This window comes from Halichoeres trimaculatus, unplaced genomic scaffold (assembly GCF_033239565.1).
Source record: "Halichoeres trimaculatus isolate MK-OKI-2021-1 unplaced genomic scaffold, fHalTri1.1 fHalTri1_scaffold_23, whole genome shotgun sequence".
Taxonomy (NCBI): Eukaryota; Metazoa; Chordata; class Actinopteri; order Labriformes; family Labridae; genus Halichoeres; species Halichoeres trimaculatus.
Window position 1 is genome coordinate 9292758 of NW_027437201.1, and position 69351 is coordinate 9362108.

Below are 69351 nucleotides of genomic sequence, written 5' to 3' on the forward strand. Positions count from 1 at the left end.
TTACGGATGATGCCTCTGGTGTTTATCGTAAGGAAGTGCGATTTCTTCATGGATGAATAGAGACCTGCTGGAAACTACTCATCGTCAGTGAGAAAAGGCTAATTTGAGCTGAAAACTGATACGTTGGACTTTGTTTTATATCGATTGATAAAATAAATGAGTGGATAATATGTAAGAACATAAACAGGTCCATACTTCCAGGCATACAAACTCAGCAGACTTTGACATCTACAACCAGACTAAAAACAAGCCTGATAGCTACTTCGCTAGTTAGCAGGTGTCAGCTAAACTAGCACAGTGTCAAATCAGAATTTCCCTTTTTCTTTGCCTGCTATTCAATGTGTTGGTGCAAAAATGAGTTTTTACGAATCAAATTCCTGTCCTTGTGCCAAAAGATGTCGTCGTCTTCACTTTACAAATCCCATAAAAAACTTTCACGATTAAAAAACTGTGCTCTGCTAACTCAGACTCTTTCTTTCTCAGTGAGTTTCCTTTTGCTTCATTATTTTAATCAGTAGTGAAGAATTAAAACTGGATTATAAAAAACCAAATGTGCACCCAGGGATTCTCTGAAAATTCAGAAATAAATCAGAATCTCATACAACCACTGAAACAAAATTTTCTGTTTAAATTTCTAATTTAGGGAAAACCCCTTACACTGGGTTGTGAGCTAAAAGATTTGTTAAGCACTGTACCTAAAATATGGGCACCATGTTATTCCACATTAATCTAATTCATGTTAATTAATGATACATGAGGTATTATAATAAAGTCTTATTTAATTAATCATATATATATATATATATATATATATATATATATATATATATATATATATATATATATATATATATATATATATATATATATATAAATATATATATATATATATATATATATATATATATATATATATATATATATCAATATCAAAGGCATTTTTTTATATCATCTGGTTTAGTGTTATAGAAATATTTCTGAAACAAAACTCTGCAAAACCCGTATGAGAATGTCAGGATCAGAAAAAAGTTTCCTAACGAGGAAAAGTTTGAGAGTTAAATTTAATGTTGGTGCGAGTTTAGACACAACTCCAACACTCAACAGTCTGCTGTTTTCTTGTCAGAGCCTTTTAAGCTCCAACAACATTCTGCCAGAAACGACACTTCTTACAACTGCCACAGCTCTGCTTGTTTGGGATGTGTGAGCTGGGAGAGCGCTGACTTCCCAACGAGGACTCGAGAGCCTGACAATGGCTCCTTTGACCGGCTGTAGACCTCCCCCCACCCAGCACCAGCTTTCATGGAAAAAAGATGAATTCTTGCAGAAAAATGCTGTTGATTATTAACTGGGATGCCAGTGTGTTCTCGCTGAGTGGAATTTGAGCCGTGCATTGATTATCCAAACCGAGCGAAGCAATGTTTTCTGCCACGTTCAGCTCGAGCGTCTGGTGCACACTTTTACACAAAATCACAAACAACTGAACCAGTTTTAGTTGCACCAACACACACTCTCTCACACACAATCATTCTTCACTAGTGCGGTATACTCACTCAGAGCTGGTAGTGCTTTCTTGCACAGTACAAAGCCGTCAGATGGCTTAATGTGATGTCCTGGGGCAGCACGTGCAGTCTCCTGACATGTAGTGCCATGTGCATGATTTAAAACGTACTTTATCTCCCTTCAGTCTTTGCAAAATCATACAATCCCTGAAAAGCTGGCTCCAACTTCACCCATCCCCTCAGTCTTTTACATATGAACACAGTTTTTGAGATGTTTACTCCTCCCCTAGCTTAAAACGCCTGCTTGTACCTCGTATCTCATGTGCCGTACCACAAAGTAGCTGCAGCCGTGGACACTAACAACCACATACATCAACACAGCACAATGCCTCTGTCTTCTCCGTACAGGATGCCCTTCTTTCAGGCAGCACGTCCACAGGCCAGATGGGCTGCAGGGCCTTCTCTGGCCAAAACAAAATGGCTTTTGAGTGTGTTGAAGACCCCCATCAGGTCAGAGGAGAAAGTGACTGGAATACTAAGTGTCACCTTCAATGCACGCTATTGCTTGCTGTGTTGAAGCTCTCTGTGTAGTTTTCACCTTTAGCTGGAAACTGTGGCATATCGACTCGACAGGGAGCGTCAGAGGATGCAGAGCTGCTTCACGTGGTGGATAAACATTGGCACGCGCTTGTGTTTGAAGGAGGAAGGGAAAAAGAGCTTTTTTAACCCAGTACAATGTGTCTGAGTTTCTCGTACCATGATCAGTTCTGGTAAATGACAAGTTGTGTCTTAAAACAGGCTGAATGAGCATCTTTTTGTCCAACTTAGTCATTCAGAGAGGAGGACAGAATACAAATGATGCCAGAGACACCAAGTTAATGCTACACTGTTGACTTATGGTGTATCACAGCTGGGTTGTTTGGTGATTTCAGCAGTTTATATTCTCTTGATATTTGGAGGAGACTCACTTGGACTCATTCACCGCTCGTTTCTCACACACAAACTGCTCCATCCAATTCTCTCACTCCTCATAGGATGCAACCTGTGACTCCTCTTGAGTTCATTGCATCGCTCCTCCCTCCTCAGGTATATCCACTCCAGGTGTCTGCTAATCCAAGATACTCTGGGTTCTCCGCTGTAGGCGTCACAAACCCATTCACATGCCTGGGCGCTCCCCCGTCTCTCTCTGATGTCTCTGGGCCATCCAGCACTGCAGCCCCAGCAATAGCTTTGGCTTTGGCCACAAGGTCCAAATAGTACGGGTTGTCAAATGCCGGTGACGTAGAAGCCCCGGAGCCTGAAGGGACTAAATAACCTGGGTTTTCCACGCTGTGACCGGAGCTCAGGCCATTAGGGAGGCGGCGATCTACTCTGGAGCCTTTGCGAGGCAGAGTAGTGGGTCGCTCAGGGATGCCTGGCCTGAGATCCTGAATCTCCTGGTTGACGTATTCTAAACAGGTGGAGGAAGACAGATTCATTATGGATCCTATTATTTTTTCTAGTTGTGTTTCCCTTAAACCAGCTGTGCAAAATAGAAGTCCACCAATCGGTCAAGTTCAACTTCAAGGTAGGGTCTTGCAGGATTCTCCAAAAAAAACATAAAATGTCAATTTTAACAGAAATAATCCTGCTCAATCGTCGCTTCTAAACCTCTGTACAAGTGTATCAGTGTCTGTGTGTGCCCCAACCCCCGTTCTGCCTGTATGTTGATTGTTTTGGTTGTATCAGGATGTTTCTGGGAGGAGAGTAGGTGTGGTTACAAAAGCCAATCAGTGCTCACCACACAGGTGACTTTGCCTGTTGATAGTAGAGAGTGGAGGAAGCTAACCTAAGCAGCTACGATAGCAGAAGTTGCACGGAGAAAGAAAAACACAACTAAAGTAAAACGAAACGCCAAACATAAAGCTTTTTACTTAACTAGGGCTAAACTTGAATCGACTTCCACTCACTTTCGGGCACTTGGAAAGCAGCAGGGGACGAAGAGTGATGTGAACTAGCTTTCTATTGAACGGGTATGTGTCAAATACCTGTGACTAGCTTGTACTAACATGCTGGGCTAGTGAGTGTGTTCACATACTCATGGTAGGAGGCAGTGGGTGTGTGCTGCTGCTGGCACTGATCCAAGGAGGAGGAGCTCAGTTTGAATGTTGTGTTTACTAACAAGTAATGAATACTCCTGCAGACCCTACCTTTAAGATTCCTGTTATAATTTGGGAGTGTTCCATTAAAAACTGAATCATAACTTGATATTTGCATTTTTAAGAGAAGTCCGAAAGGTCTCACCTGGCAGGACATGGTTATGATTATAACCATGACTCTTCCTGGGCAGTGAGTGATGAAGATGATTAGGAAGATGGAATCCATTCTGCACCGGTCCATCTGTCTCCAGGTCGCCCTGGCTCCCATTAGAGTAGGTGGGGTCTTTGCAGTAGCGTCCAGGACTAGCCGGGGGGATGGAGGGGTCCTCTGGAGATCCATCCAGGAAGACAGAGTCAGACTGGCCACCGGCTGAGGTGCTGCGAACCAGCATTGGGTACTGAGAGGCCCACGGGCTGTTGGTGGTGCTGGCCCCTAAAGGTAAGGTTGGGTACTGGCTGCGGCCCAGGGTGCTGAGAGATGAGTACATGCTCCGAGGACCACCAGTGATGGATGGATCTATATCCAGGCCCTGGTCTCTGCTCTGTGGGAGAAAAATCAACACAAAGGAAAATTTAATGACTGACAGTAAAACTCAGACACAGTTAAAAGCTGTGATGAATGAACGTGTTCATCTAAAGTGTAAGCCTTCAACTCAACTAGCCAGCAAGTTCTGACACTGTAACAAAGTGGGTCCTGTCCTGCTCCACTGACCCTGTATGATTGATGTCTGGATGGCCCGTTACTCTGAGGCCCATCTGCCTGAGTTCTAGGGAAAAGGTTTGGCTGAGGCACCAGATACTCCTCTGCATCCAGCAGTTCCCTCATATTGTTTCCCTCTTCTTCTAGAAGCATCCTGAAGAACTGGCTGTCCACTGGGCTGGACATGCTCATCTGCTCATCGTTCTGTAAAACAGAGAAAGAAAAATAGAGATAGAAGGGATACATCTTTATTTATCAGGCTGCTTGTAATGAGTTTCTTTTTAAAGGAAATAAAACCATTGAAAAGCAAACAGTTTTGTTTTTTAACAAACATTATGCTGCATGAACTACAAATCAAACATCATCAGCATACGTTATAAACACACTCATACCTGAATGACTACGAAGCGAGGTGGATCTCTGGCCATAAGAGTAAAATCATTCACCAGATCTCTGAACCTCGGCCTGCTGTCAGGGTCAATCATCCAACCTGCCACCCAAACATAAAACCAAACTGTCAATCAGTCATTTCCAACACTAACCAAAGACAAAACAAAGACCACCATGATCCAATTCCATATTATTACAACCTTTGATTGAGAATAAAGATAAAACAATTAATCCAGTAGCAGTTTCAACTACTAACATTTGACCATGATCATGTAAACGTCGATGGTGCAGATCAGTGGCTGAGGGAGCCGTTCTCCTCCTTCTAAAACATCAGGGATCTCTCTCGCTGGGATCATGTCGTAGGGTTTAGCCCCAAATGTCATCAGCTCCCACACCGTGACCCCTGTGAAGGAAATCAATCATATTTAATTAGTAGAGCCATTTACAACACACAAGGTGACCAAAGTGCTTTCGAATAAAATTAACAACATCAGGACACAACAATTCAAATTCAGTGTAATAACAATACAACACAATTATGATGGCAAGAATATCTCACCACGTTATTGTGTGTGAACAGCCAGTCTGAATAAATAGGTTTAAGCCTTGGTAACAAAAAGCCAAACGTCAGTGGTGGTGTGTATTTCTGAGGGTAGCTTATTCTAGAGTTTGGGCCCAGCGACCATTAAGGCCCCATCACCCCAGTGTTTAGTTCTTGCTTTGGGGACTCCCAGCAAGAACTGGATTGTAAGGCCCTGGAGGGGTTCTACACCAAATCAGTCAGATAGGGAGGGGAAAAGCCATTAAGGCTTTTAAAAACAAAAAGAAACATTTTGTAATCAATTCTAAAAGAAACAGGAAGCCAGTGAAGGGCTAACAAAACAGGGGCAATGAGTTCGCAACAGCAAGTATTGGATAAAAAGTGTGCAGCAGCATTTTGAACTAGCTGTAGTAGTCAAGTCTTGAGCTGATAAAAGCATGAATGGTTTTTCCAGGTCTGCATGATTTAAAAAGGGTTTTTACCTTTGTGTCCTTTGAACATACTCCGTGTTATCTTTATCTTAGGGGAGAAAATGTTGCCCTAACCACATTTTAATGTCTGCAATGCAGTCAGTTAGGGTTTGAAGAGCCCCACTTTTGTTAGGGAACACAGGCAGATAGATTTGCAGGTCATCTGCATAGCAGTGAAAGGCTAAGTTGTGCCTGGCTATGATAGACCCCAGAGGCAACATGTAAAGTGAGAACAATAAATGGCCCAGAATGGAGCCTTGAGGCACACCACAGAACAAAGAAGAAAGCAGCTTTCATGCTGCTGTGAAATCGAAGTTTGAGTGATACTGACCGTAGCTCCAGACGTCGCTCTGATGAGTGAACTTTCTGTGTAGAATGGACTCGAGGGCCATCCATTTAATGGGCACCTAGAGACATAAATCAGGAAACAACCACACAAATAAGCCAACGATGAAGGCAAACTTTTCAATGCCGTTGCTCTCACAGTCACGGTCAACCTTACTTTGCCTCCGTCAGCGTGATACTCGGTCTCGTCTATGTCAAGCAAACGGGCCAGACCAAAATCGGTGATCTTTACATGGTTTGGGTTTTTGACCAGAACGTTGCGGGCAGCCAGATCTCTGTGGACCAGTCGGACCTCCTCCAGGTAACTCATCCCCTAACCCAACATACACACACATACACACAGATCCATCACCCACATTTCCATGTGTCCTCAAATAGACAGGCTAATACCCAAATGAATTTGAAAAGGAAAAATAAAAGCATCAGCATCATGTAGAATAAAATAGATTTTTACTTCAACTAATCCAAACAGAACTGTAAGCTTGTTTAACTAAACCAGTACAAAGGGGACACCAGGATCTGGTTTACACACCTTTGCAATCTGGACACACCAGTTGAGGAGGAACTGGGACCCTATGCGGTCCTTGTTCTCCCTGACGTAGTCCAGAAGGCAGCCATATGGCATGAGCTGAGTGACCAGCTGCACCGTGGAGGTCAGACAGATTCCCAGCAGACGACACACATACGGGCTAAACACTCCTGCCATCACGTAGGCCTCCTGAGGACCACAAAGCACACATGTTAAGGTGTTTTAAACTGGAGTGAATGTGTTCTGTGAATGTAAATGCACTTTTTTGTTTTTTTTGCTCACATCAAGGATCTCTTTATTGGCTTTTGGTGATGTATTCTCTCGCAACACCTTAATGGCCACTGGTATCTTCACATTTTCCCCATCAGGAGCCCAAACTCCCTGAAACACAAGAAAACCATTGAAAACTTACCAGAAGAAATGCAACGGAAAAGCACAACTTCACACACTTGGCATGAGTTTGGACAGAAGAATATTATGAGATTCTTTATTAGCTCCACCCAGAAGAAACATCAAGGTGGTGGAGCAAATTGTTGGAGGATGTGTGGTTCAGATTTAGCCAACCATTTTCATTTTTTTTTTGAGGTTGTCCAAAACTTTTGTCATATTGGTTTGACATTCATGAATATGTGGAGTTTATATTTCAAACTACTGTCACATATCTGCTCACTGGACTTTGGAACCATGGCAGTGCACACGTAATCATTAGCAGACAATTAATGCAGATATTATTGATAGGAAGGAGGAAAGCTGTTACAAGGAAGTGGTTACAACCCAACACAACAACACTGGAGGACTCGCAGGGAATTATTCATGAAATCTATACTATGGAAACACTGACTTTTGCTTTAACACTACAATCTGAAAAAATTAAGAAGTTGTGGTTGAAATGGATACCAAAATATTAAGTATTGTGACGGCTGAAAATTGTTGCGAGTCAGATTTCATGAAAAATGAGGAAGTATAACATCCATTGTTGAGTCATTCTTAATTTGTATATTGTAAAATGAAAGAGAGTGTAATAGATATGAGGATATATTCTGATGTTTTTGTAGGTAACTGTCCTGACAGAACATATATACATCTGCATAACAACAGCTGATGGACTGGCTCATACCTTGTAAACAGTACCAAAGGCCCCAGCACCAAGCACCCTGAGCTTTTTCAGCTCAGTCTCCTTCAGGATGCGCATCTGAGCCTGGTTTGGTGACGCACCGCTGGGTGTCAAAGGCTCCACAAGCTGTCACCAAAACAAACAGACTTTAGTGTTTGTTTCAATCACGTTACAACAACCAAACAAGATAAGCATGAGAACTAACTTTATATTTTGTTTAAAACAATTAAGGACATATCTCCTTGGGAATCACCACACAGCGTCGTCACACACCAATGTGCTCCACCCACCTCATGCTCCTGCAGGATCCTCCTCATTGTCTCCTTCCTCTTCAGCTTCTTCTGTCTCCTCAAGTAGAAGACAAGCAGAGCCAGCAGGATGAAGAAGAGCACCACTCCACCCACAGCAGCTGCAATGGTGGTACCCGGTCTTAACAAAGAGAAAAAGCAAACACAGCTTAGGTTCCTCCAATCAAGAGCAGGGAAACATTAACCAGATTTTGATATTGATTTAAACCAGCATGGACGTGATGACCTGTCAGGGCTTTGAACAGCCTCTATAAATCAAATGGTTAAAGGTGATTCAGGCCTGGACCAGCTCTTAGCCACACTGCTTTGGCCTTGACTGCCAGAGGGAACTGGCAAACTAATTTCCTGTTCCCCTCGTTCCTCTATCTGTCTGTCACTAATGTTTAACATTTACGTCTGCCACGTCGGCCTGCCAGACTTCAGCTGCTACAGCTTTTGAATTTCAGTCCCCACATCATCATCATCATCAACATCATCATGGCGTGACTCCAATTTGTCTTTGTCAATCTCTCTCTTTCTTTCTGCAGCCTGCCACTGCTTGTGGTTTCTCCCTTTTTAAGAAAATTTCTGCTTGCTACTCAACTTTTTAAAATGCTTTAGCTCTTATGCTCTGCTTATGACAGATTAAGATGAGATAAGACGTAGATCAGATTCTTCCGTAAACATCTTTACAGCCACTTGGTTTCCACCCCTTAGTTGTTATGCATCAAAATGCACTAATACATCCCACACAGTATTTAACGTAGCAAGAGGGACAGGGACTTCTCCTTGTGTTACACATCATCCAGAGTAGAAATTTCTCTTCAGGATATCAGAGAAACATTCACACAGACGTGCAAGAAGATGTTCAAGGATGACAACCATGATGGAAGGTGAACAGACCTCTCTAGTAAGTAAAGTAAATGAAACAGAGTTTTAGCAAACTCGTAAATTCTTCAGATAAGTAAGCTAGAAAGTCCATTGGATATGCAGTGGTTTTCTGTGAACCTGAAAGTTTCCTGTGAATCTGTGAACATAATGAGTTTCTGAGCTCACAGTATGTGAGTTTCCTCTGAATGCAATGACAACATGTATAAACAATTTTCCCACAGTTATACTGTAAGTTTAGGCATTTTTGCCTTTACTGGGTATCAGACAGCTCAAGATAGAAGAAAAATATGGAGAGCATATGGAGAGAATGGATCAAGATCTATGGTTAGCAGGTCAAAGCTCTGCACTGTCACATCGGAAAAGTTGAAAAAAGTAGAAGCATCTCACCCTGTCCTGGTGTCAATAGGACAGCCTCTCTCGTCCATCACAGTGCAGCTGAAAAAGAGTGATGCTGAGCATGAAATGATTGTCACTGTCACAAAACAGAGTCCTAAAACTCTATGAGGAACATCAGGACCCTCCATTTGACTGTGAATATCTTACACAGTAATCCTCAAAGACAAAGCCTAATTCATCAAAAGCAGGCTCAGGTTAATTGTTTCAAAGAGCAATGTTGTATTTTAAGTGTGTCCACTCACGACAGTGTGCAGTTGGTGTTACACGGCAGACAGTGTCCTGTTGCATTGCTGTACTTCCAAACTGTTTGCTGATCCTCCTTCACACCGCTGGGACAATGATCCACACAGAACTCTCCATCCTGGAAGTTTCTGCACTCTTCGCAATGATCAGCACCCTGGTGACAGAGGAGCAAATCTATATAAATATACAAACACTTGATTGGATGCAGGCCCTTCAATTTGTATTTTCCTCCCTCTTTTAGTTAGGTTGATTTGTTTGCCATAATGTGAAGTACAAATGAATAAGGCTACTAGGTTACTACTTTTGTTATGAGCATGACAGCCAGACGGCTGCATTAACTGTCTTACCGGGCCATGACAGGAAGCTGAGCCATTGAGAGGACGACACTCTGAGTGACAGGCAGCACACAAAGACCCATCTGTGTACTCACGCACTGCCCTGCAACACAAGCACAAGGAGGATGAAACTTTACATCCCACAACACAGTCTGGGAATTTGTTAAATGCTTGAGGTAAAACACCTGACGCTGTCATGAAGGACACACATATTTAGAAAGGGGGCCCCCTGGCCAGAAATAACCGCTCATGTTGGCTTATCAGAGAGCGTGAACAGGGTGCTCCCTGAACGGCAAAGGCCTCAACTGCACAGTGTATGCATAACGGTGAGAAATTCAAAGAAGCAGTTTGAAAATACTCACTTTGGAGTGAAGAATTGGAAAAGATTAATTTTACTGTAATGTCTGTTGGTTTGATATATAGCTACAATAAACATGTACCAAAGTACAAAGTTTAGCACAAAACCTCCCACTGCACCTCAGAAAGTGATTTACACATTTCATTTTTTGTGTTTCCTTATAATAGACAAAAACAAACAGGACACATTGAGTCATTAGAAAAAAATAACCTTAAAAGATCTAAACTCTGTTAGTTTACTGACAAACAGGCACACCATAACAGCTTGTTTGTATTGTTTGAAATACTCAGAGGAACAATTCAAGTTAAAAACATTCAGATTTATGTTTTTTGAATGCTCAACTGGACTGGCACTGATACCAAATCCATAATTCTGCTTGTTTACAAACTTCAGACCAAGATGTCATAGTGAAAACTTCCAAACTTCACTTGTTTTGTGTAATATTTGGATAATCATTTGACTGTTCTTAAGTTCAAGCGCAGCCCAACACACTCTAATACACACATATACACTCTCACACTCTACTTAAAGGACACATTAAATTTCTCACCCCTGGTTGATGTCACACTGCTCAACACACTCAGAACCACGCTGGAAAGTACTGCAGGACACACACTGGCTGGGCCCCGGACCCCAGCAGCCCTTTGCACACAAAGGGTGACAAACACGTCCCTCTTCCACTGAAAATATAACAAGATGGAAAAAGCATGATGCACACTGCAGGTTGTGTTAACATGAGTTTATTTGTCTGTTTCACAAGAGAGCTGAAGTCTTTGACAGGATGAAGCTGCACAGTTTGAATCTATCTCAATGAGAAACTGATTCAAAAAGGAGGAGCAGTCTGCAAAGTCTAAATATTTAGAACTGTTGATTTTATTTTAAGTTATTTCTGCAGCTTAATTACATTTCAACAATATCACAATTATCAAACCTTGCAGAGTTGATCAACTAGGAGTCAGACAGCAGACAGATCAAAGTGCAGCCTGTGTTACACTTTGATCATTTGTGTGCATGTGTGTGTTTGTTTGTGTACCAACCACAGAGTTGGGGCTTCTGGTTTTGGCTAACAATGCGGTGGGGCCCCTGAGTTGGATGGAGGAGACTATCCCAGGGAAGTGAATCGGTGTAACACAGCTGAGAGTTGTTGTGTAGCAGAACCAAACCTCCGCTAACGCTGCGTAGTGAACGTAACCCAAGAGACTGGATGTGGACATTTTGGACTGCAAGTGAAAACACACCCCTGGATGGAAATGAGAAAAAAAACAAATAAATAAATAGTAGTAGTAATTAAGTAGTAATAAATTAGTAATAAGTAATAGTTAAAAATTTAATTCTAATTAACTTGTTTTTTTCTCATCTTTCGTACAAAAAGCATGCAGCTTATAGTGCTTTACAGAAGAACAGTAGAAAAACAGGAAAAAAATGTATAATAATCAAAGGCTCAAGCAAGAAATAGGATGGTAATTGTAAATAAAAAAATGCAGTGAAAAGTCAGTTAAATATACAAGGGTAGAAAACAAACTTTAAATTAATGAAAATTAAAAAACAAATAAGATCAAACAAACAGATCCCTGGCCTTGGCAGGGTTTGTTTGTTTTTTTTTTGTTTTTTTGACCTAGAATAAGCAAGCATACCATGTACCTGAACTGTTGTCCAGCGCTACAAGTCAACAGCAGCTGTCTTGGCTAATCATTAGCCTTTATAACTCTGGGATTGAACAAACTGACCCAACTGATTCAGGGAGTGATAATAAAAAAGGCACACACAAAAACAAAAGGCTGAATAACAAATGTCAGAGACAAGTGGGACGGGATCAGTATTCATTAACGGCAGAGTGAAGATAGGCATTAAAAATAAAGAAATAAGTGTGGCAGGGTCTTACTTGTAGAGCATCCTGCCTCTGATCACCTTCAGGTTCTCAAACACACTCAGGTCACTCCATTCCTCTGGCCAAGCCTCGACGTACAAATAACCTGCATGGTTACAGCAGACAGAATGACTCAAACACTTAGTTAGAAAGTCTTTTTACAGTTTAAGTCTATCTTACTTTTTCTTTCCATACACAGGCTTTAGGAGGGCTCAACAAATACCTGTGATCTCCTCCAGTTTCTTAAAGGCACCCAGCTGCTGGAGGGTCAGGCCTGATGAGTTGGTCACAGGGTCCCTGGAGAATTATTACCATATCAAGTTTTTGACAATTCCAGCAAAATGCAGCCAATAACTTGATAATTTCAACATCATTCTCTTTTTTTAACATCTCCATTGTGGTAAATTACAGTATCGCTGGAGTGTGTTTACATTATATGTTTTCATTGTAAACTGAATGGCACAAAAAAGGGGATTTATTAGGGTTTGACATCTCAACTGAAGATGGTGTTACTCTCAGCAACCAACATTTTATATATGACACACTAGTTTGATCAGTGTGGTGCAGCGGCTCCTGGAGCAAAGATTACATACTTCATTTCATTTCATTTATGTACCCAAAGTCTACAATCACCTTCACCTCTATTTTAATGACACATTTTATATTTTAAAATGCATGAAAGCAGTTCATTCAGCCTAAAGATTCAGTTTTAAGTACACTCGTGTAGCTTTCTCTGGAGAGTTTGGCTTGGCCGGTAACTTTTCCTTGAACTTGCACAAATACTCTCCCACGAATGTAAATATTAGAGGGCTGATCAGAAGGGATGTGTCTCTGTGGCAGTTTAAAGTTTTAGCAATCAAACTGCTGTTTGTTTATTAAAGAGCACACACTTGTTCAGTTTAAATGAACAACTGTGTGTGTTTTTTTAATGATGCTTCTTACCTTGCAAAGCTCTGAGGGAGAAAAGCCAGACTGCCAAATATCTTCCGACACTTGTTAAACTGCTCCACATTTGATGATGTTACCATGGTGATACCATGATTGTCTGTGACACCGAGGTTGTCCATCCCCAAACCATAGCACACTGAAAAAGGTGAGAAGAATGGTATCATAACATTTAAAGGGAGTTATCTTTAAATGATGAATGACTCTGAACTGACTTAATACCGCAGAGAAAATAATGACCAACAACCTTTGAGGGAACTGGTACAAGAGAAAAAAAACATGTACGAGTACTAAAGTATGGGGAGAAAGCAGCTGTCCCTGGACTGCTGTTTATGTTAATGAATAGTGTACACTCTATGTTATCTTAGCTCACTCAAGTCTTTAAGTGCATTAGAAATTAATGATCAACCTCCTTCCTCGTCTCATGATTACATATTAGTACATTTAAACTACTCAACAAACGTTTCATCTATCGTTCTAGTCCAACACCAGCTGTAACAACAACAATGTGGAACTGGAACAGGTTGGTTCACTTTGCAGAGCTGTTAGCATGTGATGCTTCAGGACTTAAGTATGTGCAGAAGAAAAGTAATAACCTGTCCTTGAGCACTGAGTAATACATGTGGTGTATGGTAAACTGAAATTATGCCGAGTAAAGCCATGACATGTGATATTATTTATCTTCTTTCAGACTTTAAACCAGCTACACTTTATGGCTCCTCTACTAGAAACTCAGTTGTTATAAGAGCTCAGTTCTTTGTGGCGTGAATTCAACAAGGTTCTGTAAACATTCTGGTCCATGTTGATATCTTATCAAAGTGCAGCTGATGAAGATTTGAAAATGCACATTCAAGCTGCTGTTACCACATATCAAAAGGTGCTCTGCCGGATAAAGATCTGGTGACTTTGGATCAATTATAAGTCACTGAAGTTATTGTCATGCTCATTGAAACTGATTGAGATTGTGTGACTTGCCCTAACCCTGCCAGGGGAATTCTTTGTTTTTAGTCACTGTTGTGAGAAAGGCGTGCATGCTGTCAGAAACCATACATCCAGACTCAAGTCGAGGACTCAAGCCTAGATATGAAGGAGTTGTAACTCAACAAGCTGAGGTCTGGTTGAGTTGATTTGTTTTTAATCATTGCTTAATCATCAGAATCGTCCAACACAGGAAGTCCACAGCCAGTAACTTGTAGTCAAACATTAGCATTTCTCATACTGAACTCAACCTAACTAGAAGTTAGATACTTCAAGTTCCACCAGGCGAGTTTCCTTTGTCCTGCTCTGGGGATTTTTCCAGTACTTGGGCCAAGGTATTGGGGACTCGACCTGGACTCAAACTCTGGGAAGAGGACTCGACTCAGACTCTACTGTGATATTTTCTTTGGTGACTCAGACTCGACTCAGACTCAAAGACTGAGGCTCAAACACTGAAACTTGAGACTCTGACTCTGACTCAAGCTATGGTGACACTGTGAGAAACATTACTTAGGTAGGTCAGAGTTAAAAGTTCAACAAAAATTTGACCTTTTAGCGAGGTCAAATATGGTCTCCAGACATTTAAAGAGGCAGCAGCATTAACCTCTGTCACAAAGTACTCTATTACATGCATCAAGTTAAAAATAAACCCACATATACTTAAAGATGCTCACCTTTGGGACAGTCTCCTTCACACTTTTCACACTTCTGTGTCTCGTTTCCATCAGGGTTTGTGGTGATAACTTCCTGGTTGGCTTTAGGGCAAAGCAAGGTGCAGGCCACTTCCATAGCCAGATAATTATCTTCAAACACAGAGAGAGCATTAAGAGGATGTCTCCACAGCAGAAACAACATGAAATCGGATGCTGATAATCTACAGCTTTTCAGAAGCTGGAATGTGATTGCACCATCGCCAAGTCTGAACTCCTAGAATTTATGTGGAGATCTTGGCAGGATAAGCAGCTAAAATAAACTTGTCTTCACTGTCAGGATCTTCTGTCATCAAAAACACCCTGGACCTTTGTGCTTTTATCATCAGGTGGACAATGGAGCTGTGGGGGGAGCTCGCCGAGCGCTGTGCTGCAGCTATTTCTAAAGGTAAATTTAAAAGGAAAACTCCTCACATGGACATGTCTTCACACAGGTGGCTCCAAAGTTGAACTTCTTGTTTGGGTTGGGTTTGGTCTGAAAGGTGACAGGGTCGTAAATTGTTGGTGGAGGGCAGTTCTCCTTACACACACCGCTGTCGTTGAAGTGACGGCAGGCCTGTAGAGATAGAAGAAGGAAGTGTGTTAACTTAGCGTGAAAAAGGTGCTACACAAATAAAAACACAACAGATATCCCAGGTGTGCGTGAGTTTGTGTGGTTTACCAGGCAGTCTGAGTCTTTGGGTCCTGTGCACCCTGCAGCACACTGCATGTGGCAGCAGTCATTTGATGAGGGGCCTTTGCAGCGCTGACAGCCAGACGCACATTTAATACGGGTCACTTTAAACAGAGATGAAATAGAAAAGATTTTTATAATTCACCTGCTCTAGACTTTCATTTTGTAAAGTGACTGTCACACACACATAATATTTACTCACAGGTCTGGCAGTCCTCTGCAGTTTCTCCCCAACAGCTTTTACCACACGCAGGGTCGCAACTTGGACCTAAGCCATAAAAAATAGACAGCAAAAGAAAATAGATGGCGCTAAGTATTTTTTCATGCTTTCATACTTAAAAAAAAAAACTCAAAACAAGAGTATAATGCTGGGAAAACAGTAGTTGCATCTCTGGTCTGGCTCCCTGTGTCCCCAACTCACACCAGCTACGCGTTCAGTCCAGCACCATGAGACCAAGAAGTCCCTGCACTTCCCACTTCATTGATAAGTCTCTCTTCATTCATGTTGGGCTGTAAAACCTCAAACCTGTTGACTCCTGGCCTGGCTCTGCTCAATATATTGGTTTGTTGTTATAGTCAAGCTAAGTACCATCTTGTTTTGACACAGGTTGTTTTATTTTGAAAGTCACTGGGCATTTTTCGATGTTTTCTGCACATAACTTTCTGCCCCACTCAATCTACTTCTGGTATATTGATGTTCCACAGCTCAGGCATTTGACAAAAGTGGAAGGCTTGGATATCTGCTGCGACCAGGGGCCCGTGTTTGAATCTTTATTTTTAGTCACTGTTGGATAAAACAAATATTTGCTTGAAACCCTACACAGATGGAGTTAACTGGAATGTCATTTTGATCCTCTGAAGCAGTGATAGCTAATTTGTTTGAAACCCTTTTTTTATTTTTGTCAAGAAATTTCACTCAGAATGTAATACTGTTCAATTTTCCTTTTCACTGTTCAGAAGTACTTTTGCTTGCTGTTTGTTTAACTGTTTTGTGTTTTCCCCCTCAAGACAATGAAAAGCCCTTTTTTGTACTATTTCGTTTTATCTGCCCCTCACATTGTGGATTTCGAGGCTGCAGTCGTTGCTGCCTTGTGGGGCTGATGTGCTCATCCAAAGTGTCCCTCCAAATGATGTTCTGAGCATCTGGGAAGCACAGCTGAGGGTTCCCCCAAATGTACACACCACCCAACAGGATTTCTGCAAGAGAGGGGAAACAAAACGATAGAGAATGAACAGATGTGACTCAAACACAGTGTCACAGCCTGAGTGCAGCTGAGACAGGTCAGTTCTGGACTTTGATTTAAGAGTCTGACCTGTCAGAGAACGGAGCCGCAGCGTCCTGAGCCCCTGTCCATTCAAAGTGTTGTCCAACACAGCCAGGGCGTAGCTGGAGTTGTACAGCTGGCTGCCTCTGATGATCCTGAGGTTGTCTAGAGGAATCAGACTCACTGATACATGGGCTACGAGTACGTAACCCTGAACCTCCACAATCCCCTGGATAATGAGATGCAGAGGGTCAAAATATTAGTCTTTAGTTTTTGTGTTACTGACTTCTTCTTTTTGTGATGACAGAAACAACTGCACACCTCTAGGAAGGAGAGGTCAGGGTTTCCATGAAGGTGTGTGATCTCCAGGTTGCCATGGACGACCTGGCAGCCAGTGTAGAGCAGCCTCAGGGTCTCATAGTGGTTTCCCAGGCTGGAGGGCAGGGCCAGCTTCATGTCTGTACCCAGGCATACTGAAAAAAAGACATCAAATGAGCCCTAAACAAAAAAATGAAAAGAAGAAAGGCAAAAAAAACAGTACAAGGTAAAGAGAAACTTAACTAAACAAGAAGCTCCCAAACAATGTTTTTCTTTGTGATGAATTTCAAATAACACTTGAAAGCCTGCTTATAAAACCATAGACTGTAAAATATTTGGACGTAGTGTCACTCATTTGTTACTGATACAATGTTTTGAGGCCCATCATTGCTGGGTGCCATATTGGGTGATACTGAACTCAAGCTAATGTCATGGATGAGGCAAAAAGGCTAAAGAATAAAAAACAACACCAGCATTATTTCTTAACATGTTTGATAACACATTTCTTTAAATTGTAAATATATTAACTGCATAATGAACATGAAATGATTTCAAGATATGCAACCGCGTTCCTTCACAGCTGATCCTCTGCAGACATGTTATTAAAACTTTTTTAACAATTTTTTACTGTTTTAATTAGATTAATTAATTACACCACAAATGAGTGCATGATAAAAATTCAGGCAAGACTAATTATAGCACACTGACATTTCATTATTAGCCAGTTGAAGGACTCGTACATGGCAGCGGCACGTCACTTTACACATGCACTGCTAATCAAACCAAACAAAGCCGAGGTGACAACAGGAATGGACGTGAAGATTGTGAGGCTCGCAAATTTTTGCTAGGGCCTTTGAACTGCAAGTTTATTCACAAAAAAAAAAAAAAAAATTGAAGACGGGACAGTCAACAAAAAAAAAGTTATTTTTAGCTTGTGTAAAAAGATTTTCATCTCACCAAAGCTGTTCCAGACTGATGTATCATTAGTTTTTGGACAAGATGTCCTGACTTAGGTTTTATTCAATCACCAATAAAAATGTGGATTTACAAATCTTCTCTTCTTCATTTATTCATTTGATTAGTCATGAACTGCGATTTTGTAATGTCCTAGAATTCAGATTCTTTATTTGGGGACCTTAGGCAGATATGAGATTAAAATGTGATTAATTAATTACAAATACTGTAATTAATTAGATACATTTTTTTTGATTAATTATTTTAATGAAACAACACAAATTATACACTTCTGGGATACGTCAGTGACCCTCAAGGTTATATTTTTTACTTTGAAAAGTTATGACAAAAAAATGAAAATAAAATCGCAATGGTCAAAATGACCACTACGGCAGTTCCAGAGTCAAACATTATAAAAATCTGATTTACTCTGTTTTGTATTGTCATCATGTTGAGGTTTTGGCTTTTGATTGAGCATTAAAGACTTTACAACCTGTAACATTGTGCATTATGTTCCATTTTCTCTGATTTGTTAAATGTTTTCAGCAATGGCCCATTTTTAAACAATTTGAAACCAAGTTCCTAGCTTTGGGTTTGTTAAGGCATGCTGCTTTCACATCACTGTGGACTACCTAAGTGATCACAAATTTTTAAAAACTTTAATATGACATAATAACCACGGGTTAGGTGTGGGAGAAAACATCAAATCAATTTATCTGGGTTTTTTGTTAGACAATATCAAAATCGGGACTCCTTGTCAGAAAATCTTTTTTTTTTCTAATTCAAATTCTTTATTTCAGTCTTTGTTTATAAACTGGGTTGGAAAAAAGTAACCACTTTTCTCCAAAGGAGGGTGAAATGTTTCTCTCTGACTCACATAATGTCCATTTTATGGGTAAATATGTCTCCTGATACAGTCTATAGACATTATCATTATCATCATTTAACTTTTTCACATGGTCTGGTGTTAAAAAAAGCAAACTAAAAATCGCAGAATCCCAATTCAATTGCAATAATAGCATATCGTCCCAGCCCAACCACTGATTGTGATGACAAATACATCTCATTAATATTATGTACATCTAATTAACAAATCTGTTAATCCCTCTAGTTCTCTTGGCAGAATATTTGTGAAGAAACTCAAAACTGGCTGTAAGGACTTGGACTGCACATATTTTGACTGTGGCCCTGAATGTGTCTGTATAAAACACAACATCTGCGCTGCCTCTGTGTGTCCCTGAGTGTGTATGGTATATTTTCCACTGACAGCAGAGAGCACAGATTCCCCACAGTGGGTCACACACAGCATTACATTCAGGGTCATACAGCTCTACAATTCATGGGGGTTGTTTAGCACCCACACACACACACACACACACTCATGCACACGCACATAGCTGCCATGCTTTAGCAGGCAGTCACACACACAGTGGGCCGTCCCTCCTCTGCTGAGGTTATAAATGACTTCCTCTGGCTCCTTTCCAACAACCCTTCAATAGTCAGCCCACTTTTCTTGATTGAAGACCCCCACAGTCCTTCTCCTCACTCATGCTATATCCGTCCCTCCTTCAGGGAAAAGAAGTCTCGGACACATCGTCAGAGGAGCAGGAAGTGCCGTCAGACTGGAGGGGGGTGATGAAGTTCAGGAGATTTGAGCTTCGGACATGCTCTTATCATGTGTGTGCGTCTGCCACGTGTGAGACTCTCTGGTGATGGCTGAGCTTTTAAAGATACTGCGGACAAGCCAACAAGCTACGAATGTTAAACAAAGAAAAGAGTCTGCATCAAAATCTTCGGATCAAATGAATCTTTAATTGATGAAGCAGCTGCTTAAAACACACACCCACTCAGCTTTTGTCGAGTATATCAAATCCACTGACTAATCACGGCCTCCTTCACTGATGTCACTGTGGAAAATATTCCTTCATGTCAAACTAAAAGAGGAGTCATCCTTTCAGTCTTTACTTTCAGTATGATGGAAGATCTCTGAAGACAGACTACCTTAAATTTCTACAATCTGCACAAAAACCCAGGAATCCAAACCCACAAAAACACACAGGGACACTCCAGCTCCAGCTCCAGCTCAGGGATTAGGTAAATGTGCCGGAACAGAGAAGATTTTCCATTTCTGTTTCAATTTGTGTGTAAGGCCAGCACTCAGCTTCCTCTCCTTTTATACCCACATTGTCTGCTCTCCAAAAGTCTCTCAGCAACGCCTGAGTGTGTGTGTGTGTGTGTGTGTGTGAATGTGTGTGTGGCCTTGTGAGGAGCAGCCCACCCCTCCATCCCCCTGGCCTAAAATACTCGCTCTTGTATCACTCACTTTGCTGTCTCACTGGCGGTTGTCATGTCACTCGCTCTGCCTGAACCCACTTACTTCACTTTAACTTCAAACCGTCCCAAAGCTGCTCAGCTCCAAATTTTCCCTCTGTTCCCTTTTCCATTTCTTCCTCAGCTGTGTCCTGACTAATTTTGAGCTCTGGAAAGTGTCATTTGACAGGAATGTGTGCTGCTGCATATCTAAAAGATGACACCAGTATGTATTAAGACAGCAAGTTCGGAGTTCAGACACTGGACACAAGCATCATCTTGGAACCTCGAGGGTTAACAGATGATGTTTGTGTCTCGCTCTGGACATACATTCCCCAACAAAAACAACAACTTGTATTCGTAAACCTTCACTGCTCAGCTGATTCTGTGGTAAACAAGTGGATTCTTACTTCCCAGCATGTTCTCCACACTGAGCAGGACTTTGTGGGGTCATCATCAGACCAGCAGGCAGACAAACTTCCATGAATTGCATGCATCATCAATATCAACTGGCCACCCGCAGGCCAAAATCTGCCCGCAAGAGCTTTCTGTCCAGCCCCCAGAATATTACTGAAAAATACCTCAGTGATGATCTTTAATCTTTTTTAAAACAGCCCTCTGAAAAGTAGCTGTTGCATGTGGAAATGCACTTTTTGCTCTTTTTAGGCCCTTTCACAAAAGTAGTTGATGACCTTTGCTCTAAGAGATGTTCCAATTTTCCAGATATTTTAACAAAAATTTCAATTTATAACCATCTATTAGGTAGGGATTACCAATATAAAAATTTTGGCCAATACCGATATCCAATGTTAATATTGTTGTTATGGCCGATAACCGATATTTACCAATATCGATATTGGTAAAAATAAAAAAATAATAATAAAAAAAAAAAAAATCTGAGATTATGTGTCGAGGTAGTTTGGAGAGAAAGAGCAGTGCAATCATGAGAAAAGATGACCATGGAGAGTATCAAAGGATGGAGCATCCGGGATGAATGCAGTGTTGCCAGATTTGGTTGAGCAATTTCCGCCCAATCGTGTTCCAAAACCCGCCCAATAGTGTTTTACACATGAAAACATTTAATATTTTAATAAAGATAAAGATAAAATATACTTTATTGATCCCCGAAGGGAAATTCATGAACATAATAAACGTGGATTCAAATGCATTACAGTATAGTAGTTTACAGTATTAAACATTTAAGCCCAAATGGCAAGTTGTATTATTACAAACAGTGCATGTCACAGAAAATGTGGAAAAAATGCACCTCCTGTATCCCAGTGCCAGACCCAAGCTGAGTGCGCGGGCTTCTGCATCGGCACACTACACTAGTTTGTTGATGTGACGTCACGTTGTTATGGCGACATTGATAGCGACTGAATAACTCACTGCAAATAAATGTGTTTTTAATTGAATATAATACGAGTGAATGAAGTATACTGAATTTTGTACTTGTACAGTTTTTAAACCATAAAATAACAGTATGTTGTGCTGTTTCCACAATGTAAAAAACCGCCAGATGTTGGCAAAAGCAGCCCAAATATTATATACCCACCCAATGCATTTTTGCAATCTGGCAACACTGGATGAATGTGATCAAAAAAAGTATGTTTTGTCTGTTTTTTGGATCAAAACAAGAAGAGAGACATAAAAGAAGAGAGTCCACATTCAGTGTATCCATATCTTTACATTGTGATCTCCAGAGCTGAACACAATGAGTTGTAAATGTCACCTCAGGCAAAGGTAATGGTAGCTACAACAGGGAAGGATGATGACTCTCCACTTAAACACATTTGGCCATATGATCAGCTCAACTCTGAAATATTTGAAATGAAGAACGCTCACTTTGTTTACTGCTCACCAACTTCATCAGTGCTAAAGTAGTTCCCTGTCCCACCTGTAAGTACACAGCTAAACATTAGTTTTTTTGGCATCATGTTTAGATGTTTTAAAACTTACTTTGAAAACTGGAGTTTTTTTTTTGAAGCAAGTACTCCAGTGCTTCATCTTAAAGGCTCTGTGAGGACGATCTATTTGGAATTGATTGCTGTAATATCTTAAGCCAGGATTGGTAGCGTTTTTCGGGGATGAAGACTCTGTTTCCCATGAGCATTATCACTCACTGTCAAGGTGTCAAACTTGTTTCGGAAGCAAACCGATGGATTTCAAAACTTTTCTTTGTTCAAGAAAAACTTTTTGCAGGATGCAAAGTGACTTTGTAGTCATGTAGCGCTACTGTTTGTAACCCGACAAACAAACTTTGTAAACTCAATTTGTACTAAAGTTTAGTACCCAGTGCCCTAAGACATGTCTGTAACGTGTTGTTTGTGACTTCTTGTAATGTCCTACCAGTGCACCTCCACCAACTACAGCCTCAACAAACAGAGCAAACATGAACATCATCAAAAACAGCTTGGCCTGTGTTTTAGCTTTTAGCTCAATCTGTTTCACTTTCTTCTGCTTTTCTATCCTTTTTCTTTTTTTACTTTAAACTTTGATGCGTAAAGCTTCCAAATTCAAGTCTTTTTTTCAGTCTCATTATGATTGCATCAATAGTAGGAAGCACAGCCAAATGTTTTTCCACTGCCCTGATTTTTCATTTTCACTTCAGCTTTTTTAGTGACTGTTTCCCTGAGTTTCAAGCTTACTGCTATTTTAATGACAACTTACTGCATCTTGCAAAAACGATTAGTTACTGTTTAGATCCTGGTCTGGCTTCCTGAGTGAGTGACTTCAAAGTGTGTCATGTGCGGATGTGCTGCTTGAGTGAGTGTCTGCAAACTGAAAGCAAGCCTCATGCCACACCTGTACGTGGCCATGTGCCAGGTAGCAGAGGGAGTGTGTGTATATGTGTTGAAAAGTGTATACGCTAAATGACAGGGACGCGGCAGCAGTGATGCTACAGCAGCAGCTCCACTGATCCCCATTAGAGAATCCAGCAGAAAGAACAACCCAAAGGATCTTCTGTCCTGGACTTGCTTTCAATAGACCAGATCCCTCCAAAGCCAAACACAAACAGAACACCTGATCCATCAGGACTTTCTCAGTCCCTGTGTGATCCTGCAGATTTTACATGTCACTCTGTATTCTGATGCAGAGCTAATCCTAGCAACGCGTCTTGCATGAGCTGCAGACTTCTCCTAACCTCCCTGAACACATTCTTTCGCCCCTTCTCGCTCTACAGCCGAGGATGAAAAAACAGGTATTGCTCAACAGACAAGCAGAACAGGATTCACACTGTACCGTCAGACGCAAGCTCCTCACTCATTCAGCTGTCATGCAGAGGCTATAAACACTAATACACACAACACCCCTGCACAAGAGGTGCTTCTGCAAACTTTTTCCTCTGAGAAAAGTTGGAAATCTCCTGGAGTAAAATTTTGTGGAATTTTTCAAGTTAATAAAACAAAACAAAAAAGTAAAATCTACCATTTTATTGATAAATTTGCAAGAAACATCACAAAGTTGGCTTGAGAGCATTTTGTCTATTAAAGCTGTAGAGAGGAGCTCTTGGTATGTGTTGATTTTGGCGCCCCCTGTGGCCAAAGGATTTTTTTTTCTTCCATTGTTGCTCTAGCTCCATTCTGGGGGGGGGGGGGGGGGGGGGGGCTCCTTATCCTTTCTAACTTAAGTTCATTTTAACTACTTTTGTAAACTCACAACACAGTTTGAGTTAGTTATTGGTTTTTTTGTTTGTTTGTTTTTGTTTTATTTGTTGTGCAATGTTTACAAAAAATAGTTTTTCACCTCTTGTTTCTGTTATTTCATTACTTTTTAAAAAAAAAACAAACAAAAAAAAAAACAACCTGGATCAGCACACAGCTGGACAGGGGTGAATTTTTGCATCCCCAGTTATCATCGAAGTTATTAAACCAATGAGTTTAGACAATAGGCCTCGGAAACAAATGATTACAAATGATTTTGGTTTGATTTTAAATTACAGCAGCTGATGGCACATATCAAAATAAAGTTGGTGACAGGCGTCAAAGCCCCCGTCATCAGCTCAAGGAGGATTTTATTAAAAAGTCAAAAACAGACTTTGGGATCCAAACAATACAACATAAAATGATACTATAGAATATGAAAGCTAATGTGTGCATTTTCTGCTGTATTTCCTGTATTTTCTAACAATAAAAAATATCGCAGAAAGGATTAAAATCTGTTTTTTTATGTCATCAGCCTAAGTAAGTTACATGTGTAATTCATAGGCAGAGTGGGTCAGACATCAAACATGCAGCACAACCACCCAGATTGCTTTCTGCACATGCCTTGGCTTCAAACATGTAACCAGTACAATGTGTCAGCACCTGTTATGGCAACAACTTTACAATTGGAAGAAATTGAGACTTGTTTCCTCCAGTTAATTGCTTAGCTTTACATAAATACGTTTGAGACATGGCTACACTTTCATTTTATAGTTTAAAGTCCACAGGACCTCTGAAGATCATATTCTTAGAGACCAAATCTGAACCATTACAATGGCAAACTTAAGTTTGAATCAGAAAATACAGGGTACATTAAAAAGACATGGGGAAGACTTTTAATAGTTCTGAGGGAGGCTGGAAAAGATCTGTTCAACAGTTTGGCAGAAAATCTGTCAAAAAATCTATATTACAATGAAGAAACACGGTTATGTGTGTATAGTTGTTGCTGCTGGAGTCTTTGTGGGATAATTAACGCCAATCACTGCAATAATTTCTGGCATTACCGAGTTATTGTCTCTTTTCAGCAGGACATTTATGGGTGCATTAATGACATTTGTGGGATTAAGATGTGACATAATCTGTATGGCTGAAACTTTATTTTATACAAGGTTTAGGGCAGAAATTACCCCTACAGCAGTGTTTTTGTGCAGCAGAAGCCCAGAGCGCTCACACCAAACACCCCCTCCCTGCTCATCTGCTGGTTTCCTCTGCACTCAGACGGGGCCAATTTTTACTTGATAAAAAACACAAATAAACGGACTCCCACCAAAACAATCTGATATCTGTCTGCATTCACGCTTTATTTAGAGAAATTTCAGCGTGTTACTTTCACACAAAACCACCACTAAATAAGGCTCTAGTTCTCATCGTGTTGTAAAGCGGCGCTACCTCCGCTGCAGAGCCACAGCTGGCCACGAGGTGCTCGCCGCTTAGTGTATCAGTCCACGTGTGCGGCGTGCCAGATATAAACAAACGCAGGTAGTCTGCCAGGACGAATTATGCAACAACAATGTAAAATTGTTGTAAAATTGCAGACCAATATCAGATTTTTTCGGTGGGAGTCCATTTATTTGTGTTTTTGGTCAAGTAAAATATGTCCCCGTCTGAGTGCAGAGGAAACCAGCAGAGGAGCAGGGAGGGGGTGTTTGGTGCGAGCGCTCTGGGCTTCTGCTGCACAAAAACACTGCTGTAGGGGTAATTTCTGCCCTAAACTTTGTAATAGGACCCAAGTTGTTCCATCCCAGGGTATCACTATAAGGCCAAATTTAATCTGACGCAATGGAGTGAAGGGTTCACTTTTGAATTACCTTAAAAAATAGCATTGTCAAGTATGAAGTTAACTGTATATGCTGCATTCTATTGAAAAGTGGATGCTAACTGCTCTTTCTCATTAAACAAATTAATAATAATTGTATTATTATTATTATTATTAATGATGATAATAATAATAATAATAATAATAATAAAAATAATAATAATAATAATAATAATAATAACATATTTTGTAGTCCTATTCACAATGTTTTTGGGGTGAGCAATGACATCCAAATGTCTTCAACGATAAGAGAGAGCAACTTGCTGTATAGGCCACAGAAAGACAAAGGGGTGAAAAACAATGACAGATGCAGTTAAAATGAATAAAAACCTCCAAAGTAGAATCTGCATGTCTGTAAAATTCAGTGCAATCAAGTTTATGTTACTGTGAATGGTTTGCTCCAAAAAGGGGGACCTGTCAGTCAATTTGTGACACTAAGACATTGACATTGAGAATCCTTTGTACAACTGCATGTCACATCCTTAGACAGATATGTGTCAACAGTCCCCTCACAGGCTGTCCACTGAAGGCCCCGCCTCACCTCAGGGTGATCAGATCACTGACACACAATGTGTGAGGCACTGCTGGTCGAGTTAACCTGCAACTGAGAGCCATTCAGAACGGCTTAATCACTTTGCTGTGAGTTTAACTCAATGGGGGTACTGGAGTGTGACAAGGGCATGAACCCCAAGGCCTCTGGAATACACACACGCACGCACACACACACACACACACACACACACACACACACATACACACCAAACTATGTTCCCACACTAAGACAGAATGTTTCAGTATTTTTGTCTGATCACTGGAAGAAAAACAGCTGATAACCATTTAAGCCAGACAGTTGATATGCACAGGCCTTGTGTGTTTAAAATAAACAACACTTCATAACTAAAGCTGTAAAGAATTATCTACTTGTGCCACTTGATGCGTTACTGAAGTCGCAGCACACGAGCCAATCACAGCGCTCTGTTTTTCAGATGCTTCAGAGATTGACACTGTGGAGCAAAGTGCACCAACCTGTTCCCAGCAACAATGCAGCTGTATTTTGAAATCACTTTACCTGTGACTATTGGCTTTGTTGGCGTGTGTAGCACTGATGATGGAGGTGGGGGTAGCCACAGACAATGACTCTTTGGTACAGCATTTTTTCTTTATATTACCAATTCTAGTTGCCAATCATCAATGAATCCTTTTAGAAGTCTAATTCAACATCATGGTTATTGTGTAAAAGCCTCTGACTGACCTATTTATCCAGCACAGTGTAGAGCATCAGAAAGGAAAACATCAATAAAAACTGTGTGACATATTAAGTGCTTTTTAAAAGCTTAGCCTGTTCATTGATTTTTGACTTGATTTCTCTATTTTATTGAATAAATATTACAAGTTATGATAAAATGGGGTTATGATGATGAATTTATTTTCTTTTTAGGGAATGACAAATTTAGAAAAATAGATCAAAAGCACTAACTGTCAAATCAATCTTTTATTTTACCTGAATTTACAGTAGAGTGACAAACTGAAGAAGTGATGTTAATAATGAGTGGATTTTACTTATTTTTTTAATCAGCATATTAACTAGTGTTCATTTGATCGAGCAACATCTAAACTTCAAAATAAAGCTCTTGTGTGCTATGACTACTTTGCAGTTAGCTCATGCCAGTAGAACAACCACTGGCATGCACTCAAGCTCCAAGTGTGACAAGTAGCCCTCTATCAGACAATGTCCTCTTTGGAGCCAGCAGTGAATAATTGACATCGTCATGATCCCTGGCACACAATGCACTGCCTGTTATTGTTGTTGGTTTGTTTTTGTTTACGCTCCGAGCGAACCAGCTTAACGTCCGCCTGCACGCGCACCCAGTCACCCAGTGCTTGTATCTGTCTCCTAAGCTGCAAAGCAGGTTCTCATATTTCTGACCCATTACTACTACAATGTTTATTTGTGCAACAAAACCGTGACACAAGTTGTTGCGAATAAGTTTTTATCCTGGTAGTAAATCATAAAATACTTTTTGACAGGTGCCATTTTTTTCCTCCTCAACAGTGCTCCATAAATCCCACGAGCCTCAGGAGTGACTGAGTGACGAGGGCTGTGGACTCACGGAGGAATGTGGTCCTAGCTTGAAATATCAACCCCCGGCATAGCTGAATCTCCAAAATTCGCGAAAACATTACCCATATCCTCCATTTGTATATTTAATGTAGACAGAGCGTCTCTTTTTCTTTAAGTAGGATCGTGGCAAAGGCAAAAAGCGGCGAAAGTTACCCACCTTCTCTGCCCAACGCGCCCGTCACTCCGAGCAGCACGGTCCCGACAAACACTAAACTTCTCACCGCCTCCATCTGCTACGACCCGCCGCTTCTAGTCCATACTCCAAACTTTGGTGTATTCACTGCCCCTAACTCCAAATGACGTATTCCGGCTTCTCTTCTTTTCCGGTTTACTCTGAGTTTGGTTTTCTCTGGCACCTTTAGGAATAGTTCGTTTCCCAATCTCAGTGACTTCCTCTCTGGAATTCTGTGCCTGTTGGTTGTAAAGCGTGACAGCAGCGCGCATGAGCAGAAGCGCGCGGCCGTAAGGGCCTGAGCGGGGAGTGGCAGGTTGACTCAGCCCGCCCTGGCTACGTTATCCAAAGCGAAATACACTTAACTTTTGCCTGAAACGCAGAGCAGAAACAAGGCTGCCAATTATAGATCCAATTGAAGGGAAATGTTGGCCCTATCCTTGACAATCAATTCGTCAGTCAATTAATCAAACAATCTTTATGTAGAGCAAATTCATAATAATATAAGGCGTTACAAAAGCATTATTCCTGTATTCCATGTTACGTTATTAAGACTCAACGTCAAAACAGAACAAGACCCAGTCACGTAGTTACCAAATTTCTCCCCTGGAATTAATCAAGTATTTCTGATTTCTATAAGGCACAGTGTCCCCCTGTTCTCTCAAGGATGGAGAGTCATTACCTGCTCCTTTTGCCACCTCTGGCTCCTCCCTTCACTTTCACTGTGTGCTTCCCTACCCTCCCTTTATAAAAGAACACATGCACTGAGATAGGCCAACAGTAGCAGCTTTAAACAAGTGATCTTCTCACTATCTGTTCAATATACTGTGCTGCCTGCCAGTGCTTACTCTGCTATGTGTATTCACTCTTCAGTACATCACACTTCCTAACGGGCTATAGAGAATTATCTCTAGTCAATGAAACTGTCCTTTATCACTTTTGGTACAAGTAAAGGGAGATGTCATGTTCTTATTGTGTTATTATTGCCTCATTGTTTTATACAGTCTATAATTATTGTCTATTTCTATTTCTATTTTTTATTATTATTATTATTATTTTATTATTATTATTATTATTATTAGTAGTAGTAGTAGTAGTAGTAGTAGTAGTAGTAATACTACTACTACAACTACTACTACTACTAATAATAATAATAATAATAATTTATTTTTAACTCCTTTTTTTACTCTTGTTTATATTCCCTTCTGTGTTTAATGTCTGTTTTATTTCATTGTTTATTTATTCACCGTTATTTTTAATAATTTTTACTAGTTTACTTTAATTATTTAAAAAACATTATTAAACTTTGGTTTTCACTGTTAATATCACAAACTATCTTTTTTAATTTATTTATCTCATTTATTATTTATATATTTTTTAATCTTCTTTTTTTTATTATTATTTCCTTCTTGTTATTTTTTCTTTTTTCCTCTCGTCCTCGTGTGGTCTCAGCCTGTGTTGTTAGGTTTTTGTGCTCTCTGGGTTTTCCTCTTCTGTCATTTAGTTTTTATATATTTACCTTACATTTTGTGGCTATACCCTTTGATTTAGTTCTTTTCTTTTGCTTCATTCTGTTTTATCCTTTTTTGTTGTAGGACTTCTGCAGTCAAGCACTTTGTGAACTAATGTTTTTAAAATATGCTACATAATAAATTTGTTAGTATTATTAAAGTTATTATTATCTATTGGTGAGAAACCAGAACGTCCTTGTTCTTCTGGATAAAGCTCCCGACAGGACTTGAAACCAGAGTCTATACACCAAGTCTTCAGTAACAACCCCTGTGTATGCCTTACTTGTTCAGATAAATGTGATTTTCAAGAATCAAAAATCACGATTTATGTGTAAGACTCTTTGGGAGAAAAAAAAATCTTCTTGCACTCACTTCAGTTAATATCCTGCATTCCTGCGTTTATTGACACCAAATATATTTCTACCCACCCCTCGGTGAAGACATAAAGAGTTTATGCTCTCAGATTTGATCATGGTTGTTAATGTCTTTGTCAAACTATGTTTACCAGTGACTTTTATGTTTGACTAAATTTGAGGGAGGAATTTGAATGATACCAGCTCAGAGCATCTCCATAATTCTCATGCCCCTCACTTGACAGTCACATATCAGGAGTTGAAGGGAGAAGAATAAACTCTATTCATCCCAATCTATCCACTCTCCCCACCCACAGAGGCCAGGTCAGAGTCCGACCTAGTGCACTGAGCAATCAGGAAACAACAAAAAGCTCCTCACACAGAACACACGTTGTTACAGGCTTTTCACATCAGTTGGTGGTTCCCTCGCTGCTCAGACATGAGCTCTTTCATCGTAAGATTTTTAGCTGTAAAACTGAGTGAATACAAATAAAGTTTTCATGGGGAGTAAAACACTCTGATTCACGTTGCAGCAGAAACATGCAAACCTGGCCAGTCTTTCAGTCTGGAAAAAAAGTCTAATGAAATATGTCAAAAGTAAAAGGTCCCTGTAGCTTAAGAAGACATGGTTTTGATCAAGAGCTATGGCCAACAGCGTTATTATAAGACATTTAGTGACATCAAACGGGCTGGTAAAAACTCAGCACCCAGGAACATTTTAAAACAGAGTGGACCCTAACACTCAAGTTAGAATTTAGTTTGGAGTTTCTAAAAAAATGTCTCAATAAGAAGATGGAGTTGAATACTTGTATCTCTAGGAAAGGTTAGAAAATAGATTCCTAAGAGAATCAAGATGAGGGCTGCACGGTGGTGCAACGGTTAGCGCTGCAGCCTCACAGCAAGAAGGTCACCGGTTCAAATCCCCACCTCAGCCGGTGGGTCTTTCTGTGTGGAGTTTGCATGTTCTCCCCGTGCATGCGTGGGTTCTCTCCGGGTATTCCGGCTTCCTCCCACAGTCCAAATATATATATATATAATATATATATATATATATATATGGATGCCAACATTGGGATCAGTTGGGATTGATACCTAAGTTTCAGTTTCTCTTCTCCAGTACGAATTTAAATACACTTAAAAACACAATAAACCTTGCTTTGAAAATTGGAAATGTATTGATTTTCATTATATGTTATTTTTTTATATGTGTGACAGGAAGTGTTTTTGTAAGACCCTGTGCGTGATGCAGCTCTTCATAGTACCACAGTCATTTTTGTGGCTCTTGGTCTTTGACTGGTTGGCCACCCCTGCTTTATAGGATCACTTGTTGTACAGTATGCACAGAATATTTTTTCCCTAAATATTTTTTATTTTGAGGACCATTAGAACAGAGAAGTATAAAAGTGAAACCAACACAGAATAATATACACAACAAGTCTAAGTCCTTATCAATAAAGAAAACTTTTATTTGTTTTTACTCTTTCCCTTTTTTGGTCAAATATAGATTGTGCAGTGAAGGAAAGTGCACTGAGTAGGGTGAAGGGGGTGGTGCACAGGGCAGCAGGCAGGGGGCAGCAGATGAGTGAGATGTGGTTGTCAGTAAGGAAGGAGGAAATGAGACCAATGATTAACAGAGCAACTGAAGTTTTCCTTACAGGCATTTCTCAGGAACTGTCCACCTTATAAAAAAATACCAGCGAAATAATTTACACAGCTCCTCATGTGTGAAATAAATTACAGGTCATGTTTTTGGTCTTTAATTCAAACGCAGTAAAAGTTGTGTACATTTTTAAAAAAATTTGGCATCTCACACAACTTTATGATTATAAATAATTAATTCATCTACCTACATTTGCTTTAATGATTGTTGATACAGTTTTTAAAATTCATGGTATCAAAAAGCTTTCATACTGTTTGAATTTTGCTGTGGATTCAGGAATATTCTGAGCTCTACCTGTCTTTTGTCACGCCTATCACAGGCTGTCCATAGTCTCCCGCACATCCACGCTGTAAATCTCCGGCTCACATATGCTGTTACCATGCATGCTCATACGCGCCTCATTTTACAAAAGGGTAAACCAGCACAATCTAGCCCCCCCTATCTGTTTCACAGATACACACACACAGTGGTTCAGTTTACACTGGCAAAAAAACGAAACAATGTTCAGTCAAGAAGGCAATGTGTACACACACACACACACACACTGGTCTTTGTTCAAATTCCTGTAGAGGTACAAAGGTGTGGGAAGACAGGTTTATATAACATGTGCATTTAAATGTTGACACACACACACACACACACACAGCTGTAAAGTGCACATACGGAGCGATGGCTCTGGGATGGATACTTACATGGAGGAGTTTGATTGTACTCGTTTGTTTGATACAAAAAACCAACAACATGCATGTTATGATTCAGTGTGTAAGGCATACATGGAGGGATCTCGAGTCTGTTAAATATTGGGGCAGCTGGTAGTGTGTGTCAGGAAACATTACTGCAAGAAAGTTAAACAAAACAAAAATGTGCGTCTATTATCATCCGAAAATTCATCCACAACAAATAAGAAGCTTTCAAAAGCCCTGCAGACTGCAGCTCCCTGTCACAGCTTATTCCCAACTGCAATCTTTTCCTCCTGTTTCTCATATTTGAAGGCAATCCAGGTGATTTAAAAAAAACTTCCATTTTTGATCATCAGGCATCGCCCAACCCTGTCAAAATCAAGTAATCAAAGTAAAACTGTAAACACCATAAAGCACAAATTGGTCACAAATGACAAAATTAAAACAGCCGAGGCAGCTGATAAAAATGACAACCAAGAAGGAACAAAAGCAGTGGTTGAAACACAGGCACAAAAAGAAAAGGTGTGATGGGAGAAAAGAAATAAACAAAACACCAAAGTCAGCAAGAACTGCATCCAAACGTAACCCCCCTTCCCCCTCCCTCTAGAACAATCCAGCCCCATTCATGAGGGCCACTTTCCTGCACCCAACGGTCCACTTTTGGCTCAGATTGACCCCAGCACACACAGAGGGTTTATGACAGCCTGGTGGAGGAACTGGTGCCATCTACTGTCGGCTGCAGCAAACTGCCATTTATGCTGGACTTCTAAAAGTGTGTTAAGGGGAGTTTTTATGGGTTTGGGGGATTAATTTTCAAGAGTAATTAAAATTTCAAAGTCAGAGGAATCTGGAAACAAAACTTTTCCCTCATCATGCTCTGTAGTAACGATGGATGGTGAGAGAACCGTCAACACAAGGCAAGGTGAAATTGAAGAAACATCAACTGTTGGAGTAAAGTATTGAAAAACAACTCCCATCTCGCCTAAAATAAATACAATAAAAACAACTGAAGCAAAGTCTGTTTTGATGGAAGTCATGTGTCTTCATGCATGTCATCTGGCATGGGCCACTTGGACACTGCCCTGATTGGAGAGGTGCAAGGGAGTGGGCGCGGTGAAAAGTTGGGGAGTTCTTCCTACTCCACTTTGACACCCATCTTCTCTGTGTTTAGCAGATAGAGGCTGTCGTCTATCAGGAAACTAGAAGGAGAAAGAAGTCAGGGTCATTTATCAAACAGAAACATGATTTCTCTTTCTCTTTGAGAAACAGCAGCCTCAAGAGTTCCACTTCAGGAGGGCTCTGAGTCAAAGATGGAAAAGGTGAGTATACAAACCTGTAGAAGAGAAAGTGCACAGGAATAGTGCTGATGTGCCACACAGCATGAGCGTCCAGGATCCAGAGCAGCGGCGGGAAGTCCAGAAGCTCCAGCAAGGCCAGACCGTGAAGCAGCAGCACCACCAGGCCGCATTTCCACCAGTATGGGAGGGTCCGCCGGTTCTGCCAGCACCAACACAGCCACCAGAGGAGGTTCACCATGCCTTCAGAAAAGATTAAAGAAAAAAGATTAGAAAAAACATGTGAATATGAATACTGTAAAACTAAAGTCACAAGGTAATCAAGATGGTTGTTACAAAAGTAAAATGTAGTGAAATGTCAAACTTTGAAACCAAATATATATGGGACTTAATTAAAAAAAAAGAAAAAAAAAACCTTTTCCTTACCTGTAGTGCAGTTAGCAGCCATGTTGTAGCCATAGTCAAAACTAACAAAAGTTAAATAGGACACATGTGAGGTAAAGGCCATGATAAGCAGGGCTCCCACCATGCTGGACACCCCAGGTCTCCTCAGTCCCAGAGTTCTGATCAAGAGAGGGGGCAGAATTAAAAAATATGACATCTCTACATACACACATTGGTGATATCATATCAAAATCTGAGTGCTAATTTTTCAAGTTCCAGAAAACTTTATTTAGGAAATCAGTTCAAAGATCATATTAACAAAATGTCATGAGACATGAAAACATGATTTGTGATGTGCGTCTTAAGCTCACCTGACACAGCATAGGTAGATTGAGTACAGAATGACTGCTGTTGCACAAAAATAGTCCATTTTCTGACAGACAAAGACAGCACACACACAAACAAGAACAAGTTAAATGACAACAGAAGCGATGAGCCTGTTTCTATTGTCAGACATATTAGCACACACGGCTGAAGAGCTGGACAGTAATGGCATTAGGATGCTCCTGAGTGGCTAAGCTCATTAGCTGGTAAAAGAGAAAAACACTGTTCCCCTTCTTAGCGGGTTTTCTGGCAGCAGAAAAGATGTTTTTGCGCTCAGATTACGGTTAACGCTGCACCAAATGTTTTTTTTTTATATCCAAACTGGCTGCTTTTATAGGACCAGTTGGTTTTAACCTCAGTGAGCGTGTGGTTTGGTTCTTTGGTATGAAAACAAAGTGAAAATGGCACTTTCCATCATTCCATACAACCAGCGAGCAGCTGGAACCATATCATGAACTGGTGTTTTGTTTTATATCTACTGAGACTGAACTCTTTTTTGCCAACAGGTTAGTCACATATAAGCCCATCAAGTTAACAAATTGCTTGACGCATATAACCAAGCAGTCAGTATCCTTTACCTCTGTAAGATACGTGTCCCGGGTGTGAAACACTGTGGACCAAAACCAGGCATTGAGAGATACCTGAAGAAACATGAGCATATTTTTATTTACATATGAAAAAAACTGGGGATGAAGTCTTTTGAATTTATTTTACCTGGAAATGTGAAGGATGTGACTCACCAGTGAGAAGGCGTTAATGGTGTGGTACATGGGGCTCTGGCGTGGCACCGTGCTCCGATAGCGCAGCAGCATGAGAAGGCATGCCAGGCCATTTAGTAGAGACGCCAAGGCAGAAGCTGGCTCCTCAAAGCACAGGAAGCGTGCAAATGGCCACTGTGAGGATTTGAGGGTGTTACTTAACTCTATTAACCTTCTATTTGATTATATCAGAGTTTTGTGCTAGAGCTCAGTGTTAAATAAATACTGGCCTCTGCCAGAAACACTTACCTTGCCGTGGAACTGTGGGATCCTGTACCCCTCAGCTAGGTAAAGGCCCACGGTGGTCCACATGCATTCATAGCGACAGTCATCTCGGCATGTCCAACCTGAGACACAGGTAGAAACAGAGAGAAGCTTCAAACAGGCCACGGAGTGTAAAGTGCAGATCCCTGTCAAGCAAATATTCAACAGTAAACCTCTAGGACCACTTTAGTTTTCTGAATAAAACCGGAATTATTCTTCAGTAAAGGTGCTGTTTTTCTCAGTGTAACGGACACTTAAAGCGGTTACTATGAAAAGGTGCCATGTTCAAACAAACTAAGACATATGAAGATGTACTAATCCTGCTTTGGTAAACTGTGATGTGTGACCATGTCCCTTTCAGAACGAGGGTTATACCAAGAAGCTTTAGACATTAAAGGATTTAGGAAGGGTACAGAGGAAGAAATAGAAAGAAAATAAACGGTACTTTTGAGTTCAAAAAGATGAATTGAAATAAAATAAATTCCACACATATAATAAAATATGACACAGTATATCACACTGAGTATAGTTTGCGTTTTCCATTCCTATCTGACAAGTTTCCACGTAATTAGTTAATCACCATGGTATAAATCAAAATAATCCCTGTTTTACTCTTCTCATATATTTGTGGGGCCTTTACCTTTAAATTTCTCACACAATACACACACACTGGTAAACAACTGTTAATGGTGAATCGTGGGTGGAGTAACAATCGGCCCATTGTGACTCCTTGTTTAGCTAGAAAAACCGGCATTCAACTCGCATGGCTGTTTCAGCCTCTATAACAGTATCACATATGGTTGATGAAATAACCCGTGGTTTGGCTCACATAGCAATGGTAAATAAAGCTGCATACACAGGGAGCAGCGACATAAAGTAGTTAAAACAAAGTGAATGTATTAAGACACATCCAAGCAGCATCTTTAGCAACTGGCACCGCAATAACCCATAAGTTTTAAAGGTCAGAACTGTAACAAAGACTGACCTGCAAGCTAGCTCAATTCACTGGTGTAATATGAACTGGTGACCCTGTTCACTGGCGACTTTCCATCGAAAGCGTCCGCGGTTGTCGTAGTCACAGAGTGCGCGAGGAAAACAGCTGTTTAATAAGCGCCCATTGCCGATAATATTCGACTGGAAGACTGAAGTTAACTAGGTCACTCATTTAATGGAAACACTTGCCATTACCACCAAAGATAACTCACCTGTCAGCGCCATGTACTGCGGCTGGGTGGACTGAAAGCCACGGAGCCGAGCCCCGGTGCAGTTGATTCGAACACACTGCTTCACACAGTCCCGGTAAACTGGCTCTTTGTCGCCTTGAGAGGACTGCACAGTGGTCGCCGACATCAGGAGCAGGGTGAAAGTGGCCACAACGTGGAGTCTGACAGATGTGCAGCGGGGTATCACCGAGGCCATGGTGATATTACGTGAACCGTCAGAACTCACGAAGGCACGGCAGGACGACAGCGGCATCGATGGCCTCCACAGCCGACTGTCCACATTACCAGACTGCCATTCCGAGTTGGTGGCGACGAACCGGGCCCTAAATGTATTACAGTTGCAGTGGTTTGTCCCCACTGGTTCCCTGCTACACTATAAACAGGGTCAAATTTACAAATTCACATATATCGTTTCCTGTAATTTTTTTCAAAATAAAACACACACAGTTAGAGATATATAGATGATTTTGTTTTAAATGATAAAACATATAAATACGGCTATAAAATTATCCCCAATTTATATCTATCGTTTTAGTTGGCATCTGTATACAAATTGTGCTCCCTAATGTAATTAATTCTAAAAAGACAGCAACAGTATTCTGAAGGGACATGTTGGCACTTTTGTTTTGACGGCCAAAACGTTTCCTGTAAATACCCGTATTTCCTGTTTTGCGTAATAACGTCATGAGATCGTTTGATTCACTGATTCATTGATTTTTTGAACTGTCTATCAAAAAATGAAAGCGGAAAATAAATGCATTTCTAGAACATATGGCTACAAAAACTACTCCGACTAATGCAGCTTCTTCAGTCACAATTTCTACTGCTAAATAATAATAATAATAATAATAACAATAATAATAATAATAATAATAATAATAATAATAATAATAATAATGTAAAAAAGAAGGGTCAGTTTGAATGTATTAAACAGAAAACGTAGAGCACTAGACTGATTTGCATTCAAGTTATACTTAAGGGAACAGTCTATTTGCAATTGTAATGTTTTCCAACAAATTTAAATGGATGTTTTGTTTTGTTTTTTTAAACATTCACTAATACATTCCATAATATTGTCTCTGTGTCCTTGGACATTTGAATACATTGTCTAAAACAGGTGTCTTCTCTAATGTGAACAATGTTTCCATACCCAAATATGCAAATTCCCACTTTATTGTTTGAAAGGTGTTATGGTACACAACTTGTATAAATGTTACAAAAAATGACATAAAAAGTATATTACACAGACATTGTTCAACGATAACCCACCTCAACAAAGAACATTTCAAGAATAGAATTTTAAAGTTACTAAGATATTGATTAAAACAACGCAGCAAAAAGAAATTGATGACATCCTTTTTTGTTTATTCTAGTCAATGTTAAATCAACAAAGTTGCAACATATTTACTTAGAACCAAAAAGGCATGATTTAAACACATTAAAGTGTTTAAAAAAAGAAGAAGAAAAAGAATATTCATAAACCTTTATGAACCCTAATAGCAGACTTTTATACAAAATATCCTGGGAAAAGATGCTCAAATAATGTAAATACTAATACACAGCATAAAAATATCATGTCAGTTACAAAAATCTGAAAATGCTTATGAAAAAAATAAAATGAGCAATGCACTTGATACCAGTCGATTCAGGTTCATAATCTGAAGTTTTAATTGTATACTTTCCCATTTAAACTGGCCACTAAATTATTATGACATTTGTATTTTGTTATGATGGCCCCTGTTACCTTTTTCACACAAACACACACAAAAAAGAAAAAGATGAAAGAAAAAAAGGAGAAAAAAGAAAAACCACCTGATTGGACATGAATGTCTGAATTCTAGACAACAAACACTTCCGTTTTCAGTAGTTAGATGATACGCCCTTTGTAGCTTTCAGAAAGCTTAAACTGGAATTGAAATGTCAAATTAAAGGATGTATGAGGTTAATTTCTTACACAGAGTTTTTAACCAGTCTAGTTTTCCCAGGTTGCTCAAATGAAGGATTGGTGAAACTGCATTTCCTACTGTCATGCTGCATAACACAGGGGTTAAAACAAGACAATAATAAAGTTCTCCATTCAAGTTCAGACACTCACTCACCAGCGTACCAATTACTGGTGGGAGATAGGAAGTAAAGGTCACAACAGCGTTGTTAATGATGACCCGTAGAACCTTCTTCTTCATCGGATGAATGCTTCCTCCTGCAGGGTTTGAGCTTTTCAGGGTCCAAAGGATGGCGGTATCACAAAATGTACATATGGGCAGAGTCAAAATAATTATCAAAACCATATACATTCTACTGGGTAAGTAACGTTGACTTAAACATAAATATCCAAAAATAAATGTCACAGACCAAAGAGCAATAACTATTAGGACCCTCGGGGTAAGGCTCTTATTTGCCCGATACACAACTGGATGAACTACAGCCAAGTAACAGTCCACACAGACAAAGGTGGAGAACAAAGGTCTCCCGCACATATTCAGTGAGTAAAGAAACGTAAGAGATTCCTCAATTCCCAGGATATGCCAGAATTTATAATTAAACACCTCCAGTAAATTGGCTTGCAAAAAAAGGACATCTATGATGGTAACATTGATTAAAAATATGTCATAAGGTGTGATTTGGATCCTTTTTCTTCCTTTCTGCAGAAGGTCCCAGAGTACAGCAAGAGCTCCAGGAAAGCCAAAAACAAAAGTAGCCACACCGATACACATCCAAACAATAGGGCCCTCCTGGTAGTCTTCACAGAAGCAACATACATCACCAGTCATGTAAGTGTAATTTGTGGTGTCAGTTAACAGAGACATATTAATTTTTGGTTGTAAAAAACAAAAAATCAAATTAGACCTTCTCCCACACAAATAAAAATCAGTGGTTAAAAAAAAGTTTTCAACGAAACAAGTCTATCACTTGTAGTAAAATGACGGTATGCTCTGCTGCATTTAAGGATGTTACCTTGATTTGAATACTGTATGGGGTGGTACATTAATACCTTTAACACCCAAACCCTGACGATTTAAATGGAAAAGCAGAATGGAAAAATACAAATGACAGAAGATAAACCTTATTTGGCTAAACCTTGTGTGTTGAAGGAATGACTGAGTTCCAGTGAAAACAAGCTGCTATATTATTAAAATGAGCCTGGTTTAAAAAAGAAGAAGAAGAAGAAGAAGAAGAAGAAGAAGAAATGAATCAGCATATCTGGGAATTTGTACTCAATACACACATATAAGTATAGATAAAAATGAATGTTGGAAAAACAAGGGCAACTGCAGTTGGAAAGCACTACCAATGTGCTGTGATTCAGAGTTTGATTACAAAACAAGTGAACGAATCATTGCTATTCAGAATACACTACAATTTACCAGCTAACATGATCTCATTAACAGTGCTAACAGTTTGCAGCTATATGATAGCATGCTAACATAATCTTATAAAAAGTAAACAAAATGAAGCCAAGTTGTGTAGCATTAATAGGGATCACAACACGCCTCCAAAATTATGAAAATAATACCCATGTACAATCAAAGACGTGAGCCAATACATCACCTGTGTGGTTCACCAGTTACTACTTTTTACCTTTATTTTTTGGATCATATAGCTCTGTTGTCAGTGTGTTGTGTCCTCTGAGTCCAACTGGGATCAGTGGAACAGACAGTTTACAGTGACCATAGCTGGCATATATGTATGGACCATGATTTTATTGGAGGAGCTGAGCAGAGCGATATGAGGCAGGGGAGAACGTGGTTAGCAGTCACAATTTTTCCCTCTTGTGTGAATTATTCGTCATCAAAACATCCTCTAACATTAATTCCTACATTTAACTGAAGCTTAAGGTGTGGGCTTGAAATGTGTAGCCCTCTCATTTTGTATCCCATTGTAAGAAGGGGGATGGTTGCCGCACACTGTGGGGTTGTTTGTCACTACGTTACTTTAATGGGAAAAATCTTTTTTAAAAAAGGCAAGAAAGAAAAATTGAATTTGAAAGTTCAATTGTACCGACAAGTTCACAAATACTCAGTTTAATGCATCTAACCACAAAATTAGCGAGGAACATAAACAGGAAACACATCTTTAGGCCAGCCTTCTACATAACATAAACATATAAGACAACCAACCCCAATTTCTTACCAGAATCAAGGCTAGCAACCCTTTAACACCTAGCTAGCTAGCTAATATCCATCTAAAGTATAGCTTTCTTTCACACTCTTTAAAGGTAAGAGATGTTTGTTTTTAAACCCATACATTATATTATATACCCCTTTATTTCTGTAAAAGCCTTGACAAAAAATAATGAGGAGCTGAATATTTACAATTTGACATGAAAAACACAAGAAGCCTTCTCTTCTCAAGTTCGACTGTCTTACTCCAGATAGGACTACGTAGCTGAGCTCTGATCCCAATTCTGTAAAGTACCATCCCACAGCTTGAGAGACAGCGCCCTCTAGTGGTGAGAGATAATGAGTGTGATAACCAACCCATGTGGCAACTAACCCCGCTCTCCCCTATAGTGGATTAAGAGGGGGAAGGTTTCTTTATGATAAGACATTCAAGCTTCTTACTGTCACTAATAAAGAGGGGGTGGGTTTTACTTTGTTGTGTTGTCACAGAACTTTTCTTTATATGTATTTTTTTCTTTCCAAAACTTAACTTACACCCTTTAAATTTTGGAGTTTTGTGGATTCAGTCCCCATTCAAACCTCGATGCTTCACTGTTTTGTGGTAATAAGGCTGTCCTTCACCCACACCCTCACTTAAACCAGCAGACACAGCGTCATACGAAATATAGCGGCTTTTATTTGTTCTTCTTTATTAGTTACAGGCACAGTCACAAACACAGGAGAGAAACAGCAGCAAGAGGGAGGAAGAAGAGTCAAAAAACAAAGATGTTTCACTTTTGTTTATTTCATCTCTGCCTCCCACTCACCGTCTTTCACCATCTCTTTCTCTATTTACAAGACTTAAAGGCAGCGTATGCTTTCCTATTTCTCACTGCAACATTTCCTTTTGTACCTGCTCAGAAGACAGGGAGACAGATTCAAAAGAGAAGAAGGTAAACTATTTTAGTAAAGTGCTCTTTTTCTTTTGCAATGTGCACCCTAATGATACAAACAAAGGCACAAATCTGTGAAACACTTTGTCAGATTGAGACTAACAGACCACGTAGGTCAGACTGCTCACTTGTTTCAAGTGAGCGACCGTGCCTGCACCATAGCACCCAAGAATTAAGCTGACTGACATGCCATATGTAGGTATGATGCACGCACTGTTAGTCTTAATGCAGAGAGACAGAATGATCGACAGAGGGAAAGGAAGAGCAAGAAAAGGCAGGGACAGAAATGGAGAAAGTGTTTCAGCGGCACAAGATTATTTTTATTGAAAATAATCCCATGTTTCCCCTGTGGGTACTGCTCACACACAAACACCCCCCACAACCTCCAGTCCTCCCACTGAGGATCTCGATAAAGGAGACAAGTCTTTTTGTAGTGAAAGTGTCGGCCAAGGGGGCGAGCGTGCGCAAGGAAGTGGCGGCATTGAAGAAGAGGGAGTAAGTGGACGTGAAAATGGAGCCAGAACGGGTTTGAACGGAGGTAGAGAGTTTGAAAGAGGGAATTTACTCCTCCTTTTCCTCTCCGTGTGTGATGACGTAGCAGATGTTCTTGTAGTCCACATTGCCAGCCACATCAGGGGGGAAAGCAGCCCAAAGGTTGGTCATCTGTGAACAATAAGATCAAAGGGAAATGGTTTAAAACTGACCAGTTTCTGACAGAGGGTGGACATGTACGAGACAAAGAGTCAGCAACCCACCTCCTCAGCGGTGAACCTGTCGCACTGGGTGGTCAGGAGCTCCTCAAGGCTGGAGAGGAAGAATGGAGAAGACTGAGCATCTAGCTTCATACAGAGTGTTTGACAAAGAGATGGATTGATATTAAAGCCCTTACAATTCCTTCTTGATGGCACCAGTGCCTTCGGGGTCCAGGACCTTGAAAGCGCTCACGATAACGTCCTCGGGGTCAGCACCTATGAATAAAAACTGCCAATTAGCTTCATCTTCACGGGATAAATAACTACCAATCGACAAAGACAAAACTACTATTGAATGCAAAAAAAAAATAAATGTATTATTATTATTATAATTATTAATATTATTCTTATTATTATAAATAATAATATAAAAAGAAATAAAAAACTAAAATATAAACAACTTAAAGAAAAAAGACAAAAAGTGAAAGGTAATGGAAGCTTAAAGAGTATTAATGTCAACCCACCCTTCAGCTTCTCGCCGAACATGGTCAGGAAGACAGTGAAGTTAATGGGGCCGCTAGCCTCCTTCACCATGGCCTCAAGCTCCTCATTCTTCACATTCAGTTGGCCCATAGTGGCCAGCACGTCCCTAAGGTCGTCCTTGCTGATGATGCCATCTCTGTTCTGGTCGATGATTGTGAAAGCCTGGCAGGGACAGCAAAGAACAAAAAGGAGAAGATGGTAAACCACAAATTTACACTTATGGATCAATCAGTGACCCTCAAGCTATCAACATAACCTAAACAAAATAAAACACTGAAACCAGAGAGGCTCACATTTCTCACAAGTCTAGGTCATAAGACTTGCTTATGATAATCATACACCAGCCAACATAAACGTGTAAATACAGAGCTGTCCTCCACCTCTCCCTCTTCACATAGCTGGGTGTAGCTCCTCGTGAAACCAAAGATGGCATTGGAAACCTTTGGGGACCTGGCAGCTGGTAGGCCACTTGTCTTTCTAAGGTGTTAAAATGGTCTCGGAATGTGAGACAAGCCCCTTGCTACATTTAAGGAGAGGGTATTGATTACACCTGTCACCTCCTCCACCCCCCTTGTGACTGAATCTTCTGACCCTGTCCCCAATGTTCTCCTGTTCCCTTCACCTGTTGAGGACTGTAAAGGGAGTGCTAAGCTACCCCCTTCAAGAATCCCCAAAAAACACATTCAACTGGTAATTTGAGCAAGCTAACAGCAATTACTACATTTCTGTTGTTAAGCAAACTCCCACATCCTGAAACATTACAACACAACTTCATTTTGTTCCGTCCTTCTTCTCTAAAAGTACACGAAACTGTTTCCCTTTCTAACACGGTTTTCCCTCTCCTGCTTTGATTGATATGACTGTCCACCAGCTGTCTGGCAGCATTCCAGTGGAGTCACACAGCGTCTGTTGAGGGTCTGTGAAGGGCATTACTCAGCTACCTCAGGGGAGAGGTAGCTGCTGTCGTCGGAACAACTTGGATTTACTGTCCTGATGTGCTGATGAGGACATTTAGCTGTCATGTGGCTGAGCTAATCAGGGGTACATCCTCTGGGAGTTATTTTGGATAGGTCAAATGAAACATGCAGAATGCCCCCTTCTTTTCTGATTTGACCATGAAATATCTCAAATCAGACCTATAGTAGACTTCAGGGTGCTAAAGATGTGATGAAGAAAATGTTACCTCCTTGTACTCCTGGATCTGGCTCTGCTCAAACATGGAGAACACATTGGAGGATCCACCCTCACCCTGCTGCTGCCTCCTCTTGGCCTTCTTGGGTGCCTGTGAAAAGATTACAAAAGGTAAATACATATATACAGAAATAACAGTTTGATTAGAAATAAATCAAGACTTTTAAGACCCTTGCTAGATCGTCCTATGGTAAAGGATGTCATCAGTGAGATCAAAACTAAAATGATGTAAAAGGCGTCCCACAGGGCTTGTTTCTAGTATATTTTAAATTGCATCTTGGCAAAAGCAAAAAAATCATACAATTAAACTATAATAACACAATAATACAAATATTAGACATTACAAATATTAATATATTTCATCCCATAGGTTTGCCAAACAAAGCAACAAATCCCAGAATTCCAAACAAGAAGTCTCCGGGGACTTTTTTTTTCTTTCAACAAATAAGTTCTTCAACAATAATGAGCCAAAAAAAAAAAAACAGAACAAAATATTTGTTAATTTTGATTTCTAAAGTTTAAGTTTTCAACTGAACTTTAAGCTTAGATAAAATTTGAGACTGGATACCAATCCATAGCTTGAGGCTTAGCTCAAGAGATTACAATTCAGCATCATTTAGTGATGGTCCAGATTGAAAATGAGCCACTGATGCTCTGATTTCATCCACTAAGTGTAGAGATGGTCCCAGCTCCCTAGACACCGTTCTCCCAAGGAACATGGCCACACTCACCATCTCTCAAGATTTGGGGTTGTTGGTGGTCAAGAAGAGAAGCCTAAGCCAAAGCCGATGTGACTGACATGTATGCATTGCACCCATGGGGTCTTATATACTAGCCCATGGGGTGCTAACTTTAGCCACACCATCAGGTTTGGAAGGAAAACAGAGCTGAGGGGAAAGTAAGAGAAAGAGGGAGGAGTGAGAAGGTGGCTGGGCAGATCGGCTTACTGGTGCTCCAAAATAGGTCCCAGGGGTCTTGGAATGAGGTGAATCCAATGCCAACACACATGTCTGACTTTGGCGCCTTTTGTGGACTAATATGGACTAAGTAATAGGAGAGGAATGCAGCAACAACTCAAACCCTTCTTTTTTGTCTTCTTTTTAAACTAAGGGTCCCCATGTGGTTATTTTGATCTCATTTATATTTACACAAAGAGAACAAAACCCAGCGTGCGATGACAGGCTGTTGCTACTAACTTGATACTCACATATTGGATTAACAGTAATCAACAGGCCTTAGTTGCTAGAGTTGCCAGCTTGTAATTGCAGTAAAAATATCCAGAAGTCATCGCCTGTCTAATTGATAGGTTAGTTGCTACTACATGATCAGCAGTGGCCAAGCACAGTTTATTTCAGACATGAAACTTGAAAGCAGTCGCTTGATGATCATTGGTCCAGATCCAAAAGTGGCACACGACCACTCTCTGAGATACAGTGACGATGCTTTAATGACAAATGTAGACAGTCTGAACACAAACACTGGGAGTTACAGAGACTTTATAGGAATATGGAATTTGTAGCATTAAACTGTTTTTTAAAGGGATAAAAATCAATGAATCAGCATGAATTAGCTACAGGAAACAAAAGGTCCTGAAATTATTTTAATAATGACGATGATGTAAAAAATGTAGATTGTTGAACTCTTTGTTTTTCTCTTTCTTTAGTGTAGCAGCAAAATGCCATTTCCACTTCTTCAGAGTAAGAAAACATAAAACAGGATTGTCATTTGTAGCAGATGCTAATGTTTTAGCATTTCCTCTCTATGTGTGATAAACCAAAGCCTGTAAGTGATGTCTGTGATGGAAAACGGCAAATGATGATGGGGCAAAAAAAAACAGCTTTCCCACCATGGGTGCTCTAATTTGGGTTGTGCCTGAAGCGTCCCAGTATAGTTGCTTTAGAATAGGAGGACAGTGGCCCACCCACCAAACTCCATATATGAGCTCCCAAGACTGCCATCAATCAGGCCTCTGTGCAGCCATGGCATGTATTGAAACTAGCACCAAGTTGGACTGACATATGGCGTTGCTTATATGTAGGCCTGAGGTAAAATATGCCCCAGTTTCTCTTTAAGGGCTCAAGATGTCTGTACATGATTTTTTTTGTAAAGTTCTTGATTGATGTTGATTTAATTCAACAACTACATCCTGATGCTGGGTGTTTCAATTTAAGGAATGCTATAATCAAAGAAGCAAGAAGTGGTTGAATCCTGAGTAATAGATATAGTTAGCTTTAAAGCTGGGGCTTGAAGGTGAAAGAGACAGAGTGGGACAGAGAAAGAGACCAAGCCCAGTCAAAGATCATAAAAACAAGACAGCTGCTGTAGAGACTGAAATAGCACTGGCCCCCTCCCAACCCATTCTCTTTGTCAGCCATTTTGCTCTCTTCTAAAATTTGACAGGCTCTGACACGCGTCACCCCTCTTGGCTGGCTTCCTCTCATATAACTAAGAGTCCCTAACACTTGAAAGATGGAGTGGAGTTTACTTTTGTTTTTTTGGACCAATAAAATTTTCTCCTCTCATGCATCCTGGCCAAGATAAACATCCACCTAGACTAACTTCATTGGAATCATCTGCAACAAGAAAAAGTCAGAAAGATTACATATCATTTATTGACTGTGTGGCATATGGAGTTAAAAAAAAAACAGCATACTCCTAAACAAAAATAAACATCCATCAACATAAAAATCCCAATTACAGTAATATTCTTATTTACATCACAGATTTTCCAGCAAGTGTTGTCACATTGTTTATCCAAAATCAATTAAGTTTTCTTCCTGAACATTTTCACCGCCTCGCCCTTTCTTTAACCAATCAGCAATTAGTTCCTTCACCTCTTTCCCAAAATCTTCATGCAATTTACCAAACTCGTCTTTAGTGCTGAAACATAACCCTGACCAGTCCCCCAAAGGTGGAGGGGGGTTGTTAACAGGCACAACGTTAGCGCTCTTCTTGGGCCACAGTTTGGGCGATCTTTTGCTGGCTGTTTTGGATGAAACAGTCGGAGCTGTTAGCATTTGATTGGAGGTGGGGTAGAGTCCTGCTCCTGCGACCGGTGCTGGATATGAAGGGAGCGTGGAGGTCTGTTTGCTTAAAGAGGCTGAAGGAAATCCAGGCTGTGCTGTGCTGAAATGGGGCAGGGTGAACGCTTTGAGCTGTTCATTTGAGAGCTCGCCTAATGCATCTGAGGGAAGACACAAAAAGAAAGACATGATGAGACAAAACACCTTAGTTAAGGTGACCATATTCTGAAAAGCCCAGAAGAGGACACCCTTCCTGGCCTCTTGGAGATACTGCAAAAATAACACAAAGATCACAGCTTGATAAACCATTCACTTATCTATAACATTCTGTTTCTGTTTGAAGTGAAAGGACCTCTTTCACAATACAAGTAATTTCGCCCACAGCCCAATTTTTTGTTTATTATGTGGTATTTGTAGTACACCCAGAGACTCCCAAGAACATACCTTTTGAAAATCCAAAAGTCATCCAGGGCCTGTACTATGACCTATTTTATGATCATTGCCATAGGTGTGAGCCAGAGTGCAAACTTTACCCCAAAACTTACTCAAACACGAATAATAAATCATCAAATTGGGTCAAATCACCTTCACTGAAGTCTGGTGCATCTTTTGAAATCAAATGTAAAGCTAAGTATTACAAATTAAAGAAGTTATTGAATTTTAACTGGAAAAAAAAAAAATTAAGATTTTTTCAACAAATTCAAATCTTTAGAGATGTGTCTGACGAACTTACAGTTGCGGTACACCTAAAATACTTACAAATTATTTGGCCACATATATATTCTCAAAGTGGGAAAAAAAATTATCAAATTCTGAGACCGGTAAAGTTGTTCAATTAACAGGTTGGGTTACTGTGGTAGAATCAGGATACTGTTCCATATCTGGTATATCAGGGAACGATTTGTTCAGAATTCATCCTTTAAGTATGATTTCTTTTAGAATTTGGATGCTAGATTCAAAACAAACAATTCACATGATATATGTTATTCATTTTAATATTGAACAGCCACAAAGGGCCTGTACATTATGCCTTTGCGATGAGATAATAATGAGCCATTGATACAAGCAAAAACCGATGCATCTGCATATATTACAGATGATTTGATAAAAGGTCAAAAGCTCAGTCACAGCTCTGATAACAATGTAGCATCTAAACATACATTTAATAAACCAGAAGTCATCTCCTGAAGTATCTAAATATGTTAATTTTTTGCAAATAAAAAAAACCCCGTCCTATTCGAATACCAAATTGTGTCTTAAATAATAATTTAAAAAAAATGAAATAAAATATATACAGGGAATGTTAGTTGTGTTACTGCTAAAGCTCCTGTAAGGAATTTTTTGAAATGTTCTGCTTTTTAATGATCTATAAGGGCAAAGACAGAGACAGCATGCAACATGAATATGTGAAAAACAGCACACCTGGAGTTATGCAGAGCAGTGGGGTTTTGGTAAATTGTGTAACTGGCTCAGAGATGTGCATGTCAGGACACTATGGCCATTACACAAAGCATAGAAAAAAAACAGACCACACTGAGAAGAGGTTTAACATACTTAAAGGAAAGTTTGTTTATGGTAATGAGCCCAAAAAGCTTTAAGATTTTGAATGAGTTTTTAAACCACCAAGTGTGAATTTAAGTTCTTGTTTTTGGCGCTCAAAGAGTCATTGATAAAATTGTACAAGTTTGGCCCTGAACTGCATGTTTACCCCACAGAATGTATAATGAATACCATGACCTCACCCATCTGTTTCTGAAACAGGGTTTTGAGGCAAACTGTCGCAGGAGCACCGCAGCAGCTATAGGGCGCCCGCCTGTCAATCAGCTGAGCTGTGCCTCTGATTGGGTGAGCCTGTAATTAAAATATCTTCTAAAATGCTAAGTTTTATAACAATTCACCTCCTGTGCTGTGTGAGCCATTAGAGAAACAAGCTACTCAGATTGAGGTCAATTTTGTGGCTGTAAACACGCTGAAAATGTTTTATTTTTTATTTTTTTTAATTGTTTTTTATGTCCAGTACTCATGGAGTCAGCCTCAGGTGAACACTTGACAAACTGCAGTTTTTGGCACTTCTGCATTGCCTCATGTTTTTTATACTGGAGCCTGTCCTTGGTCTACCCACAGGTGTCCTCCTTTACTTTAACTTGATGTTAGCTTATTTTTCGTTGTTTTTGTTTATTTTCATTGTGTTGTTTCTTCTTAACTGCATTTTAATTATTTTTAAAGTGACCTTGAGTGGTATGAGGGGCACTTTTAAATAAAATTTATTATAATTTGTTATCATCTGCAAGAAAATGCTGTAATCCTGTAGTTAAGTCTGGTAATAAGGCTGTGCTATAACAGCTAGGGTAGATTCAAACCTGGTTCTGGTTTAGCTATCTCCAAGTTTCCACACACGGTGGAGTGTGCCAAATAAAAGAAGAAATAAGACAGTCTACATAAGAAATCTATTTTTGGAAGGAGTCCTACCTTGGGAGTTGTATTCAGACCTCAGATTCAAATTATGAGATTAAAAAGAGGATTTCATTATTTTAGAATATAAGTCTTTTGCTATGTACACTTACATGAAGTACACTGTGTACACTCTGTACTTACTGGATCATTGCACAAAATGTTACAGGGCAATGTTGTCACAAACCAAAACTGCTGCTTCCTATTTACTGATCGCATTTCACAACTGTTCGCAAGTGTTCTTCTGCTATTCATCAACTCCAACCATCAACCATTGTTTGATCTGTTTTCCCCCTTCCTCTACACAGCCAAGATGACAACCATCGAAGGTGAGAAGTTTCCACCGTTCCACGCTCAATCAAGCGCGCTACATTTTGTATAGTGTCAGTGTGAATGTACTTATGCACTCCTAATAATGTAAGTGCATTAGTGCGCAATTTGAAACACAGCCACAGTTTGGTGTGTGAGTAGAAGAGGGCATTAGCTGAGTAAGCAACATATTCCTTTACACAGTGCAAATAAATAGGTCATACAAAGTCTAAAATCTGAATGCAACCTGAATGCGTCTTGGGTACGATTACATCTACACTAAGAACTGACATCTTGAGGCTGGATCTCCCATGTCACATGTTAATGACAGCACAAATAGGGATTAAAGACACGTTGACCAGGGTCAGCGATCAAATCATCAGTCCTGACTGCCTGAGCTCCTTTACTTCTTAATAGATTTAGAGCTGGAGGCAAGCCGTGATCTGCCATGATTTAGTGACTTAAAAAGCTTCTCCAACAACTCACCATGGGGGGTCTGATCTGGCCTGTGAAGCCTTTTTTTTCAGCCACGCCACATTTTATACTTCTTGCATTGAACTGGACTTTTTAAGATGTTTTGCAGTGGTTAACAGTCCCATGAGAAAACTTCCTGTTTGTGTTGACTGTAGCACCCACATGGAGGCTCTTTGCTGATCTTGTCTTGTACATGCCTAAGAGCTGTTTCTTGACAAAAGTTTCTCTTCCTGCTTTCTTTCATAAGTCATAAACTGTGTGAAAGTCTGCTGTGGGAAAACCAGCTTAAAGGCCTGTCATCAGGACGAGGTTCTTTTGTATTAATTTGTAACAAAGTTTCATGTTGTGTACATTTTTGTAACCTGCAACTGTAATTCCCTTGGTATCTTTAAAGTATGTATGTATGTATGTATGTATGTATGTATGTATGTATGTATGTATGTATCTATCTATCTATCTATCTATCTATCTATGTATCTATCTATCTATCTATCTATCTATCTATCTATCTATCTATCTATCTATCTATCTATCTATCTATCTATCTATCTATCTATACTGCACGATTGCTTAAAAGCTAGGCATCTATCAAGGAGCTTAATTTGTCTGTTTTTCAGTTATTTTCCTGAAACAAGAGGAATTAGCAGATGATCTATATGAATAATCCTGCAATAATGTAAATAGACAACTTTCAAGGCAGCATACTGTTTGAGTTCATTGTACCATGGTGTACGTGGTATCTGTAAACAGTGACGCCTCCCACAGCTGCTCTCAGAACAAAGAGATCTCTCTTTCATTCTCTTTCATTGCAGAAGTAAAATATAAAAACGACACTCATCCTTTCTGTCTCTCACCTCTGTACTTCTTCTCCAGGTCCATCACCAGCAGGGACAGGTAGCTGTGGTTGGCTGACAGCAGGGCTTTGATCCAGCTCTCCTGGCTTGCCTGGTCCTCAGCTGCAAACTTGTAGGTTCTCAGACCCGGCTCACTCCACACTAATGCAAAGGCAAACTGTTCCTCCGACTCGCACAACTGGACAGTGCAGCCCTCCAGAACAATCACTCCTATCAGATCTCGATCGTCTGGGCGGTCTTTGTAGAAGAGCAGGTTCCCCTTCAGTACAAACCAGCGCTTCTGGTAGGAAGTTTTGATTTCACCCTGGAGGACAGTTTGGCATCTGGGGTTTAATGAGTCCGAATGCAATCATCTACACAGTTTCTTACACAACTCACTTGGGAAATACCCAGCAAAAAGGGAAGTTAAATAATAAGGTTGTGGATGTAACAACTAAAACAGAAACAGCCTTTTTTTTATGCAGGTCCAGGATTTGGAATCAAAAATCTGTTTTGTTTTGAGTTTAGTCTTGAAACTCCCATTGTAGCTCTAATCTAACAGTGGGTTAATTTTGAAGTGCAGTATTAGTATGAAGACGAATAAGTAATATACAAAGCTTAACAAATTTATTAGCCCACCTGTCACAAAAACAAAACAACCACCCAGTATTATTAAGTGCTTCAATTCGGACTCTTACTTTTCCAGCGAGTGTCCTTTGCTTCATCATTTCTCTGAGAAGTCAAAATTATATCAAAAATAGCATACACCAACTACAACTTTTTTTGTTGTTCAAGAATGAAAAAAACAAACAACCAAAATGATGCCATCAAAATAATAATAATTATAATAAAAATAATGAGCTGTCTGCTTTGTTAAAAACAGCGCATTTGTGAATTAACCTCTGACAACAACAATTATATTTAGCACTAAAGATATTCTGATAAAAGAGCTCCCACATGCTGGTAAATTAACCATTACAGAAACATAAAACAATGGTTACAGCACCACTGATAATAAATTTGTTAAGCACTTTAGCTATCTCATTTGGAAGAGGTTTCTTTTTACAATCCCTAATTCAAAGTTTTTATGAACTGCAAAAAAAAGTGGTCAGGTCAGACTCTTATGTGTAAACTTGTGTCTTACCTTTTTACACAGGTAGCCTTCTTTATCCACGGGTGAGTTGCAAGATTCAAAATAGGACACAATCTTTTCATTAAACTTCATTTCTACATCTCAGGTTGCTCGGAAATGAACCTGCGGCATAAGCAGAACAAAAAGCCTGAACTCATTTTAACATCCCACTTTGACAGAAAATTACGAGTTAATAAATACACATTATCTTTATTAACTTGCTTCATGTTTAACAGAATGTAGTTCATCTCTTGTGGTGGTTAATAGGCCGTGTCTCTGCGCCTCGTCGGGAAATTTTACCCAAAGGATTGTTTACTGTTGTTTATGGGCAGTTGAAAACATGACAGGGCAGCCGCCATTATTAATAACTTGACGATAGTTTTTCAGGCGGTAACGTCTCACCTTCCGGGTTACCGTATGTGCCTCTTTAACTAAAACAGACGATTTCAAAAAGTTGTGTTTCTCCATAACACCCCTATTTTATTGAGACAATTCTCATCCCCACATGGTTCTTGTTTACTCACCTTTTTGGTGTCAGACAGTTCCCTTCTGTGTGTAGGGTGGAGGGGGGTGTGTATTAGTCACTTCCTGGTTGCCAAGGTGAGGGTAGTTCCACGTCAACAACTCCTACGCCCCCCTCATTTAAACGCAGCTCAATATTTGGCTCGGTATTTTCTCAAACTACTCCAAAAACAGTTACATCAGTCAAAGTGGGCTGCTAATGGACTTCCCCCGGCATGTCCACCCACCAAAAACAGTTTTGTTATACATTGCGACAACAGGTGAAACAGGTGTGTTCCAGAATAATACTGAACCTTACACGTCCCTGTTCATTACCACTTAATGGCATCACAGTAATATAAATAAGCTTATTTTGTAATTCTTGAATTAGAAATAAAATGATTGTTATCACTGAGCTGTTTCCTCTGTACAATAAAAGTTGGCCTGCATGTGTGCTTTATTTAATTGGTATTTGAAGTATAACCTTAACAGTACAAGTTAATCCCTTTTGAAGGCCAATTGTAATTGGCTCCAGATGGTGGAGACTAAATGAGTTTAAAGTGCCTTGAGTATCTTCTTTATTCTGTATCTTAATTTGATGTGCGGTGGCTTCTTAAAATGATCTTTTGTGAACTATTTTTGTTAGCTGGGCTGTGGGTTTAGATGACAAAGTTTGTTTTTTTGTGAAAATCCCAAACATGTGGTGTGTAAGGTCAGGTGTGTGCATGTGACAACTTCTTTCACAATGTCGGCATGTGTTGCTCAACCTAAATAACACAAGATGAAATCTGAACACATCCATAAAAGGTAGCAAGATATGTCTATTAATTTTAATTAAATAAGCTATGGTACCAGTGCCTGTGTTTAAAAAAGCATTTTGATATAACCAGTCCACTGAAACACAATTTACCCAAAACATGGCACACTGAGCACTTTCAATGGCAAATAAATAAATGTATTCATTTCTTTCTAGTCAAATTCTCATTTTCTTTTTTTAATTTTCATTCAAAACAAGTCTGCAATTAATATACTCAGCATACAACAAGCATCAATCAGCCACTCTAATCAGGCAGTTTAGCTGGCTATCATGCTGATCTTGTTTGAAATGTTTCCAATTTGTCATCAGCTTTATATATCTAATATGAAAGAGCTGTGAGGTATAATACACATTTCAGGGAACTCTGCTATTAAGTGGTAAAAATACACCGATATGACTTCTGTTAGTGTAAAAGGTTTCACTTTAATATTGTCTAACACACAACTAAAAATGAAAAGTAGTGGAATTAAGATTTTTCAGACAAATGCTCAGTATAGTAACTGTTTTATCAGGCCTTCATCAAAGACCCAGGTTTTTTAGACAGTTAATCATGGTACAAGTTGGACTGAGGTTAAAAGAAACAACAAATCTTATTGGCCAAAACCACATTAGACAGTAATGCCGTCTCTGACTGGGTATTTTAATATCTGAGTACAAATGTCAATAAAGCTTCAGTCTCTTTGGTTTAACAGTTTCTTTTAATAGCCCTGTTTCAACATTATCAGTGGGACAAAAGACTTGTGTAAGTAACACTACCTGCGTCATATCACAACATTAAGTGCTTGTAAACTATCTAAAATCCCATAGTGTTTAACAAGAGCCTTTTTATATCTTGTAATTTATACATTAAACACCTTCAAACTATTTCTAAATCAAATCTGAAGAGCAAAAGTGTTCCTTTACTGATTATCATAAAAGTATATGTGCTCATGTGCACTCATAACAATCATCGTTGCTGCTCCCTCCACACTTGCTGTAGCTGTAAAATTTCTCCTATGTGGATTTTCTGGTGTCTTTTCAGATTCTCCCCCCGACTGAAGCTCTTTCCACACTGATTGCAGTAGTATGGTTTCTCCCCTGTGTGGACCCTCTTGTGTTTTTTAAGGTCTCCTGCCTGACTGAAACGTCTTCCACACTGCACGCAGCCATACGGCTTCTCCCCAGTGTGACAACGCTGATGGATCTTCAAGTTCCCGATCCTGCTGAAAGACTTTCCGCACACGACGCACACGTGAGGTTCTTCCCTCCCTATGTGCTCCAACCTGATTTTTCTCCCATCAAAAGCAGCCCTGTTTGTTTTGGGATGTCCAAGCCTCCTTGTCATGGCATGGTTTGAGTGGACAAAGAGAAGTCCGCGAGATTCTGAGCTGACTTGCGGCCTGTGTATCTCAACAGAGCCAAAACGAGAGGAGTTACAGCTTAAATCCACACATCCACTGTACTGCTGAATCAACGTCTGCTCTGATGATGTGCAGTCTGTTGCTTCTAGCTCTCTTTTGATCACAGCCAGGTTCACCCCCAGTGTGTTGGGAAGAGAGGTGCACACTGAAGTAGAAGTCACAGCACTAACATCCCTGTCAGCACTGTGTGATGTGTGGACTGATGGTGCCTCCTTAATAATGTTTGCTCCCTCCTCCTGCGGTGCTTTGCAATTTTCGGTTGCCCGTGCTACGTTGCACTCAGATGGCAGTTCAGTATTATTATAGCTTTCCTGTTGGTTTGATTCCAGCTTTACTTCATGTTCAGGTTCAGGTTCAAGGCCAGTATTAAGCACTTTGGGAGAGGGTTCTGTGCCATTCCTCAAATTGAGGCCCAAATCCTGCTCTTGAGACCCAAATCCTTCTTCTTTTTCTTCAGATAACAGAGAATGAGTGGAAGCAGCTGTGAAACAAAAAACAGAAAAAAAAAATTTACATTTCATGTATATGAAATAATATCAGCTGTAGTTTTAAATGATCATGAAATTCATCCTGTTACTCACCTATCCTATCTCTTGTTATCTGTTCTTGAAGCTCCTGCAGTCTCCTCTTCAGACTCTCATTCTCTCTCTGTGTCCGGGTTGTTTTCGCCTGGTACTCTGACACGGTCTCTTTCACCACCTCTAGAACCTCCTGCACAGCTTCAGTCAACAATTTGGCCACACGAGCATTCAAACGTTCAAGTTTGGACATTCTATAAAAAAAAGACATTTGGGGTTACAGTTTCTCATTGATAAGCTTCCTGCAAAAGTAGCAGTTTGCTATGACACAATGTTGGTGCAGGATAAACATAGGAGAGCTCTCATAACACTACTGTGTGACTTCTGTGGAAGAACAAAATCACAGACAGAATAATAATCAGTTATAATCCAGAAATACATAATTCAATCTAAACTGATGCGCAGCATCCCGTGCCCCGCAGATCAGCTACTTTATGTTGAGTTCATCGTTCTGTTTTTTTTAAATTTATTTATGTTACCAGTAAAGTCAGAATCTGTAACGAGTGAAGTATGGAGTCGGCAATTCTGAAACACCAGATTTAATTGATCAGAACAAGACAGTTATACTCGATTTGAGTGAAGTGTTGTATACAGACATTCTGACCATTACGCTTCCCACCATCTTCATACACACTGGTTCTGATAAATCGGTGGTGGCTGAAAGCGAATACGGTTTTTCCCAAATTATGGGCTCTACTATGGGACGTGGAGTTATTCCTATATTGATATAGTTTACCAGCCAAAGATACGTGTCCTAACAATCCATACAGTTGAGTATACTGACTAAACATGTTCACATCAGCTGAAATATTACCTGCAGGGTCGTCGTGAAGCAAGCGGAGAACCGTAACATGGACAGGGGCAGTTAGCAACATAAGCTATCCCTTAAGCTTTATCGACGTTTCTTTAGACTTCTGGCAAACCCATCTTGATATTACAATGATGCCACAACATTTGATTCTGGTAAGATTGTTTTTCTTTTTGCTAAAATAAGTGGTTTCAGAATAAGTGGAAGAGGCAATCAGTGTTGCAGAGTATAATTGAAAACGCAACAGTACGAGTGGCAACATCCGGAAAAGCCAACGAATTACTTCCGGTGCTTGTGTTTTTTAAATTTCAAAGTAAAAAAATCTTGTATTTTTCCTCTTATAAGTAGTCAGTCCATTGTTTTCTCATATTTCATCTTTACATATATATATATATATATATATATATATATATATATATATATATGAATGTATTACAAAGGGACTCCAGTTTCCAGGGACCATTTCAGACTTTGTACAATCCAAAATTATCTTGAAGACCAGATAAAAAAAGGCTTACTGTTCACAGTATTTACATTTTTGCATATTTCTGCAATGAATTTTCACAATCCAGTTTGAAAGATTGATTAATATCCTGTTACATGTAGTGTTTCATGCAGAAAAACACCAGCAATGGTCCGTTTCTTTTTCTTGAGGGCCCTTGATTTAAGTGCAGTATGTTGCTGCCATCTATTGGTGACACAAGAACAGTGTTTCTTGAAAGTAAAACTGACAATACATGAAGCAGTGGCTTTTTAAATCGCAGGTTATCTGTCAAGTAAATCAGCTCTGGGTTACTTTTAGGTCACTAAAGCAATTTACAAAACAAGTTCTGATCCAGATTCCCTCCTCGTTTTATTACCTAACTCATGAGGTAAAGGAGTACATCAAAAAAATGATAACTTATTTAACAACCTCACGACTTGTCATTTGATCAACTGATTGCATTTACATAAACATAAAAAGTGCTTAAAGGTCTGATTACACAAAGAACCCCTTTTCTCTCCAACATTTTCCCTTAAATCACACGACAAGAAGCGTTTGCAGAACAGTTAGAAGATGGCAGAAGCAGTTTGTACAAATTAAGCAGTAAACTCAGCGTAAAGGCAGCGTTGTTTTCAGGTGGAAATCTCCAGCTCTTTTGTGTAAACTTATGGCTCTCCCTCCAGCGTTGTTTCCTCGAACAGGCTGAGCAGGTTCTTTGGCTCAAAGTTTGGTCGGGACTGAGACTCGTCACTTCGGACCCAGCTGCGTCCTTGTCTCTGTGAGGACCTGATGGATGATGAGTGTTGGCTGTGTGTGTTTTCATTCATGCTGCATGTATGAATCCCAGTGTGTATGGGGCTCACACTGGGGGTAAGAGTGTGGCAGGAACCATCGGAGTGAATCCTGGAGGGTGTGTGTGTTAAGCTGCAGGAGAACCAGTCGCTCACATTTGAGTGAGTGGGTGTGTGGGCTGAACCAAGGCAGCTGTTGGTCGGTGAAGCTGGGAGAGGAGTGGATGTGCTTTCTACAGACAGTCTGGATTTTAACCTGTTGAATGAGGAACATTTGATTTTAACAATAAATTAAGCTGTCAAATTCTAACTCTTTAGTTTATGGAAATTTGTATCAGTGAGGACTTCCTCAGATGCTTCATGAATTTTTAAAACTTTTTAAAACAATTTAAAGGCAACAAATCTATTGACACAATGACTGTACCTGTGTGTGATGGTTGGAGAAAGTTCAGCATCGATGGGATCCAACAGAAATACTGCATCGTCCTCTGGGCTCCCTGTGTCAGCGTGCACGACATTGACAGGCAGGGTTAGATCTCTGTCCATGATGTCCTTTGTGGGAGTGCAGGGTACTGGCTTGTTCCAGTGAGGAATAAAAGGGGGAGTGGGAAGAAAAGACAAGAGTCTGCAGCCAAAGCACATGATGGACTGCAAAGAAGAGACCAGAAAAAAATTAACAAGTTATTAATTCAACAAATTCCAAAGGTGAATGTACAAAGACAGACAGACTTCTCTTTTACGAGGACATTTGTCGTCAGAATATACGGCTGGCTGTGTGCTGCAGAGTGGGGTGCTGCTGCTAAAGCACTGTAGATCTGTGCAGCATTTTCAATCAGAACGTCAGAAGATCAGAAAACTGATGTCAGGGGGGATTTCTGAAATTACCAGAGGTCCCCAAATGATATTTACACCGTTCAAATATAAGACACACTACCTGGCAGAAGGAGACCAGTGTCAGTACCATCTCAGCCACCGTGAGATAAATGCGTCTCTTCCACCTGTGTTTCCAGACAGAGGGGTGAGCTAGGAGCTCAGAGACGGTCGGCCTGTCTGAAGGATCTGGTGCCAGCATCATCCGCAGAACTGTCTGAAGATCATCTGATAGCCCTGAAAACACACATATACATTGTAATTTTTATTTTTATTGAATCTTTACCTTATTAAAAAATTCAAACTGACAATTAAAAACTCTTCACATGAGAATCCCGTCAAAGGCAGTAGTGTAAAATGTTTCACAAAAAAAGTATAGATATACCATAATAAGAAATTACAGCAGTGAAAATAAGATTTTAAATAAGAGTTTTTATAAAAATGATCAGAACCAAAAAGGAAGTAAATCTTACCGCTGGTGACTTCTGGTGGAAGGCAGCCTTGTCTAAGCTGCTGCCAGCCCTCTCCACCATTTGGAACCTCAATGTTACAAGCAAGCTCCAGGATAGAAACACCCAAACTTGAAAAAAGGAATATAAACACATTAAGGCATTTTTTTTTACATACTCATTTTTTTTTTTACTTTGTATATTCATGTACCTAAATACATCTGCTGCAGGTCCATACTCCCCTCGGAGCAGCTCAGGTGCCATGTATCTCGCATCTCCCTCCTGTGCTTCCTCTTTCTCTTTCTCCTCTCGAGGCTTTGGACTCTCCTGTTTAAATTTCAGCAGCAGCCCGAAGTCGCCCAGCTTAAGACGGCTCGAGGCGGTCATGAGGACATTGGCAGGCTTGAGGTCCAGATGCACAAAACCACAAGAGTGCAGGTGTTGTAGTGCTGACAGGAGGTCACACAGATAGGCCCAGGCTGCCGGCTCATCTGCAATGTGATGTATTAAGCACAGAGGAAAGGGAGGGATTGAACATTTTTTCAAACAACAAGTGTTTGTTTTTACCCAAGGGAATCTGGAGCCAATTGTACATCATCGTAACTTTTATTGTCTTTCTCTAACAGACCTGGACCAGGCTGGTTTTCTGCATGGAGGAGCAGGCTGGTACTACACAGCTCGGTCTGTATGTAAAGTCGGCCACACTCCTCCCAGGCTGCCACAAAATCCAGGATGTGAGGATGAGGACAGAGGCACTCATGGTTTCTTGCTTCCCTCACACTCCGGTTCCTCTCACTTTTGCTTCTAAAGCGGTGAGCTGAGCGTTTGATGGCGTAATGACGGCCGTCCTTGTTGTTTTGCACCTAGAAGAACCAAAAAATTTGCTAGTGTGTTGCCTTTTTACGCGGGGTTCTAGGTCAAAGGGGGAAAGATAGCTTGAACCAAATTCTGTTTTTTTTCACTTGTTTTTATACTATATATTCTTTTTAATCTACTGCACCTTAAAGACCTCTCCAAACGACCCTCTTCCCAGCAGGCCCAGATTGGTGAAGCACTGAGTGAAGTAAGACTGCTGTTTGCTTGGATCATAAACAGAATTAGGAGGGGGAGACTTACTAAGGGAACAAGACAGAGGTGTAAAAGGGGATGGTTGTGGTGAGAACACCCTGCTAAGAGGGGGACACCCCTTGGATGGCGGCAGTGGAGGCAGTGAGTGGGAAAGCTGGGCAGGAGAAGAGTATGATGAGTTGGACGTGGATGAAGAGGAGCAAGGGTATCTGCGCTTTTTGAGGGAGAAGGACTGCTCTGCTTGGGAGAAGTAGGTGGGGATAGGAAGAACCCCCCTGGACACAGTAGTTTCCATTGTCACTGACATCTTCAGTTCTTTTCCCAGAGGGAGACCTGGAATATAGCATGGCTCATTACTTTAAACTAGAAATATACACAGGAAAGTCCAATGCAAAGTACCTCTATGCTTTCCTGTGCACTTTTCTGATACACAACTTTTTCTCAAATGAAATTCTGACAAATGAACACAAATATTTGAGCTGTAAAACAATAAGCTATATCCATCTATTATGCCAACAAAATAAACAAATACATTGAAGTTATTTTTTTTATGTCCATCATGGTCTCTGACGATATGGATATCTAACTTTACAGGTGGTGATATATATGCATCAGTAAAATCATCCTGATCCTTTGACAGTAAGCTAAATGCAGAGTATGTTTTCACGCAGTCAATGATTCCACAACACTGTACATAGTTTTTGAGGTCAGGTAGAATAAACTTGATGAAACTAACGTAACTTGGTTAGCTGGGTAAACACTACAAGTTCTTCGACAACGTATTTAGAATAAATTTTTGTAGAAACTGAGGTTTAACTTTACAATATGGTAAGTAATGGGTTAGCAACTTCCAGGCGTACGATTACTGAGAAATGTCAGCTCGACAAAACAGACTTAGGCTAACGTTAACTCAGGGCTGACCCATCGACAATTTCACAACGTAACCTAGCTTGCTTGCTAACACTAAGTAAATAACGTGCTGTAACTGACAGTTCGTTGTAAAGTGAGTACAATGAAATAACGTTATCACACAGACCATTATCCCGAGTGACTGTCGCTGCTCAAAACAACAGGGTTTCGGTAGTCGTATAGTCCATTTCAAAATCCACACAGCCCCTTCAAGCATGAAACAACCTCGCGCCAAATTCTGAAAATCATACGCAGGGCTGCGTACCTGCGTTTCAAGAATGTAGAATGCCTGTCCGTATTGCGCAATATCCGTAAGCGGTGCAGTCTGGGGTTCTGCTGCACACAACACAGGGCTGGCGCAACTGGCTAGCTAGCTGACCACTTGAAATGGTAACTTCTTTTAAAAGATCCACTATAAGGAGACTTTTGCCTCAAAACTGATACGATTAACGTTTAGTGTTTCTATAAAAAGCTAAAAACGTTGGGATTACTATGACACTGGCTGTTAAATGTACATTCTAGCCTGGATGCTAACGCTTGGTTTGCTATGCTAGCCTTTCCATTTAGCTATGAGGTAACTTATCTGAGCAAGGCTAACCTTGGAAATGATGAAACGTTTACAAGCCAACTGACCCAGTTAGACTAGTCAGATTAACCTAGCGTGTACTGTCATTGTTTCTTATACGTTTTGTCGAATAGGGAAGATGGTGGATATTGTTTTCTCGGTAGTTTTAAGGCTGTTTGTGTTTTATAATTCGGCGTTAGCTTAGATCGTCGTCTGCTTGCTACTTCTCAGTCTAGGTGGTCGATGTACTGATATCTTTTAACGTCCACTCCTGAGTTAAAAGAAAGAAAAATGGTTGACTAGATCAGCACCATGTAGAACGATATGTGATTACCGACTACATCGTTTGGTAATGCAATAACGATATATGTCAAGAAGAAGCTAATAGTATGACAGATTATTGGCTTAAACTCTGAGCTAAGTTTCCATCTGTCTTTTGTTCATTTATGCTACATTTTTGCCACACCTTCATCCTGTATCCAACATATGTCTCAATTGCCAATTTTAGTTTGTTTTAAGTCACCAAAGTGGAAGCAGTCAAGCTTACGGCCAACTTCTGCCTTGTCTTACTGCATTTATGTGGTCGTAAAGCATAGCAGTTTTACCCAAGTCTCTTTTCAGTAGCTAAAGAGTACACAGAAGAGAGCAGTGCCTGTTTACTTGAAGAAATATGAATGATTAAAGGCTGTACTAACATGTTTAGACAGGTTGTGAAGTTGTTCCATAAGTTTCTTGATACACCACTCAACAATGTATGCTGCCTGTTTAATTTAACGATTGTTCTAACAAATAAGAGGTTTCACTTAACCCAGCTGACAGAATTTGCTGACCTGAAAATGACTATTAAATCATCATTAACACAAAAAAAGTTCCCTTTGAGATGACTATTTAGGTTATTGGATGTATAAGTCTGTGTCTTTTCCTTAGGATGTGTTCTTAATGATCCGGCGTCACAAGACCACAATCTTCACAGACGCCAAGGAGTCCACCACAGTCTATGAACTCAAGCGCATTGTCGAAGGAATTCTTAAGAGAACACCTGAAGACCAGAGGCTCTACAAAGTGAGTCATCTGCAAAGAATACTTGAGATTCTGAACTTTTCTTTCCTCAACATAACTTAAGTCACATAAACAAATGTTCCAGACATGTCTTTATTTTAAAAGTTAATCAAAGTCATACATATAGGTAGTCAGGAAACATTTTGACATATGTGAGTTTCGCTCCACAGGATGACCAGTTGCTAGAGGACAGCAAAACTCTTGGCGATTGTGGATTCACCAATCAGACTGCCAGACCTCAGGCCCCAGCTACAGTTGGTCTGGCCTTTCGCATAAATGGTACGCACACTTTGTATTATTTAACTCATCGGGATCCGTTACGTTGTTTGTTTTGTTCCTCATATTTTAATGGATTTTCAAGGTAGCAATTATTTCCTGTCTTTCCTCCTACTTTTCTTGATTCAGAATTAATACTCTTAGTTTTTGACTTACACCCTAAATTACATTGTTTTAATTTGGTGAAGATATAAGTCATAGAAACTTTATTTATTGTGGGACAGTTTTCAGCATAGATCACATTCATGCACTTTAGGCTTTATATCCTGTGGCACTATGTCTGCCAGCAGCTCACTGTGATTTCTCACTTGTTCATATCTCAGCAATTCTCTCACAGTATTAACACTTATCAGTACTAATTTGTTTAGTGCAACCTAGAAGGTATTTTTGACAGAATACTGGATTTTTCAACTGATTTCACCTCACTATGCTACAATTTTCTCTGTGATATACTGTATTTACATATATTTTATCCTGAAAACAGTCAAACTTTTAAATTCCAGAAAAGTTTGGCTGCTGTTTTCAGTGTTGATAAAAACAGATTTTGACGGTGTGCAGATAATTTGATCATTTAAATCTGGGATTTTGTTGGTGACATGGGATGGTAAATAGACTTGTATAGATAGCACCTGCCGAGTCTATCTGACTACTCAAAGCACTTTACATTGCCAGTGTCACACTCTGGTGGCACTCAGAGACTGTTATGTTAGGGAACTGTGAGTTGTGACCTAACATTTGTACCCACTCACACATTGATGAACAGTGGGAGTAATTTGCATATCAGCATCTTGCTCAAAGACACTTTTGCATGTGACTGCTGGATCTAAGATCAAACTCCAGATTAAGAGATGATGACTCTACCACAGAGTCTCATCTGCACTATGAATTGTTGATCACACAGACAAAGCTTTTAGATAAATCTTGAGGGATCACTAATGCAGGTTTATGTCTGTATTTAGTTGCTGTCAGAGGGTGTTTTTTTGCCTTATCTTGTTTCTGAAAGTTTCTTTTGATTCTTTGAACCATAAATGATATCATTGCTGGGTCAACCTTGATGAAAGTAATGGTTTTAATGATTGATTTGAACTAGAAAGAACTGATAGTCATATGAAACCAATCACTGCTCTGTTCTGAGGAAACCAGTGTTTTTTTCTTCACTCTTTCTGCAGACGAGATGTTCGAACAGCTGCACATCGAGGCCTTCTCCAGCCCCCCAGAGCTCCCTGATGTGATGAAGCCTCAGGACTCGGGTAGCACTGCCAACGAGCAAGCTGTGCAGTGATGAGGGGTGGAGAAGAAACGAGTAATGGAGAGGGGGATGGATGTGGGTGTTTTTGGATTCGCTGCAGTGGAGGAGTAGCGGGGTGAAGGATGTGTAATATAATTTAAGTTGACGGATGGGGACGTTATTGGTAACCAAACCTTCATGCTATGATCCCAGCATCACAACCCCTCCCCCAACTAGCTTCACAAATCATTTTTAACTTCTTTTGATTTCGACATCACATCTGGTTCTGCTCCTTGACTTTGCTCTTTAGCACCAACCTGCTCAAAGTTTTTGAGTGAAGAAGTTGGATTTGGAAAGTATGGTTGTCTGTGTGTGTGCGTGTGTGAGTTATTATAATTATTATCGTTAATATTTTGGAAAAAGGTGAAGGCGTAGCTGTGTCACAGTGCTCTAGAAGTATCACATGTAGGTTAAGGAGTACGGTGTCTTGATGGGCAAACTGCATGAACAAGTTCAAAACTAAAGGCTTTATTCTCACACCAACAGATAAAACTTCAACTGATAAGTTTCCTTGGTCCGATTCTCTCAGTTTTGTTGTACATCTCTGATTTGATTTCATACCAAGAAAGAAAGTCTTTATAATTGTTATGTGTACTCTTGTGTTGTCATTTAGTCTTTTCAGTTTGTTTCAGTTCTTTGTTCTATGTTTCATGCACTGAGACCAAAGGCAGGCACCTCTTTGACAACAGAGGGACTTTTTATTTTTGGTCAAAGAACATTTTGTATGTGACTTACAGTAATCATAGGAGGAGAGTTTTCTCATGTTACAACTCCCTTTGAAAAATTCACCACATGTCACCAACATAAATGTGGCACTTTCCCCTAATCACACAACCATAGCCTGTAACTGTGAGCTTGCTTATTAAAAAGTTTTTCCTGTTTTGTTTTTTAACTGCTGGCTGTGGTTTTTTCCCCTCAAGTCAAAATACAAGTTTCAGTCAAGAATCACTGCAGAAGGGCAAGTTTGAACTGCTGAGGTAGGAGCAGCTAAGTTTGATAAATCAAACAACATGCATGATAATACCTGTAACAGTTCCTCAGATTGGGGTCTGCTTGAAACAAAAAGCTGTTTTAATGTAGTGGCTACACATTCATCTCCAAAAATAATGGTGTGATGGCAACATTTGAGATATATTATGACATTTTCCTCCCAGGTTTAAGTAATTTTCTAAGATGTGTTGTTGTGTAGGAGTTGTTAAGCCATATTAAAGCTAAATAATTGCCCTCACTTAACGTGAAAATATATTTTAAAAACCAAAAAGTCTGAAACTCAGTATGGAATCCAGCTGTACATTTTTAAAGTATACTGGCGATATCACTGTATCAAAAAATATTAAAATAATAGCCTGACAATACTCACTATATTAAAGAAAGCTTTGATATGGACGAAATCATATATATATATATATATATATATATATATATATATATATATATATATATATATATATATATATATATATATATATATATATATATATATATATATATATCTGAAAGAAGACTAAGTATAATTTTAGTCGATTTTTTTTCCTTCCTTTCTTATCAGAATTGTTTCAGATAACCAACATATACATCAATTTTATTTGTTTATATAAATTTTGTACTTACGGGCGCACCGTAGTCGCAGTACGTTCGGTTCAGTTTAAGCAGCTCGCGCGCTTTGAATTCTTAATTTTCTCTCCCAAATATGGACTAGGAATGTCCAGGATGACGTCGCGTGTCCGGGGAATGCGGGATGTGTAACCACATTTATTTAACTACGCCTTCTCCAGTCTGAGGTCCTGGTAGGCATTACACAGGAAGAAAGCGGTGTAGGAAAAAGAAACGGGACGCCCTCCTTTTCCTCCTCCTCCTCCTCCTCCTCTTGGCGGATAACGGTGTTCAAGAAGTTATTCAGGACCGACGCAGACAATAGCACAGAGTGGTATCTATCCTCGCTTTGATATCTATCCATCACTTCTGAATGCTGCCTGCGTCCCTATTCTACCAGACAACGAGGAAAACACACGGCTAGAATAGCATGATGGAGGATTTGGGTGAGTGAGACATACTCTTCGTCTCCAGCGCTGTAACTGCATGTTGGGATATCTGTGGAGGATCTTTTGGTCGGGGTGGTGTTCCCAAACAGAGGAAATACAGACTGTTCAGCCTGGCAGTCACTAGGGAGGAGAAGCAGCTTTCTTTACCCACTGGGACGTGTTTGAGGATGAAATCCAGAGGGCGAGGATTAGCCTCTGATGAAGTATGATAAGTTCACACAGAAAATCCGTATCCAGTCACCAAAGCTGACTGCTTTACAACTTCTGTAGAACTCCTAATATTTCCTCATATTTTCACATTTTCTTGCACCTCAAAGGAAGTCTAGCAGGCCTACTGCAGTTCATATTTTTATTAAGTGGTCAAACAGGCCGTAGACATTCCTACAACACAATAAATACAATTACTGTACTAAATGTCTGACATAGAGTTGGGGGTATTCCCTGCAAGTTCAGTAGATCTAAGTTAAATTTAGGGAAATAGCCATAGGTAGAGTGGGCTCTCCCTTCCAATAACTTAAGATTCAGAGTAGCTGCACGACATGTGTTAGTGAATTCTTGTTTAAAGGTTTAAAAGTAAATTGTTGTTATTAGGGAGCATGTTTTTCAGAGAAGGGATATGTTGTCTTTCTCAGAAAAGCATTATGAGAAGCTGCCCCTTTGTGTTCGGGTATGACTGCCAGAGAGGCCCTGAAATAGCCCAGGGCCACACTGCTATTTCAAAAAGCCACACAGTTCAATGAAAATAGACCTTTTCTGCCTCCGCTGCCCATGTGCTCTCTTGGGGAACTTTTTCCTCTTGGAGTCCACTTCAGAAATGGTGGATTGATGCTTTTTAAGCCACACTGGAAGGAATGATTAGATGTAGTCCAGCACATCTGGACTGCAGCGGACAGAGGGACAGAGGGACCGGGTGAGTGGGCAAATCCAGGGCACTTGGTTTATGCTGTTGTTGTGAGTTAATGTATCAGATCTGGCAAGGCTTTCTAGTGAGAGAGACCACTTGTTAGAGAAGCCTTTGGCCAAGACAAACAAGTCGACAGGCAACTCTAAATATGGTCATAGTACCCATAGAGAGAAGTTCAGCTCCTTATATGAGCAGTTTAGACTGTAAGAGGGATGTGTGTATGTGTGTGTGTGTGTGTGTATGTGTGTGTGTGTGTGTGTGTGTGTGTGTGTGTGTGTGTATGTGTGTGTGAGACACACAGCAGGGAGGAGGATGGTGAGTATGTAGAAGTTCCACCACATGGTCGTACCATAAGTGTGACACATCTGGGGCAGAAGCAACCACGGAGATGAACCAAGGCAGGAAAGAGAGTTTTTCTTTCTTTTCCCTTTTTTCCAGTTATTTTCCACTTTGAAAGTCTGAATCTAGATAAGGATAACAGAAATGTACCAAAATCAACCACATTTGAAGCTCGATTTTCAAGCCCAGATTAGCAGTCAAAACCCCTAAGTGACAGAAAAATAATGACATTCGAGCACCTTCCAAGGAGGGCAATTGGGTGTTGATGAAAACCTAGGCCATCAAGTCAGGTGGTCCCTCAGACTAGACTGTCTTTTTACATCTCCGTGTTACCTTAACGTTCAAACCAGAGCAAAATTAGCTTCAAAGCACTGACTGCAGTGAGTACATTTGCAGCATAAGGTTGTAGTTAAAGCTTTAACAAGGGACAACACCTTATTAAGAGACGTTCTAACTACAACCCCATGTTCCTGACATCATCACCGTAGAACCTGTCTGGGTTGTCCTTCCTGTTTCCTAACCAGAGGCTTTTCACCTCTTGAGGACCTTGGTTGCGTCAAACAAATGTCACAGGAAGCGCCTCTTACTAAGTTAATCTGTCTTCACAGTGAGTTACAGTGTGTGAAACTGATTGAACAGACGGCTACAGAAGTTGTTGATAAATACTTCAGCCTTTGATCATCTGCCTCTACAAAAGCAACCTACCTACTGTCCAAAGGAAAATATTGACCTATAGACATAAGATTTTTGGCCATGAGTCATAGGGCCTGTTTGCTTACTGTGTTTTTTGAGGTTACAACTACTGAGCTAATTTCTGTGCTAAACCAACACATATTAACACCTCCAGCACTCAAAACAAAACAAAGGGGTGGGTACCGAATTAGTTATTAGAGGTACCAACTGAATTCTGTCTGTCGTACCAAGTACCCATTCACATAAAATCATGGTACCATGTTTCGGTACCTAAACACATCCTTGTGACTGTGATGGGATGGAAGAGTAGTCCACTTTCCATGCAGTACTTGAACACGGCATTGCAAGATTATATACTCAGAAATGAATATGTTAAATTGAGGTGCAGGTGCCGAGGTCCAGGAAGAGGCTAGGAGGGGACAGGACTTCCTTCAGTACTGCTCCCAAATTGTGGAGCAGTCTTCCCCTGCACTTTAGGGAGGCCACTTCACTGTCCACTTTTGAAACACATCTTAAAACCCATTTTTATTTCTTTGGCTTTCAACCACAGCAAGACTTAGTGTCATTACCTGATCTTATTTTATTTTATTTTATTTTATTTTATTTTATTTTATTTTATTTTATTTTATTTTATTTTATTTCATTCATTTTATTTTAGTTGTTTTAATATGTTTTGTTTTATTGGTGTCTGTTTTTTCTTATGTGTTTACCTTTTTATTTTACCTACCTGTTAAGTCCTTTTTTTTTTTACAGCTGTGGTTGCCTTCAAAAGTGCTTTATAAATAAAGCTGGTATAGTGTGGTATGGTAAAAACTTGGAGATTTTGTTGTTAAGAAAATCAATATTTATTACCACATGCGAACAAAAGTACTGAAAATTGGTACTATTGAGTACCAATACCGGTTGCAAGATACGGGACATCAATACCTCATGGTTTCAAATGTGAAAGGTACCCAACCCTAACTATGACTGCCTCAAATCAGCCAGAAACGGTTGACCAATGCAATCACTGCCTCAGTGACAAGAAGTGGTTTGATGTTTTTCATGTGCAGAAGTTTATTCTGTAATCTTATAACCATTCAGAAAATGGGATAACCTGCAAGAAGAAAAATAAATAAATAAATAAATAAATTTGAAAAAAATAAATAAATGTAAAAAAAGAAAAGGGAAAGAGGAGAAGGAAGGAAGGAATAAAAGAAGGAAAAACGGGGATAATAGGAAAGTCCT

The 69351-nt window shown here is 39.9% G+C and overlaps 8 protein-coding genes across 10 annotated transcripts in view; 2 read left to right on the plus strand and 6 right to left on the minus strand.

Annotated features, from left to right (window-relative positions):
• Nucleotides 1–935: 935 nt before the first annotated feature.
• erbb2 (erb-b2 receptor tyrosine kinase 2) lies at nt 936–28320 on the minus strand. Its single transcript, XM_074662993.1, has 27 exons — nt 28056–28320; nt 16996–17147; nt 16723–16903; nt 16466–16606; nt 15612–15677; nt 15398–15513; nt 15151–15292; nt 14701–14829; nt 13046–13187; nt 12327–12400; nt 12119–12209; nt 11274–11476; nt 10787–10916; nt 9891–9981; nt 9543–9697; nt 9292–9339; nt 8017–8155; nt 7730–7852; nt 6895–6993; nt 6616–6801; nt 6241–6396; nt 6070–6145; nt 4984–5130; nt 4730–4827; nt 4350–4541; nt 3783–4179; nt 936–2949 (listed from the first exon to the last, which is right to left on the minus strand). Exons 1-27 carry the CDS (start codon nt 28126–28128, stop codon nt 2582–2584), a joined length of 3915 nt encoding a protein of 1304 aa, XP_074519094.1. The 5' UTR covers nt 28129–28320; the 3' UTR covers nt 936–2581.
• Nucleotides 28321–31401: 3081 nt separating this feature from the next.
• On the minus strand, nt 31402–37010 carry pgap3 (post-GPI attachment to proteins phospholipase 3). The gene is made up of 8 exons (XM_074664116.1): nt 36565–37010; nt 35345–35442; nt 35078–35230; nt 34916–34978; nt 34325–34386; nt 33996–34132; nt 33608–33812; nt 31402–33473 (listed from the first exon to the last, which is right to left on the minus strand). The coding sequence occupies exons 1-8, from the start codon at nt 36833–36835 to the stop codon at nt 33410–33412; spliced, it is 1053 nt and encodes a 350-aa protein (XP_074520217.1). The 5' UTR covers nt 36836–37010; the 3' UTR covers nt 31402–33409.
• A 4367-nt stretch (nt 37011–41377) lies between these two features.
• mylpfb (myosin light chain, phosphorylatable, fast skeletal muscle b) lies at nt 41378–44206 on the minus strand. The gene is made up of 5 exons (XM_074663045.1): nt 44054–44206; nt 42852–43032; nt 42525–42603; nt 42391–42439; nt 41378–42298 (listed from the first exon to the last, which is right to left on the minus strand). The coding sequence occupies exons 1-5, from the start codon at nt 44180–44182 to the stop codon at nt 42197–42199; spliced, it is 540 nt and encodes a 179-aa protein (XP_074519146.1). The 5' UTR covers nt 44183–44206; the 3' UTR covers nt 41378–42196.
• A 2498-nt stretch (nt 44207–46704) lies between these two features.
• LOC141785191 (sesquipedalian-1-like) lies at nt 46705–52889 on the minus strand. 2 transcript variants are annotated; one of them, XM_074663354.1, is made up of 5 exons: nt 52808–52889; nt 52296–52406; nt 51850–51883; nt 51173–51476; nt 46705–47245 (listed from the first exon to the last, which is right to left on the minus strand). In XM_074663354.1, exons 2-5 carry the CDS (start codon nt 52364–52366, stop codon nt 46812–46814), a joined length of 843 nt encoding a protein of 280 aa, XP_074519455.1. In that variant the 5' UTR covers nt 52367–52406; nt 52808–52889; the 3' UTR covers nt 46705–46811. The 2 variants fall into 2 exon arrangements, with proteins under 2 accessions (XP_074519455.1, XP_074519457.1); XM_074663356.1 differs by lacking the exon at nt 51850–51883.
• A 1533-nt stretch (nt 52890–54422) lies between these two features.
• On the minus strand, nt 54423–56657 carry LOC141785134 (uncharacterized). The gene is made up of 3 exons (XM_074663287.1): nt 56394–56657; nt 55583–55773; nt 54423–55482 (listed from the first exon to the last, which is right to left on the minus strand). The coding sequence occupies exons 2-3, from the start codon at nt 55770–55772 to the stop codon at nt 54548–54550; spliced, it is 1125 nt and encodes a 374-aa protein (XP_074519388.1). The 5' UTR covers nt 55773; nt 56394–56657; the 3' UTR covers nt 54423–54547.
• Nucleotides 56658–57005: 348 nt separating this feature from the next.
• Nucleotides 57006–61215, minus strand: pkmyt1 (protein kinase, membrane associated tyrosine/threonine 1). Its single transcript, XM_074663730.1, has 8 exons — nt 61086–61215; nt 59982–60382; nt 59610–59844; nt 59193–59472; nt 59006–59112; nt 58597–58769; nt 58087–58310; nt 57006–57918 (listed from the first exon to the last, which is right to left on the minus strand). Exons 2-8 carry the CDS (start codon nt 60354–60356, stop codon nt 57537–57539), a joined length of 1776 nt encoding a protein of 591 aa, XP_074519831.1. The 5' UTR covers nt 60357–60382; nt 61086–61215; the 3' UTR covers nt 57006–57536.
• Nucleotides 61216–61265: 50 nt separating this feature from the next.
• LOC141785410 (elongin-B-like) lies at nt 61266–65038 on the plus strand. Its single transcript, XM_074663731.1, has 4 exons — nt 61266–61348; nt 62451–62585; nt 62753–62861; nt 64028–65038. The coding sequence occupies exons 1-4, from the start codon at nt 61346–61348 to the stop codon at nt 64138–64140; spliced, it is 360 nt and encodes a 119-aa protein (XP_074519832.1). The 5' UTR covers nt 61266–61345; the 3' UTR covers nt 64141–65038.
• Nucleotides 65039–65817: 779 nt separating this feature from the next.
• LOC141785652 (transforming growth factor beta-1-induced transcript 1 protein-like) overlaps nt 65818–69351 on the plus strand; it is a 12645-nt gene continuing 9111 nt past the window's right edge. The window contains exon 1 of one of the 2 annotated variants that reach the window (XM_074664101.1): nt 65818–66185. In XM_074664101.1, coding sequence (XP_074520202.1) covers nt 66170–66185 — 16 coding nt within the window. In that variant the 5' untranslated portion in view covers nt 65818–66169. The remainder of the gene's footprint in view (nt 66186–69351) is intronic. The other variant, XM_074664102.1, reaches the window with a different exon arrangement.

Coding starts and splice junctions, on each gene's coding strand:
- pgap3 (XM_074664116.1), bottom strand. CDS start 36,835: ATGCCGCTGTCGTCCTGCCGTGCCTTCGTGAGTTCTGACGGTTCACGT. Junction 34,387..34,915: donor GGGACACGTATCTTACAGAG/GTAAAGGATACT, acceptor TTTGTCTGTCAG/AAAATGGACTATTTTTGTGC. Junction 34,133..34,324: donor ATCTACCTATGCTGTGTCAG/GTGAGCTTAAGA, acceptor TCTCTTGATCAG/AACTCTGGGACTGAGGAGAC.
- LOC141785410 (XM_074663731.1), top strand. Junction 62,586..62,752: donor AAGACCAGAGGCTCTACAAA/GTGAGTCATCTG, acceptor TTCGCTCCACAG/GATGACCAGTTGCTAGAGGA. Junction 62,862..64,027: donor TCTGGCCTTTCGCATAAATG/GTACGCACACTT, acceptor CTCTTTCTGCAG/ACGAGATGTTCGAACAGCTG.
- pkmyt1 (XM_074663730.1), bottom strand. CDS start 60,356: ATGTCAGTGACAATGGAAACTACTGTGTCCAGGGGGGTTCTTCCTATC. Junction 59,473..59,609: donor AGAAAACCAGCCTGGTCCAG/GTCTGTTAGAGA, acceptor ATCACATTGCAG/ATGAGCCGGCAGCCTGGGCC. Junction 57,919..58,086: donor TCTCCAACCATCACACACAG/GTACAGTCATTG, acceptor CTCATTCAACAG/GTTAAAATCCAGACTGTCTG.
- LOC141785191 (XM_074663354.1), bottom strand. CDS start 52,366: ATGAAAAGATTGTGTCCTATTTTGAATCTTGCAACTCACCCGTGGATA. Junction 51,884..52,295: donor AAGGCTACCTGTGTAAAAAG/GTAAGACACAAG, acceptor TTGACTTCTCAG/AGAAATGATGAAGCAAAGGA. Junction 47,246..51,172: donor CCTGGAGAAGAAGTACAGAG/GTGAGAGACAGA, acceptor GTCTTCCCTCAG/ATGCATTAGGCGAGCTCTCA.
- mylpfb (XM_074663045.1), bottom strand. CDS start 44,182: ATGTATTTACCTTTTGTAATCTTTTCACAGGCACCCAAGAAGGCCAAG. Junction 43,033..44,053: donor AGATCCAGGAGTACAAGGAG/GTAACATTTTCT, acceptor TGTCCCTGCCAG/GCTTTCACAATCATCGACCA. Junction 42,604..42,851: donor GTTCGGCGAGAAGCTGAAGG/GTGGGTTGACAT, acceptor TTTTATTCATAG/GTGCTGACCCCGAGGACGTT.
- LOC141785134 (XM_074663287.1), bottom strand. CDS start 55,772: ATGTCCAAACTTGAACGTTTGAATGCTCGTGTGGCCAAATTGTTGACT. Junction 55,483..55,582: donor GATAACAAGAGATAGGATAG/GTGAGTAACAGG, acceptor TTTGTTTCACAG/CTGCTTCCACTCATTCTCTG.
- erbb2 (XM_074662993.1), bottom strand. CDS start 28,128: ATGGAGGCGGTGAGAAGTTTAGTGTTTGTCGGGACCGTGCTGCTCGGA. Junction 9,982..10,786: donor CAGTGTGACATCAACCAGGG/GTGAGAAATTTA, acceptor CTTGTGTTGCAG/GGCAGTGCGTGAGTACACAG. Junction 9,340..9,542: donor AACACCAACTGCACACTGTC/GTGAGTGGACAC, acceptor ACTCTTTTTCAG/CTGCACTGTGATGGACGAGA.